Source organism: Theropithecus gelada, chromosome 17, assembly GCF_003255815.1.
Source record: "Theropithecus gelada isolate Dixy chromosome 17, Tgel_1.0, whole genome shotgun sequence".
NCBI classification, from domain to species: Eukaryota; Metazoa; Chordata; class Mammalia; order Primates; family Cercopithecidae; genus Theropithecus; species Theropithecus gelada.
In genome coordinates, this window is record NC_037685.1 from 54,440,528 (window position 1) to 54,512,616 (window position 72,089).

The 72,089-nt window shown below is 43.6% G+C and overlaps 1 protein-coding gene across 1 annotated transcript; it reads left to right on the forward strand.

Annotated features, from left to right (window-relative positions):
- Window positions 1-7,272: 7,272 nt before the first annotated feature.
- Window positions 7,273-40,491, forward strand: FGF9 (fibroblast growth factor 9). Its single transcript, XM_025363931.1, has 3 exons — window positions 7,273-8,385; window positions 17,272-17,375; window positions 37,179-40,491. Exons 1-3 carry the CDS (start codon window positions 8,109-8,111, stop codon window positions 37,422-37,424), a joined length of 627 nt encoding a protein of 208 aa, XP_025219716.1. The 5' UTR covers window positions 7,273-8,108; the 3' UTR covers window positions 37,425-40,491.
- Window positions 40,492-72,089: the final 31,598 nt, after the last annotated feature.

Consider the following 72,089-nt stretch of genomic DNA (forward strand, 5'->3'; position numbering starts at 1 on the left):
AAGCTAGACATAATATATTGAATAAAAGTGACTGAGGTAGACAGGCCTTTAGTGTGAGGTTTTATATTTACCAGGCTAGGGGTTAGGCTGTGTTGACTCTTTGCTGTAGCTGTAGGTGTCAGAGGCTAATATGTCCTCTGATGTCCTTGTTTCAGTCTGCCCTGTTGTCTTTGGGATTCCCTAGAGATTCCTGGTGTCTGAGTCTTGCAGTTCTTTTAGTTCTAGTGTAGTGCAGTTTAGTTGTAGTGATGTAGTGATAAGGTTTAGAGGAGATGTGTTCTAGATTACTATGATTAGTCTGTTAGTGAGCCTGGGCTGGGTATTTCTCTATCTCCACGTTTAAGGCTAGAAGGGGCTGGAGTTGTGTATTTCCCCTTCCCCAGGTTGGTTAGGCTCTGCTCAAATAGTTTTCCTTGAGGGCAGGCCTTGCTAAGAAGAGAGAACCCTGGGCATATTTCGAAATAGTCACTTTTCCCCTCTTCTTGAGGGAAATAGAAGAGGATTTTTCTCAGATCTTCACAGGGAGAACCTGGTAGGGTTCCTGAAGGTAAAACTCAGGAAAGTGTGGGGACTCCTGTAAGAAAATTCATAGGAGAGTTTTTCGATGAATTCTTAACTTTCAAGCTTGTGGCAATCAGCCTCCAGCAATTACAGTTTGAAGTGTTCCTACTGATACCAGCTCCAGCTTTGGGCTCCTCCTCTTCTGTTTCTACTCTGGTAAGCTGTGATTCTCTGTATCTGCCTGTCTGCCTTTCCAGTTTTCAGGGCAGCAGTTTTCCTATGACCTTAATTCTTGACGGATCTAAGAAGCGTTCTGATTTTCAGTTTATTCAGCTTCTTCCTTGTATGCATGGGAATGATGACTTCCAAGCACTTAACATGTTGGATCAGACACCAACTTTTCTTACTGATTTGTAGGAGCTTTATATAAAGAGGGTCAGATGAGTGCACATATAAAAATATATATGCACTCACACACGCACAGACACAGATACATACACACATATATATTTGAGATACGGTCTCCTTCTATCACTCAAACTGGAGTGCAGTGGTATGATCACAGCTCATTGCAGCCTTGACCTCCTGGGCTCAAGAAATCCTCCCACCTCAGCCTCTCAAGTGGCTGGGACTACAGGCGTGTGCCACCACATCCAGCTAATTTTTTTTTAAAATTTATTATTATTATACTTTAAGTTGTAGGGTACATGTGCATAATGTGCAGGTTTGTTACATATGTATACTTGTGCCATGTTGGTGTGCTGCACCCATCAACTCATCAGCACCCATCAACTCGTCATTTACATCAGGTATAACTCCCAATGCAATCCCTCCCCTCTCCCCCCTCCCCATGATAGGCCCCGGTGTGTGATGTTCCCCTTCCCGAGTCCAAGTGATCTCATTGTTCAGTTCCCACCTATGAGTGAGAACATGCGGTGTTTGGTTTTCTGTTCTTGTGATAGTTTGCTGAGAATGATGGTTTCCAGCTGCATCCATGTCCCTACAAAGGACACAAACTCATCCTTTTTTATGGCTGCATAGTATTCCATGGTGTATATGTGCCACATTTTCTTAATCCAATCTGTCACTGATGGACATTTGGGTTGATTCCAAGTCTTTGCTATTGTGAATAGTGCCGCAATAAACATATGTGTGCATGTGTCTTTATAGCAGCATGATTTATAATCCTTTGGGTATATACCCAGTAATGGGATGGCTGGGTCATATGGTACATCTAGTTCTAGATCCTTGAGGAATCGCCATACTGTCTTCCACAATGGTTGAACTAGTTTACAATCCCACCAACAGTGTAAAAGTGTTCCTATTTCTCCACATCCTCTCCAGCACCTGTTGTTTCCTGACTTTTTAATGATTACCATTCTAACTGCACACCCAGCTAATTCTTTAAGTTTTTGTAGAGACAGGGTCTTGGTATGTTGCCCAGGCTGGCCTCAAACTCCTGGCCTCAAGTGATCCTCATGCCTCTGCCTCCTAAAGTGTTGGGATTACAGCTATGAGCCATCATGCCAGCTAGCTTTTTATATATTAGAAAAATGAGTCCTTTATATGAGATGCATTTTTCCATTTCATCATTTATCTTTTGAATTCATGTTTTTCTCCCATGCAGTTAAAAAATGTTTTGTGTGTGGTTGCATTTATCAATATTCTTTTAGGCACTTGAATTCTATGATACATTTAAAAAGGCCTTCACAATTCAGATCAGATCAAAAGGAAATTCTTTCATTGCTTCCTTTAGGACTTGTTATAGTTTTATTTTTTACATTTAAAATATTTGCATTTGAGTTTTATCCTCATGTAAAGTATGAAGAATAAATACTACTTGTGTTATTTGTTTATTCTGTTGTTTCAAAACCATTTACTCATAGTTCATTTTTTTCCCCATTAGTTGATGATCATATATAAAATTCTAATATGTATTTGGATCTATCTTTATAATTTCTACTCTGTTCTTGCTTTATCTGTTTATTCATAGGCTAATATAAATAATTCATATGATACTCTGTTCTAATTATTATAGCTTTAAAAAATATTTTAAAATATTGTATGACTAGTTACCCCTTAATTTTTCTTGTTAAAAAAATTTCTTGTGAATTTTATTTTTCCATATCACCTGTGGCATCAGTGTATCTAATTTAAACAATATGACATTTTTATTGTTATTGTTTTTAGATTAGGAAGGATTATATATTTATGAAATACAATTTTTCTATCTAAGAATATGATATGCCTTTCAATTTGTTCAGGACATCTTTTGTACAGGTGCGGTGGCTCACGCCTGTAATCCCAGAACTTTAGGAGGCCCAGGCTGGCGGATCACCTGAGGTTAGGAGTTCAAGACCAGCCTGGCCAACACAGCAAAACCCCATCTCTACTAAAAATACAAAAATTAGCCAGGTGTGGTGGCACATGCCTGTAATCCTAGCTACTTGGGAGGTTGAGACAGGAGAATCACTTGAACCCAGGAGGTTCAAGGTTGCAGTGAACCGAGATCGGGCCACTGCACTTCAGCCTGGGTGACAAAGTGAGACTGTGTCTCCAAACAAACAAACAAAAACAAAAAAACATACATATGTATTTCTTGGTCGGGAGCAGTGACTCATGCCTGTAATCCCAGCACTTTGGGAGGCCAAGTTGGGAGGATCTCTTGAGCCCAGGAATTAGAGACCAGCCTGAGCAACATAGTGATACCTCATCTCAAAAATAAATTTTTTTTTCTTCATATAGATCTTCATATAGATAGGAAGTGACACTTCCTACCCAGCTGCTGCTGCTTGTTAATTCTATCCCTAGTGATCTTATCTCTCCTTTCCTTCCTTCCTTCCTTCCTTCACTTTCCTTTCCTTTTTAAAAAACATATTGTAACTGGGGTCTTTTCCTTCCTTCATTTTGTCTTCTAACTAGTTGTTGTTTATATACACTCAGTGTAACTGGTTGTTGATATATACAAGTATATATTACTATCATTTGTTTCTGTGTATTTTGAGAAGACATGCTATTAAAAAATTTAAAAGTATATGCCTGTTATAATTGAGGGCAGTGTTACATAATGAAGGTCTGACGTCTATGAACTTGACTCCACCATTTATTAGCACCGAGGCAATAGGCATGCTACTTAATTTCTATAAGCCACAGTTTCCTCATCTATAATATGGGATAAAATAATACCTCATAGGACAGTTTTCAATATTAAGAAGATAAAACACAAAAGCACTTAGCAGTGTGTTGGAAACACAGTCAGCAGTCAATAAGTGGTGGCTGCAAGGGGTCTATCCTCTTACCATGAAACTCAAACCTAGTTCCTGGGGTCACACTGGGAAGAGACTTCAGCCTTCCCAAACCACTCTCCTCCATCCCATGCTCCTTACAGCTCCTAAACAAAAGCCTGTAAATAGAGTGAAGGGTTGTGGGGTGGGGAGGAGGAGAAGGAAGGATACAGATGGAAGGGCAGAGGCCCAGTGACACCTTTATTGTAGAGAAGGAATGAAATGACCCTGTACTGATTTGTATCTGGGGTCCAGGGAAACTGAAGGAAGACAAACTAATGAACAAAGCGGGGAAGGTGGACCTTTTCCAAAGGGCCACTTCCAATTTGCATAGGACTTTATAGCTGACAGGCCACTTTAACCTACATGAACCAGTCTTCCTAGCAGAGCTGGGACCCGTGAGGAGAGGGCCCGTAGCCACGCAGGGAGTAGGCAGAGGGTCAGACGATGTGTTTCAGATTTGCGGGCTCCCATTCCAGTGCTCATTCCTGTTCACAGCCCTCTTTACTTCTCTTGTCCTTTATTCCCATTTGCGCTTAAGTACTAAATTGACAACAGAAAAGACAGATGACAAACATGATAGAAAACACAGGGAAGGGGAAGAAGGAAAGTAAGAGGAGTTAAAACGTTTTGAGAAGAGAGAGCCTCAGGGAGCTTTGGGATTAAAATAAATAACAGTGTTTGCTGAATACCCCCATGGGGGTAATCCATGGGGGGGACTATATAAGGAATAGTGTAATGATAGCGACTATGTCTTGAGGGTCTATTATGTGCTGCTTGTTTCGTGTGCATTTTTTTTTCCTTTTACTCCTAACAACAGTCTTTCCAGGCAGGAGTTATTAACCCAATTAAACCACGTGTCTCTAGAAGGCAAGGCCTCCGTCTTCTTTGAATACTAACATCTATATACTCACTGAAGAAGACTTGTAAAACATACTCATAGTCCTGGACATGAGAGCTCATGGTTTTGCCAGAGCTGTGAAGGAACCTTGAGGATGTCAGCCCTAGCGAGAGGGGTGAGTACAGGAAAAATGTGATGTGGCCAGTGCAAGGAAGCACATTGTTTCTCTTACTATAATAAGAAAAACAACCAGACCAAACCAACCAGCAAAACCAAGCAAGAGAAATCTGATGGGGAAGGCAAAGGGGCGAGGAAGCAGCAAAAGCTTCTTGCAGCTGGAGTTAGGGATGCGGATGAAATGTGGATCAAGCCAACTGCAGTGGGGGAGGCTGCTCAACCTGGGAAAGTGCTCCATCAGCTACTTCGCCCTCTCTCCCGCTGCTGCAACGCTTTTTAAAGCGACAGTCACACGCTGCAGGATTCGGAAGCGGAAATGGTCTTTGCTCATTGGATGACAATCTAAATTCAGACCGAAAGAATGTGGTTGGAGACAGCTGGTGGAAATGGTCCCAGTCTTGTCTTCACTGGAAATGTCCAATGTCCACGTGCTGCTCGTTTCTCTTCTTATGAAGCATCTCCCTGTCTCTCTCTGGGCCTGTCTCTGTTTCTTCCATCGTTTTTTTCCCCCACTAAGTAACCATCCCGGCGCATTGTACCCAACCGGTCGAGGAACGCCCCTGCTGTACCCATCGCTGCTGGCTGCCTGGGAGATTAGTGCGAGCGACTCGGGTGGTTTATGAGAAGTGACACTTCCTACCCAGCTTCTTGTATCTGCCGCCGAGCAGTTAACGTTAAAGCCCGCTCTGTACCACCGCGGATGTGACTGCTGTAAATACCACGGGGCAGGGCTCTCATGCTTCAGAAACACGTAAGCAAGACGCACCGAGTCAGCCCCGGACACCCAATGACCCTGGACTGCGGCAAAGGGGGGTGGGAAAGGAAGAGGGGAGGACCACCTCGCTCTTCTCTCCTTCCTCCTCGCCGGGGCCGGAGCACGCCTTCCTCCCCGGAGGGCAGGGGAAGGTCGCTCCAGGTCGCTGGCACCTCCAGCGCCCCCGAAATCTGCAAATTCATCGCTCCGTTTCGTCTTCAGGCGAAGCCCTCCCGTCCGGAGTAGGGCCAACCGCAGTTCTGCATCTCCAGCCTTTAGCTGACTACTAAGGCGGATCCGACTTCTCCCCCATAAAGAGGTTTTGATTCGCTTCCCCACCGCAGGGGTTCAGTCTCTGCTTTCGACTTTGCTTCTCAGTTGCACGCCCCGCAGTCTGGAGCTGCGCTCAAGTCTCGGCAACTTTCACCATCTTGACCCGAGAGTCGGGCCGTTTCTAAGACAATGTGAACAAAGAGGAGCAGGGGGAGGGAAGGGGGGCCCCGCGGGAAGGCTGTGGGCGAGTGTGTGTGTGTGTATGTATGTGTGTGTTGGGGGGCGCCGCACTCCGCGCCCGCAGCCACTGGAGATCCGGGCGCAGGCAGGCTGTCCGGGTGCAGAGCGCGCCGCCTCCAGTCTCTCGGGCGGGCCCGGCCCGGCAGGGCCCCTGGCGGCCCCCGGAGGCGGGTTTCTTTGTCCCTGACTCCTGCTGGGCGCGAAGGCCTCCGGCGGCTAGCAGAAACCCAAGCCTGCGCAACGGAGCTCAGGCTTCCACGTGCGGCCCCGCGGGGCAGAGCAAGAAGGAGCGGCTGCGGCCCCCGGGCGCCCAGCAAGCATCCAGTGCCCGGCCCTCCCAGCTCCGCGGGGGGCTTCGGACGGTGGAGTGAGACGCTCGCCTTTCGCTTCCCCGAGCCGATGCAGGGCTTGGGCTGGCGCGGCTCGTCCTAAGCAGCGTGGTTTGGGGCGAGAGGAAGCCCACTGGAGCGCTCCCCTCCACCCAGACTCCCGAAGACGCGCGCCCGAGTCGAAGTCGGGGACAGAGAAGGTTCTCTGGCGCCCCCCTGCCGACTGCTTTGCGGCCGTCGGGACCGGAGCAGCGGGGCGGGACCTAAACATAGCCCCAACCCAAAGATGCCCAGCAGAACGCTCCAAACAAAACCGAAACGGTGGCCGCATCTGCGTGTGTGTGTGTGTGTGTGTGTGTGTGTGTGTGTGTGACTGGGAAGAGGGGTTGGTCTTACTTGCAACATAGTTTGCGCTTCTGCGTGTGTGGCCAAAGAATGGAAGAGAAACTGCCATGGCCATGCAAGCCCATTAAATCAGCTCCCCTTCCCTCCGACTCTCTCAACTCAGGCATATTCTATAATACAACGCAAGGTTACAGAGCCCACGTGAAAACTAGTTTCCCAGTTTCACTCTGACCCTCCATCAATGTAGCCAGCTAGATTTTAGGTTACCGGCTTCTGTTCTGCAGGAGAACTTTTGAGTCTCGGGAGACTCAGTGTTTCTTCCTCCCGCCTCTCGCAGTGCATCTTTCATTTGCTTTTCTTTGTAAAGCCAGGGCTCCTCGACTGCCTCCCGAGGAAGTCCTGCGCTCTGGCGCGCCGCACCTCGCCTGCCGCAGAGCGGCGCGGGCAGCAGGCCGGGCGCTAGGACCGCGGGGAGCCCGGGCGGCCGCGGCGCTACCTTAAACCCAGCCCAATGCCGCTGCCTGCGCCACTCTGCGCGCCGGCGGGGGCTGCGCAGGAGGAGCGCTCCGCCCGGCTACAACGCTCCGCGAGCCGGCGCGGCAACACCTGTTCGCGGCAGCCTGGGCGGCACGCGAGCTCCCGGACGCGGCTCTCCTCGCTCGCCGCTCGCCACCCGTTCTAAGCCAATGGACATCTGCCGAGCCTCTGGAGAATCCTGGATACTAGCTTTGGACGCCTAAAGTTTCTTCTTCTTTTTGTTTTATTATTATTATCATTTTTTGGAGGGGGGACCGGGAGGGGAGATTTGTCGCCGCCACCAACGTGAGATTTTTTTTTTCCCCTTGAAGGATTCATGCTGATGTCTGCAGAGTCGGTTAGAGAGTAAAAACAGCGCATGCCTTCCTGGAGTCAGGATCCGTAAATTCTGACGTAGCCCGTGCATCTTAAAAATCCCTATAATAACGCCTAGGCATTTAAGTTGCTATGGTCATTCTGATCTCAAACCAAATGGAGAAACTACGGATTTTTTTTCCTTATTACGGTCGGATGGGATGAAGACCTTCCTGCCTCCTAAGAGCTGGGGATCTGTCTATAGAGATACATAGATACGTTTATCAGTATGTCAGTGTGTGAGTATAAAGTGGTGGTTTCTTAGACTATCAGTGGTTTGACCTTGAACCTGTGCCAGTGAAACAGCAGATTACTTTTATTTATGCATTTAATGGATTGAAGAAAAGAACCTTTTTTTTTTCTCTCTCTGCAACTGCAGTAAGGGAGGGGAGTTGGATATACCTCGCCTAATATCTCCTTGGTTGACACCATCATTATTGTTTATTCTTGTGCTCCAAAAGCCGAGTCCTCCGATGGCTCCCTTAGGTGAAGTTGGGAACTATTTCGGTGTGCAGGATGCGGTTCCGTTTGGGAATGTGCCCGTGTTGCCGGTGGACAGCCCGGTTTTGTTAAGTGACCACCTGGGTCAGTCCGAAGCAGGGGGGCTCCCCAGGGGACCCGCAGTCACGGACTTGGATCATTTAAAGGGGATTCTCAGGCGGAGGCAGCTATACTGCAGGACTGGATTTCACTTAGAAATCTTCCCCAATGGTACTATCCAGGGAACCAGGAAAGACCACAGCCGATTTGGTAGGTATACCATTAACCCTTTAGTGTCCATGAGATGACATGTTGAAATTATAACTACCAAGAAGGTGGTGGCCGGGTGGGGGACGTGGGAAGGGTTCTCCCCTCCTCCCCTCTTTCTCTGTATCTCTCTCTCTGTCTTGCCAGCTCAGAAAAAAAAAAAATGCCTCCGGAATTGCAGATCTGCCGCTGGCACTGATGCAAGTATACCCTGAAAGGCCCCCTACTTTTAATTTAAAGGGGGGCATAATTTATGAATATAATACAAGTTTCCAGTTCTTTTGCATCAGATACACGGGTTTAGGAAGTTTCTTTTGAATGGACTGATTGCACGAGTTTAAAGCTGTAATCATTAACTCCTAAGAACTTAATGCAGTTTCTTGAAGGCAGTGGGTATCTTGTACCCAAATTAAGGTTTTTTTTTTTTTTCCTTTCCCGCTTTCCTCTAATAAGTATACTGCTTGAATTGTATATTAAGCGCATTGTTTATTCCCCCCTGTGAGGGTCTGAAAGCCCCATAGGCGAAGGTTGCTGACGGATTGTCCTGTTGAGAGGACTAAAGTCATATTTTAGGCTCCGTGAAAAGCTGGGGCAGAGGCGTGGGGAAAATGACTTGGGAAGAGGCAGGACGCTCGGGGGTTTTTGTCCTTCCAGCTATCGAGTGACAACCTCTGCTTTTAAATTTCCATAGTGTGCAGCCCTGTGTGTCTCCTGCGTGGCTCTCTGGTGTGAGTGTGTGCGCGCGTGCAAACGCTGCGAGCTAATTTTAAAGGGCATTCCGAGGATTTCATTTTTCAGCGGAGGGTATTTGTGACTCAGCACTGAGGGCTGCAGACTCGAGGGCTGGTGGCTCTGCCCACTTTATGCCTGCACACACGTGCTTGCCTGGGCACCCTGAGCCCAACAGCACGAAGTCAACTAACAGTCATAATTGGGTGTACTCTTGAGTTTTTTCCTTACTTTAAAAAAAAAAAAAAAAATTAAGCGCCAGTTTGGGCAACTAGACTGTTAGAAGGAGTTAACTTCTGAGTGAACCCACCTGACAACACTTAAACTAGGTCGTAAAAAATAAAGTCCTGTGGTGATTTTTCTTCCTCATGCTTTAGTGCCAGATGTTGAACACAATCTAAACTGTATGTTTAGCTTCGTGCGGCTGCGGATGATGCCAGAAGGTGAGGAGGATTCAGGCCTGGGCTGGGTATGGTCCCAGATCCACGAGGCCCAGGATTTGCTCCTCGTGCTCACCCCTGAGCCTAAGCCCACAGCTGAGCCTAGTAGTGTGAAATTGCTCTGGCTGTCTCCTCTCGCTGCTTAAAAAAAAAAGTTATAGCTTTTCGCTTTGCAATTATTCAGTTGAAATATAACTATCCCCTCCCCACCCCAGACGTAAAGGTAGATTCTGGTTGTTGCAAAGAGAAGACTAAACTTTACTAAGTAAAGTGCTGTTTCCATCTGGCCTCTTTAAGGGCTGCCACCCTGCCTAGCGTTCGATACCAGAACAACAGGCAGTGGGCGGCCCTGGGTGGGCGAGCGAGTGTGTCCGGGGCTGCGGCGGCCACCCGCAGGGTGTCGGGGCCGCGCAGGCCGAGGCGAGCGGCGTGGGCGGCCGACCTAGGTGTGCCAGGCTGCCGGAGCTCCAGCCCTCCCGCGCTCGCGGCCGGCAGGTGCCCGCTCGGCCGCCCGGGCCCCGCGGCGCACTTAGCGGCTGCCTGGCCGGCTCCGCGCGGTCCTAAACGCGCTCGCGTTCTGGCTCCCTTTCCGCCCGGCTCGGGTGCACCCTTCAGTGCTGCGGGGACCACGGGGGCCGGGGGGCGGCAGGCAGGGGCTGAAACACTTCTGGCCGCGTTTAGGGAAACCGCGTTTAGGCCGGTTTTTCATTTTGGCCCAAGTTGAGCCCCTTCGCTTTCTCTTTGTGTGTGAGAGTGGGTCTGGCGGGGCTGACAGCCGCCGCCCCAGGCAGCGCGGTGGTTTGCGGTGTGGGAACGGCTGGAGGCGCGCGCAGCGGCAGGAGAGTTGGTGGCGGGGACAGAGGACAGGCTGGAGGTCGGACCCCTGAGCTCCCCTGTCACATTCCGTGTCCCTCCCCTTCTTCTGAAGCACGCAGCCGGGTTGTGGAGACTTGAAGGGCTCCGTGGTGCCCGGGAGGTGGGTCGGGGGCCCCTGGCCGGAGCCGCAGGGGAAGGAGTGGGGGTGGGGGGACAAAGGGCCGCGGAGGCGGGCGGAGGGGGCGGCGTGCTATTGTTAACCGCTTTCCGAGAGCAGAGCTCGCGAGCTCGCCGATCGCGATCTGGCTTTCCCGCGCCCCCGCCTCGGCTCCGGCTTCACAGCCGGGGGAGCCCGGGGTGCGCGCGGGAGCGCGGCGGGGGCGCGGCGGGGGCGCACGGCTGCAGGGGCGCCGCGGCAGGCCCGAGCCGGTTTTATTGTGTGGATCAGCCGAGCTTGTCTTTGAGAGACCCTGTTGGAACTCCGGTGCAGCACGACTGGGCCCTGGTGTGCAGAGATTATGGGATGTTCCAGTTGGGGCTCCTCCACGCACCCCTTCCCTCCATGAGCATTTTTTTTTTTTTTTTGATGCAGTCACCTTTAGAATAGGACGTTTGCCACACGCAATCGAGTCATTAGAAACCCCGTAACTCTGCCACTGGGGAAAGCGCGGATGCAAGGGCGGGGGTCACGGGGGAGGGCAGGAGAGGCGCGTTCTAGGGTGAACGACGAGGACCGCGGCGGGCTACAGTGGCTCGATAGAAACCGTCAAACAAAAAGCTAGACCCCTCACCCCTAGAGGTCGGAGAAAGGTGTTGCCAAGGAAGTGGCATCTCCACTCCTTAGGCACTCTCGGCACTGTGTTGGTGGGGTGGATGTAGAGGCTGGGGGTAGGGGAGAGGGGGTAGTGTTGGATGAGAGGGGAGCGGAAGCCCCGGCCCAGAGCTGGGGACTGGGGGCGCCGAGCCGCGAGCTAGCCCGTCGGCCTGGCGTCGGCCGAGGGGGAAGGGCGCCCTGGCGCTCCGCTGTGCCACTCACCCTGGCTGGGATGGAGTTGAGTGGGTGGCTGTGCGCAGTGGGGGTGGGGAAGCAGGGTGAGGCAGGAGGGTTATTTAAGTCTTTCATCCGGTTGCAGTGAGAAGCAGGCCCCCGGGGGGACAGCAATGCCGCGGTCTCCCGCTGCTGCCGCTGCGGCAGGTCCCAATATTAGCAACCTCCGCAGAGCGGTGGTGCGTGTGCCGGGAGCCTCCTACCCTCGCCTTCCCAGCCCCGCCCGGAACGAGGCCGCGGCGGCGCTAGGACCCCGTGGCGCGCGCGGGGAAGGCGGAGGGAGGGCACGGGCGCCGGGAGGGGGCGAGGGGGCTGCAGCGCCCAGGCTCTGGCACACCTGGCGCTCCCGCGCGCCGCCGCGGCCTCACCTTCGGCCCTCCTCCTCCTCTGGCAGCAGCCTCCCCTCCGCAGCCCAGCTCCCCTCTGGGGACTTCGTCCTCACACTCAGTTTCTCTAGAAAAGAGTAACTGTAGGTGGGGGGCGGGGTGGGTTTACACCTTGATTAAAATAGAAGGTGCATTTTCTACCTGAAATGAAACAGCAGAAGGAAACCTGCTGGAAAAAGGATTTTTGCCGCCCCCATGCAGCCGCAGGTGACTGCAGCCGCTGGCAAGCTTGGCAGTGACACAGCAGCGGCAGTGCAGAGGACTTGGGGGTGGGGGAGTCTTACTGTTCCAGCAGGAGCTGCGGAGGTGACAACTTAGGTGGGACCTTGAAGGAGCCCTTTGTGGGTTCCCGCCCCCCCCCCGGGGTTGGTGGTGTGGAGATAAGATTGAACAAGGAGAAAAGGAACTCGCAATTGTATCTCTGTGCAGTAGGCTGGGGAAGCGAGATGTCTTGTTTCATCTGTATATCTATATACCTATATGCATATATAGCTCCCTTTTAATTTTAAAGCACTCCAGCCTTGCTAGATGGGCAAAAAAGTGAGCAGAAAATCATTTGGGGAAAAAGTCATGTAAAATAATAAAAACATGAACGCTGGGCCTGATGTGCTATTTAGCTTGCTTGGGAAGCCTGAGTGTGTTCCCTTTTTGGCGGGGGTTAGGTAGCTCTGAAAGGCCGGTCTTCAGGATCTCAGATGAGCCCCCAAACTGGGGCTTCTATTCAAAGGGGGGTCAGGTGAAAGTTTTACTAGAGGGAAGAAATATAGTATATGATAGTATGATTGTTTTTTTTTTAACGGGTGTTTCAAACTTATTTCCTGGGTTTTGAACTTTAATTTTGTTCTATGTATCTGACTCTTCAATGTCTCAGGAAAACACTGGATGTTTAAGGAGATGGTTTTAGGATTGCTTCAGGTTCTGGAAAAATTGGTGGAGTTATAACTCCCATTCGGTTAGTCATTTCCTATGTAAACTCTGAGATGTGCTCAAGTTGCTACAGATCCGAATTTACCCCGGTGCAGGATCTGAGATGGTTGATCTGGCAGCCCTGGTTTGAGCTTCTCTGGGTGAGCAGGAAGCTCTGCAGGGAAGAGGCTTAATCATGAATGTTCTGCAGCCTCATGCCCTGCCCCTCTCCACAGTCTGCATATACTTGCGTGGCCTGAAGAGTGCACTTCTGTAATGCGTCGGGAGCTCTTAGGTCAGAGGACCATGTCATGAGGGCCAGAGTGGAGCAGCTCTGACTGCCTTGCTCTCCCACTGCTGGCCTCGCGTGGCCTTGGAGGTGAGGCCCAGCACAGATGGGCTGTAGGGGGCGGTGCCAGCTTTTGATAATGGTCCACGAGAACAGAACTGGGGCAGCCCATCAGCTCTGGGGATAGTCACTAACAGTGAGTCTGGAGCAACGGGCAAGGTCTGGTGTGGTGATTTTCCTGAAATAGTCCAGGCATTGACCTGGTCTCTCATGGACCATGGATGATCTCACACCTCATCAAATCCAGTGGGGTCCCAATGAGCTTGTCCTCATTTGGAACTGCTGACTGCTGTGGAAGACAATAAAGAAATGACAGTAGTCACCAACCCTGTGCTTCCCATGTCACCCTATCACTACCCATTATTGTGGGCCTTCTGAGCTAAGGATGTCAAGGCTGTGTCTGCCCAAAATGAGGGACAGGCTGCCATGGTACACGTGTGTGCCATAGTTCTAATTTTAGGCACAATCTCATCATTCCCTCCCTCCCTCCCTCCTCCCCTCTTCCTTCCTTCTTTTCTTTGCTCATTCCTTCTTTCCCTTTCTCTCTCCTTGATCATTAAACATTCAGACGTCTCTGCACAGACTTCTGGCTATTACGGATCCAGCCCCCCTGTGCTGCCCAGTCATGTGAGCAGATAACATGTGGAGCAGGTTGTACTCGGGGAGTGTAGTTGGAAGCACTTGCCTGGCACCAGCTCCACCCCAGAGAGAGGTGAATGGACCTGGCTGAGTTTATAGAATTTATTGTGAACAAGAGGGTAACAGGAATGATGAGGTTTCTGGTCTGGTTGGGCTAGGATCCTGTTGCGAGGTTGCCAGATCTTCCTGACCTTACAACAGTGGAATTCTTTGCGTGGGGGAGAATGAATATGACCCCTACGTTCAGGTAGTCTACTTGTCCTTGCATCACTGAGGTGACCACATAAAAAGCTGAGCTATTCTTTTGAGGTCTCTATTTTTAAGAAACTGCAGAGAAATGGGTGGTGGTTTGAGGTGATGAAATCTTTTCCACCAGGGGTCACTAGGTAGTTCCTTCTCACTTGGATAGCTTTTTGGAGACTTATCTCAGGTATTTATTTTCTTGGGAAGCTTCTGACTTGCCTTCAGAAACCCAGATGAGCTGCCCGTCTTTGGACTGCCCATACCCTGAACAGTTCCCTCTCACTGCGTTCGCCACACTCTTGTTATATTTATCTGTTTACGTGTCCTTCTTCCCAACAGATGGTGAGCAAAAATTTGAGAGTAATAGGACCCAGGCTATATCTGGTTCATCTTTATATACTCAATAAATGGCATGGTGCTTGGCTTATCATAATCCCTCAATAATAGCTTCTTGAATGAAAAAATGAACGAATATGAATTACAGCTGTCTTGTCAATGCCAGAAAAAGAAACTAGATAGATATCTTAATATCTTCATTTCCAAATTATACGATAATACTTTCAGAACTCAACTATATGAAAATGATACAGAAATCACAGAAACATTAAAAAAGGTAAAACCAAATGTAAGATGTGCATAATAGTTAAGGAAATAGGTTTTGGAGTCCAATTGCTTGGGGGCTAATTATTAACCTCCTTAAACCTCAATTTCCCCATTTGTACCCTGGGGATTAGAATATTGTAATGCCTAGAGTTGTTCTGAGGATTAAATGAGAGAAGGCCTCTCATTCGGCATAGACTAAATGCTCGAGAATTTTCGCTATTACAGTTATCACTGCTGCTGTTGTTACTTTTTTTTCTTGATGTTCTGCAGACCAGCCAGTGAAATGGTTTTGTGAAATCATACACCTTATTCTTTGTTGGACCTGATGGGCAACATTGGCTAATACTCATTATTAGTTCTCAGCTACTCCATGTGTGGAGAAAACAAAGACCATCACATGCCCCCTTAGAAGCTGCAAATATCTTTTAGTTTTATGATTAAACCTTTCCTTATTGATCTGGTAAATGAAATCGTTCAGACCTCAAAAGGGACCAGACGTTTCTGCGTTTCATCTTACGATGAAAATTGGACATTAACTCCTTACACTAATTTCAGGATATGTATGACCCACATTTTGGTGTGCTTTCAGGTAACTAAGAAGATATTCACATACCTGTGACTGCTAATAGTAATAAAATGCCACAATTTTAATTATTTTTGACTCAGAAGAATTAGAAGTAGTAAAATGAAATAAAATGTATCAAAAAGGGAGCGATTCATGAGAAATGAATCTCATGGAAATACTGCTTTATTTATATTCCCATTTGCTTTGTGAGTAGGGAAGGCTAGTAATAAACTGGCTTCTTTTGGATGTATCTTCCGTCAGAGTCATAGATTATCAGATTCAAAACACGATTTGTAATTTCACTTTATTTTTTTATATACCATTTAACATCCTATTAAAATAATTAAATTTGAATCTTCAGATATTCTGTAAACTGTAAGCACAAGATAAATTTGTTACATTTTGTCCTTAAAAAAGAATTAGGAATACCCCTTTAGAAGAAATAGCTCTTCTTTTTACTTCACCTTGGAATAGTTTCCTCTTGAGTTAATCCTTTATTAGATTTATGCTGTTCATGTCTTCTTTTGATTGCAGCACCAGTGTATTTTGAGAGAGTTGCAAAATTAATTGTTGAAAATTCATGTAAGTGCTTTTTTATTAGTCACATGAGACTGACTATAGCACATTGTTACCGTAAGTTTTTTTCTGAACTCTTAAATGTAAGTAAAATTTTTAATATTTGAAAGTATTTTTAAAATAACTCAGTATTTGATATGCATTAATGTAAGGTCTACATAAAATGTAGCACTTTAGTTTACAATAAAAAGGAAAAAATCGCTGAGTACAAATAATATTAGCAGTGTCTGGCTGGGCGTGGTGGCTCATGCCTGTAATCCCAGCACTTTGGGAGGCAGAGGCGGGTGGATCACGAGGTCAGGAGATCAAGACCATCCTGGCTAACACGGTGAAACCCCATCTCTACTGAAAAATACACACACAAAAAAGAAAAAGCTGGGCGTGGTGGCTGTCGCCTGTACTCCCAGCTACTCGGGAAGCTGAGGCAGGAGAATGGCGTGAACCCTGGAGGTGGAGCTTGCAGTGAGCCGAGATTGTGCCACTGCACTCCAGCCTGGGCGACAGAGCGAGACTCCATCTCAAAAAAAAAAAAAAATAGCAGTGTCCTAAATATACTGTGGGCTAATCATCTTATAACCACAATATAGTTAGAGAAATTGAAGCTGCTGTTGTGTGGCCATAAAATTCTGGATTTATGCCCAGCTTAGGTGTTATTCTTAGTGAGGTAAGCAAGGGGAAAGAAGGAAGTAAAAGAAGATCATTGTGTTGATTTGATTTTGGGATACAGCATTCCATGCCTACTTTAAATCAAGAGCAGTATTATCTCTTCAGAATATTATTATTTTAATTGCTTAACTATCTATTCGAGGTTTAGATAAGCATAGCAGAAACCAATACTTTGTTTAAGCAAAAATATTTGGGATGTATGTGGGCATTTTTAGTTTTCTAGATAGAGTTAAAAAAAAGCTACACAATACAGAGCTGGATAATTTTCTGTATAAACCAGTCAAAGCTTTAGTTAGCACCTCATTCTCCTTGAGAGACAGACCATTCTCTAAACAGAATACTTTCTTTTTTTTTGCTACTTAAACAGGTATTTATTTCTCCCAGTTCTAAAGGCTGGGAAGTCCAAGAGCAAGATACTCACACACAGATACTTAACTTCATGTTTATAAAGTGGAAGTAGATTGTCTTTTTTAAAAAAAGTATTCTGTTTAGCGAATGGTCTTACGTCTCTCAAAATAAGAGAATCACAGATACTTAACTTCATGTTTACAAAGTGGATGTAGATTGTCTTTCTCTTAAATTCTACTCTTTTAAGTTAATTAGATTATGTACACACTGGTTTTTCTGTCCTATTACTTCTTGGCATATCTATGTAGATACTAGCTTTTTAATTTTTAAAATGTTTTGTTTATTGCATAAGTCATGTTGGTAAGTATTTTTGTATCATTATAAGATAGAATTTAGTTGGAAATCAATTCTTTTACACAGTGATTTTAAAAGAGAAGACACTTCTTTAACTAGCATGGGGTTGTCCAAGTGGGGAGGTGGGCTCAGTGTCCTCTCCAAAACCCCAGGGATGCTGGGACTCTAAGGACATGCTCTGTGCTCTGACCTGTCCTCTGTCTTCTACCCTTTGTTTACAGGCATTCTGGAATTTATCAGTATAGCGGTGGGCCTGGTCAGCATTCGAGGCGTGGACAGTGGACTCTACCTCGGGATGAATGAGAAGGGGGAGTTGTATGGATCAGTAAGTACTGGAGGGACTTCATCCAGCTTTATGCTCCATGTTTGATTTGAACAGCTGTCTTTTCTCTGGATTAAAAAGGGCCAGAAATGAAACTGAGTCTGTTTGGAAGGCAAGTGTAAGTTTTTACTTTTCGAGGAAAGCCATTTTATTTTTATTAATAGATAAACAGCTCTGCATCTTCACTAGACCAAAGTTGCTAAGAAAATGCTTTATTTATATGCCAAACCGTCTTAATTATCAAGTAAATAAAAAAATTTACAAGTGTGAAAAATCCCATCTCCTTGTATTGAATGAGAGTTATTTTTGAAATGAATTGAAATGATCTCCTCCTCAGCTTTGCCAGGCATTGTAATTAAAACTAGAAATAGACCATGCAGTGAATCTAAACTCTCTCTGAGCTACATCCAAGATTTTCATTGTGCAGAGAAGAAGGGAGATGGAAATTATTGTCAGATATTTTTTGTATATGAATAGGAATATTACAATATTGTAATTATTTGCAAATGTTATGAATTTCTTTTTTTCCCCACTCCCCATCCCCACTGGGTTGTAAGGTCCTCAGGGGAGACAGTGAAGAAGTATTTATTGTGCCCTGCCAGGTGCCAGGCATGCACTGTTCTAGGTGCTGAGGTGTGAATGAGACAAAGTCTGCTCTTCCACTCTGTGGGGGGGACTAACTTTCCATCATGGTATCGCTTTACTCCTGTTAAGGCAGTACCTAAAACACGGTGCATGGTACGTAGCAGGGACTTAATACATTTTGCTTAATATGAAAGTATGAAGAATATATACTAACTTGTATTCAACGTTCAAACTTGTAATGAAATTAATCTTTAGTGTTTCTCTCTTTTTCTCTTTTCTTTTCTTTCTTTCCTTCCTTCTTTTCCTTTTCTTTTCCTTTTTCTTTTCCTTTTCCTTTTCCTTTCCTTTTGTTCTGAGATAGGGTATCGCTGTTGCCCAGGCTGGAGTGCAGTGTTGTAATCATTGCTCACTGCAGCCTGGAACTCCTGGGCTCAGAAGCTCCTCCTGCCTCAGCCTCCTGTGTAGCTGGGACTGTGGGTGTGTATCACCACATGTGGTTAACGAAAATTTTTTTCTTTTGTAGAGACAAGGTCATGCTATGTTGCTCAGGCTGGTCTTGAACTCCTGGCCTCAAGTGATCCTCTTGCTCTGGTCTCCCAAAGTAATTTATTATTGCAATTACTGGTGGTCACATGAGAATTTAATCCATATTTTCTGAAATATGAGAACTTTAGTTTATAAAAAGTTGAAAATGAACAGAAGCTTAGAATGAGAAAAGTTTTGGAGTTCTCAATACACAGAAATGAAGGGCAAAAATGTTTCTAGATATAATTTTCTACCATTAGGCTTGTAAAAAATACGTATATATAGATACACACATACATATATATAAAATGCTAAAATGTATTTGTAAGTGTAGGGTTGGCTTTAGCTTTTTAAACACAGTGGATGATTTAGGCAAAATTATGAACTCCCTACACAACTTTTGTGAATACCTTTACGTGTGAAGAAAGATAAGATACAAGATAAAGGAAACTTTTACATTAACAAAATAGAAAATGATGTTCCTTTTTGTAACACCTTTAGTTTTTTTTTTTTGGTTTTTTTTTTTTTTTCACTTTTAGGTGTGTAATGTGGGTTTGAGTGGGTCACAGTTGAACTCAATAAAATGCTTTTTTTGTGTGTGTAAAAGAGAAGTTCTGACTTTTGGTGTGTAGACGGAACTTTATCGCAGTGGCCTCCAAACTTCTTTGATCACGTATCCCCACCAAAAAAGATTTTTTTGAATATGCATCTCAACATATGCATTTCAAATAAATATACTTAGAGTATGCATCTCAAATATGAAATTATTTTAAAATTGTATATATCAAAGTATAGTTTATATATGTTATTTTATAAGCGATAACAGCAAAGAAAACAATTTTAAAGAATAGAATGAATGAGGAAACCTATATAGGGGCCTTGCTATTTGTTCCCTGCTCCAAGGATCACCTTGCACACCCCTCTGAATTCTTCCCAGTTGAGAGCTGACCAGTCTTTCAGATGAAATCACCAGCATGATTCAGACTCCTGTGGTTTATTGGTTGACAAGGAAAGCATGTCTAATTTTGTGTTCAGCAAAGCTGCTGGTAGGATTGTTGCCCGGGCTGAGTCTCATCTCTCCTTCTGGATGATTTAAATGGTTTCTTACTCATGCCTTCCTGCCTGGCACACCCCAGTTCCTAGCACAGTGCCTGGGGCAGCGTGAAAGGGACACTGAGTGTAGACCCACGGAGTGCCGGTGACAATACTGCGGGAAGCGGCAGCCAGGTGGACAGCTGGAGAGCACCATCTTTCCCCTTTTCTGGGAAGCCCAGCTGTCTTCTTAGGTTTTCTGTGACTCCTGGCTGCCTCACCTTGGGCTTTTTGAGCACACACACAGTGCGTGGGCAGAAGTAGACTTGTCACCAGTACCATACAGCCGCACAGCTTGCCGGCAGTCCAGTCATGGAGTCCCAGCCAGGCAAAGGGCAATGAAAGAAAGGGTAAAACGACTCTTCTTCCGTGTGTGCGTGAGAAGCGCACACCTTCTCACGTGAAGAGTGCCCGGGCCTGGAAACTGCTCCGAGGAAAGGTGGCTGCGAGAGACACTTTCCCGTATTATGCTTTCCTTGCGGAAACATCTTTGGCTGCTTTGCTGCATCCCTAGTCTTGTGTCTCCGTTCTCCACACTGATGCCAGAAGTACCTTCAAAACCTAGACAGGAGTGTCAGTTGTGCACAGAGATCCCTTCAAATACTTGCTTTTGAAGGATAGTGCCCACATTCTTTAATGTGGCATCCAGTGCTTAGGATGAACCGCTGCTTGGATCTGCTTTGCCGGGGGCACCCCGTGTGCCTCTTTCCCTGTGCAACTGGAGTCTGTCTGTTTGCTGTTTTCCAAACACATCATGCAGTCTGATTTGTATTTGTGGTCCAGTGAATTTCTCTCTCAGATGAAAGCTCTTGCCTTCTCCACCTGAAGCAGCAGACTCTATTTAAGATTCAATGGAAATATTACTTCTTCTGCAAAACCTTCATTACACCCCCAATTCTAATCCTATTTATTCTAGTTAGCATTTCTTGTGTTTTCCTTTGGGCCCCTAGGAGTGCTTTGTTCCCATTATTACATAAGTCACAGTACAGTTTACAGTGTGGTCAATTGTGTTCCTCTATTCCCTAATGTATCTAAAGGCCATGGACCACATTCTTTTTTTTTTTTTTTTTTTTTTTAAGGTTTCCTAACACACAGCAATGGCTCTTGTACATAGTAGGTGCTCGATGAACGCTCATTGGCTTGAACTGAATTAAAAATTATGATTATTTCTGTCCCTCATTGGGTGCACTGATGTGGCCTCGCAGTATCTCCCTTGTATAGTTACTGTGTATTTAGGTCTCCAGTTGAAGGAGGAATCACCCTCTTCCATTTCTATGCGTAATTGGCCTGTGTCTGCCTGTGTTGTCTCTGGTGTGTGTGGCCCGAGGGGGATGAGGCTGAGGCTGGAGGAAAGGTAGTGTCAGGAGCGTGGTTAACTCTCCTGTATCTGCTACGAAGTAGGCACCATGCCCTCTTTCTCCTCTTCAGTAAGATGAAGAGCTCGAGTTAGACATCTGGACTGTCTCTTCCCAGTCTGGACGGATCCCAAGAATTCTGTAGTTTGAATATCTCAGGCTTCTTTCTCAGGTCTTCTCTGTCTGACCCGTGATGTTCTCTGTGCACACAAAGTGTTTGTGCAGTGAGACCTTTTTGCCTCTTTTGTAGGCAGCTGGGAGGGAGGCTTCTGGGCGGGAGGTTATTTCCCTTTGGTCTGTTCCTCCTGCAGGTGAGGGGGAGGGCGAGAGTGAAAGTCTTGTTCCTCAGGGGCTGGAATCTCATATTTCCCATTGGGTTTGCGGTTATCCTGTCTCGTGCGGCAGTGAGAATGAGGAGTGACTAAAATATCTCATTTTCATTGTGATGAGATTGAGAGAAGGAAAGAAACAAGCAATGGTTGTGTTACTAAATACACTAACATTTGGAGCCTCCAGGAATCTATCTCTGTGAAGTTGCATGAAGCTCAGTAAACTAAATTGGAGATTTTCTTTTTTTTTTCTAAACAGTTAGAAACTGATCTCATTATGAAAGAAGGTAAATAGGAGATTTGGAGAAATCACTTTATAAAGTAAATGTGTAAATGTGAAATTCATTTAAAGTCTACTTTCCTATTTAGGGATTCATTTTCTCTTTTCGTCTATGTAGTTTTTGTTTGCTTGTTTTTTGTCTCCAGGTTTACCTTGAGAGTCGATCTAAGAGGTCAAAGGTAAATGGGTTAATACTTCGTCAGAAAAATATACAGGAATCTGATATCCTATTAGAATGTGGAAACAAGAAAAACTATATTGCTAATGGGTATACTGATTTGATTAGAAGGAGAACATGAATAATTTTAACTTGGGGATGGTGTTTGATTATTATATGCATGTGTAATTTGTCCGTGTATCCATTCATGTATTTGTTTGTTTATTTCACATTTATAGCTATGATTCCTCCAGCACTATGATGAGTGCAAAACAATGAAACAGGTAGCTATACTTGTAAATAATTCAGGGCAGTGCGACATCTGCCATAGTAGAGGAATGGACAGATGTTTTGGCATCCCAGAGGAGTGTTTAAATAACTGCTTGGGGAGGTTGAGTGGTAGCATTTAAAATGGGTCTTGAGGAATAAATAGGAGCCTCAGAAAAGGAAGGGCAGGCAAGTTAGGTCACATGACCCTTCAAATGTGACAATTAAAATATGCTGCCAGGTTGAAATTTCGAGAGGATATTAGATTACACACACAACACACTTGGCCAGGGGATTAGAGTATTCATTGACATTGGTCACTTTTGTTCTTATCAAAAAGATCAGAGGCGTGGTTCTGATAGTGACTTTTAGAGTTTTAATCTAAACTGTTTGAGTATTATAAAAATACTTTTAAAAAGTTTTTTTTTATTTTATGAGATGGAGTCTCACTCTCGCCCAGGTTGGAGTGTAGTGGCATGATCTCAGCTCACTGCATCTCTGCCTCCTGGGTGCAAGGGGTCCTCCTGCCTCAGCCTCCTGAGTAGCTGGAATTACAGTGTGCAGCACCACCGCGCCTGGCTAATTTTTGTATTTTTAGTAGAGGCGGGGTTTCACCATGTTGACCAGGCTGATCTTGAACCCCTGACATCAAGTGATCTGCCTGCCTCACCCTTCCAAAGTGTTGGGATTACAGGCATGAACCACCGTGCCCAGCTTTCAAGATGCTTTAAAACATCAAGAATAATTGACCATAATAAATGCCTCCTTAAAAAATAATGCCATGAAAAAATTAATCTCCTTCAAGAAGCTTGCATTTAACAAAAGGAATTGACCTTTTCATTAAAGAAGATAGCTGGCACAGGTACTGGCATTGCAAGGATGTTGGAACATACGGCATGGAGTCTGTAAAAGTGACACTGGAGGATGGCGCAGAGATGGGGGAGGTGCCAACATTTCTGGTTTGTATCCCTTTGTAGCACTTACATTATTTTGCCCAGAATTGTAATTCCTGCTGGCCTCTTTGTTAGATGAAGGTTTTTGGAGTCAGAGTCTTTGGCTTTGTAATTTTTCTATTTCTTGAAGGCCAGGCAGGGCAATTTATGTGCAGTTGGCACATGGTAAATGTTTGTTGACCCAGTTATTCACTCCGTCATGAATGCGCACATGCGGTGTCTACTGTACATGAGCATGAAATAGTGATAGCACTGATACAGGGTTATGAACTTGTAGAGCCCAGGTGTTTCCATAGGAATTAGTCAGCTACCGAAACTGAAAATGAGAGAGGTTAAGTGACTTGCTCAAAGGCCCAAAACTTGTAGATGCAGAGTGAGGACCAGCCTCAGACTGACTGCCTCAGACCAGTGCTTTGCAGCCATTCCTAGCCTCATCCTGACAGGTGCTTCTTAAAGCAGGTGTTCACTAGTGGGTTTGGTTATGTTTCCAAGGACACAACAGGGCCTTGGTTTATATGGCTCCGTGTAATCAGTAACCAAGGTGTGATGGGTTTCAACTCTGTTTCCAAAGCACAGAAGGTTTCTTTTAGTGAATACCTCATTTGGGGCAGTTTTTTCCGCTGGGCAGACATATATGAGTCAAAGAAGTTTCTTGCTTGGTGTTCCATATTGTGGGGTAGGTGGGAGGAACCCTGTAGGTCCCTCTGTCCCAGAATTGAGGGACGTATCCACCTCTTTAAAAGGAGACAATGAAGTATATCTCATATCCTTATAATCCTATGTTGACTTAGATTATTTTTGTCATGTTATTTGAATATGTGCACACATGAAACTAGATAACTAGATGGGAATTCCTTATGCCTCTTTGAAAACTGTAATTCAAAACATTTATATGCCAAAATTCAAGTTGAATGGCAAGATCAGTAAAATGCACGCTGACACAGTGGATTTCACATGGAGGAAGATGCTCCGTGACTGAGACAAAGATGCTGCCTCACTGTAAATCCAGCCTTGGCGCTTGGTGCAGCTTCCTGTGAACTCAGGGCACCTGTCTGCAGAGCACCTCAGGATGACTTGTTCCCCTGCCCCACTTCTTCCTATGTGAGTTCCCGGGACAACAAATGATCTCATGTGATCTTCACGTGTCTCAGACACACCACCAATGTACTCAGTGTGCCTTTTCTTTTTCCTATTGGTCCCGATGGTGAAAGTATTGTAGCACTGTGTACCACTGGCAGTAATTTTAAACCCCAGTCCGTTCTTGGGGGGCAGTTATGTAGTTGTGGGATGGCCATCGGTGGGCTCCTGGATACCCTTAAAACAATTCTAGTACTTTTTCATTGACATGGAAAGGCAACGTGAAAACATTCTTGGAGAGAACTTGTGGCCCCGCAGATTACGCCCTTTGCCTTCTAGGTATCTGCGGTGCCAGTGTTGAAGAACACTGCATAGGCATGAAGCTCTGGGCAGGGTCAGAGTTGGGGACGGAGGCCAACCCGTGCAATTCGTCGGAGACCTCCTCGTCTCCGTCACGTGCTCTGCAGGAGCAATTTGGAGCCACTTTTGAACAAGGAGAATAACTTTATGTGTTCGTGGAACGGGGTACCACACCACATGGCAAGGACCACTCAGCTTCTGATTTGTCACTGTAGTGGTTCAGTTCCGATTGCTTTGATGGGAGACGTTCAGACACGTCCTGTACAAAGAATGCAGTTCACATAAAGGAGATGAATAGGTTCATTTCCTTAGTCACCTACCTGATAACAGGCATGCTCTGGAGTTGGGTGGTTTTCAGCAGATATTTTGAGTAATTGAGCATTGCCTTATGCTGTGTTTCATATGTGCATGACCAATTTTCAAAGAATTGAATAATAATTCTTAGATGATACGGAGGGCAGCTTCTGCTGTGTGACTGAGTCCGTGTATCGTCCTGGTTTTAGAGATGAGGAGGTGAGATTTTAGTGGCTTAATGACTTGTTGAAGGTCACATAGATGATGACAAGTCAGGATTTGAATGTAGGTAAATTAGTAAATCTTGTCTGATATGTTAAGAGTGGCCATGCATTTTTGTGAATAAAAATATATTTACTAGAATTAATCACATGAATATTTTTAACTGGAATTAACTGTATAGTGGAGCAGGGTTTTAACATTTCTTACACAGATGTGATTTTGGAGGAATTTTTTTTTTTTTTCCAGTAGCCTGGTTTTAACTTAGTGGTTCATTTGTTTCCTTAGCATCTATATTGCTGGCCATTAGTTAGTGGACAATCATCTTTTAAAATCATGTATCTGTTTGATTTTAGTTATGGTGTTGAGCATGGTAGCTCCATTTACGAATTGTCTAAGGCATACTGAAGACATCCCGAGCTAGTATAGAACACAGGTCTGGAGATTTTCCGGGTTTGGGGAAGGGTTGTTTTCAATTCTTAGTTGCCCAGCAGAGGCATTTCCTGTCTGGGATGGGAATTTGGAGGAACGTTGCTGTGGGTCCTCAGGAACATGCTCGGGAATCCCAGAGCAGAGTTTTCCTGATGACCAGGTGCAGCTTTCGTACATGAGCCCAATGCCCCTCTTTCCCACCCTGGGTTTTACTCTCTTCCCTGCTTCACACTGCTGCGTTTTCTGAAGTCCCTCTGCCTCTGTCCCTGCCAGAGAAGCCGATAGCCTGAGAGTAGTTTTGGGAAGCCCTGAGTCAGACGCCTATTAAAGCTGCCCCGTTTGGTAAAGCAGAGCTCTGTGAAGGCAGGGACTTGGTGACTGTGGTTCCCGTGGTCCTGCCAGTAGTTAAAATCGAGTCTTGCATGCACTTGGCACCTAATGAATATTGCATAAATGAATGTATTATCAGTGGGATCCCAAATCACCTTTTTAAATTTTTTTTCCCTACAAAAAATGGACTAGGCAGACCCTAGTTGATAAAATACTTGATTCGTGAATAGGTATTTGAGAGCTGGAGGAGTTGACATGTAGACCTGTGGTTCCTGATTTTGAGTATAAGGTTCCTTTTTTGATAAAAAGTATTAGGGAGCCCCACATGCTAGTAACTGCACTTCTAAGTGTCTTATGATTGAAAGGATGTATTATGACGGCAACTCCTCTGAATTCATGAACACTTTCAAATGAATTCCTCACTGAGCAGTCTGTGTGAGGGTCTTCCGTGTCTGTGGCTTGCTGACGGTGCTGACTCCTGCTTCCCCTCATCCTGAGCCTTGAGGCACACTGGAGAAGTCTGATCAGGTTGTAAGTTAGGGTCTGCAAGGATAACCGGGTGACAGTAGCTTCAGGGACAGCAGAGGCACAAGCTCAGTGTCTCCAAGGTCTTCTTGCTTCTTCCCCCTCCTGGCCTCCTAAATCCTGGCACTCCTTCCTCTCGCCTCTCCCACATCACTGCTGTTTTCAGAATAGGTTGTTCATCGCATGGAACCCTGGAGAACCCCTCAACCAGAGCCTCAGTGTCATGGACAGTTCCTGAATTGAAGAGCTTCCTGCTTCTCTCCAGGGCAGCGCAGTCTCCCTGTGTTCCCTGAGTTAATGCTGTTGCACAGCCTGATGCAGAATAGGGCTCAAATTGGAAGCGCACTCTAATCAGTCACTCATTCGCACGCTCGCTCACACACGCACTCCTCCATGCACACGTACATGCCTACATGCTCATGTGCACATTCACTCTTCTGTTCACACACATACTCCCATGCTTACTCACTCACGTGCTCACACTCACACATTCTTCTTTTCACAGTTCACTCACACACTGACTTGCTCACTCTTCCATTCACAGGCATACGTGCTTACACATTCACACACTCACTTGCTCACACCCACTCACACACTAGCATTCACCTACAACACACACACCCTCATACTCATGCACTACCTCACGACCCCTTCTTTCTTGTTCTTTCCCAAAATGAACAAGTCTTATTGATGACCTGCTAATAATGCATGCTGAGTGCTTTGGTAGGTGCTGGAAATACGTTGATCCTCATTGCTCACAGATTCTGGTTTTTTGAATTTGCCTACTTAGTAAAACTTGCTTGTAACCCCCAAATCAATATTTGTCTGACTTTCATGGTTATTTATGGACATGGGCAGAAAATGTGAGTAGCGTCCATGCACACGCTCCCAGCTGAGGTTGAAGAAGACACTGTTCTCCTTGTCTCAGCTCTGCTGGAAGCAAAGGGTCCTTTTCGGGATCTGTTTAGTGCCATGTGTCACGTTTTGTGCCTTTTATTGGTGATTTTGCTGTAGAAAACATTCTTAGTGTGGTGCTGAAGTGCGGTTGAGTGTTGCTAAGTGCAAGAAGGCTGTGATGCGGCTTAAGGAGCAAATACGTGTGTTAGAGAAGCCATTCGTTGTGAGTTTGATGTTAATTAATCAGCAACAGATATTAAATGAGGTATCGTTCAACAGAAACACACATAAAACAAGGTTATGTATCTGTTGGCTGACAAAAATGTTATGACCAGAGGCTCACGGGAACCCAACTTTGTATTTCCCCCAGGAGCAATGGTTCAGTATTGTAGGGGAGTTTATAGAACTTAACTACCTCAAGTAAAGAGAATCAGCTGTACCTACAAATGCAAATGTACTTCCTCGTGTGGGTGATCTTAGAACTTATTCAGGAAGAACTTGCCACTTCGTTGAGGGAGTCAGACATGTAAACCAAGAATTATAATTTGGTGTGATGAATGTTATAATAGAATTATAAACAAAAGGGGCTTGGAGAGCTTGCAGGAGGGAGCTTAATTCTAGGAGTAGGAGAGAATGTCAGGATTATTCACAGAGGAGATGGAGACAAACAGGCAGGTGTTCTCAGTAGAGAAAGCTTTTCAGCCAAGAAGGCACCTTTGCTACAGGGTTTAGAAATGTGGAGGCTTCTGGATGTCCCGGATTCTGTGGTCTTTCCTCTGTCCCTGCCTCATCTGTCTCATCTTGTCTCTCTTCTGTTTATCCTAGTTGCTACCAGAGGCATCTTTGCTGTCATTTAGAGAGTCCTCCCCTGTCAGCATCAACAGCCCTCTGGGGCTGTTGTCCAGCGTCCTGGCCCGAGAGATGCCCTCCATCCTTACAAAGCGGAGTGGGAACCACTGCCCTGGGCCATCTTTGGCTGCGGCCTGGTCGCCTCACCCCTTCTGAATCCCCCTCACCATGGACTGACTTGAACTTGCACAGAAACATCATTTGTCAGCCTGCTGGCCTGGTGTGCCTCAGTGGCACTGTGACAATCGGCCAAGAAAAATGTCCGCATCCCTGATACCCCCATTGCAGAGGGCTTCCCCCGAGGACTAAAAGGTTATGGTGCTAAGTGTGAGAGCCACGCTCAGAGCTGTCTTTCTTCATGCTGTCTGTAAATGGTTACAATCCTGACACTGGCTGATTCCCTTTGCATCTTTTTTTTGCTTGGTAATTCTTCATTGCAATCTCTGTTGAAGTTTGCTGCTTCTACGTAATGAGGTGCCCCAAGCTCAATGCAGTATTCTAAGAACAGACTTGCCAGGGTCATACCAAAGACATCCCTGTCCCCATGGTAGGTAGCGTGATTGTTTTGCTGTAGCCCCGAATTATTTTTGCCTGTTGAGCTGCCATGTTGCGTTGTGTGTTCGCACATAATCAGCTGTCCGCTCTCAGCTTTAGGTTCTCCTGCTCTCTTCCTTTCTTTCTCCCTCCCCACTTTGCTTCCTCCCTTCCTGTTTCCCCCTTCTTTCATTTTCCACGTGAATTTCTGTGTTGCAGATACTTTTCTTCTGGTTGTGTTGACTTGGCTTGTATTCTTTTTCCTTTTTTCTCTGTGTCTTTCAAGCTGATTTTCATTCTGCGGTGTTGTGATGGGAGACTCTAGTGTATACTTGCATGCTGACCAGTTGCAACTTGGAGATGAAGCATGGTTAGTGGAAACGCAGGCCCCGGAATCGCCACTTTGTCGCTCACTGACCCTGTAGCCGTGGGCAATCTTCTCACTGTTTCTGAGCTGAGGCTGTAGAACGAGCTAATGATAGACACTTCATAGCTGGGCTGTGAGGATTAGAGAAGATGACACCTACAAAGTGGCCCACGTAGTGCTTGGCTTTTGTGTCTGCTCAGCATAGGCTCGTGCTCCCAAGCGTGTGGTGGTGGCGGAAATGCTGTACTCAGGCGAGAGACACACTGACACTGTTTCTTGCGAGTTTGAATTCTGAAATTAAGACCCATGACACGGCCTCCGAAGATAAATGAAAAATTTCCTTCAGATCAAAACATGACATTCCTCAAATTATATGTTAAAATGTCCACAATAAAGCCTTATTTACCAAGATTAATTTTACATACTTTATTCTCATATGCTGCTCATGATTATTTTATCTGCTCAATTAAAGAGATTTATGAGGGGTTTGTTTACTTTGTGATTATACTTATTATTTTTTAAATGGTGAACTCACAGGCTGCCATAGCACCCAAAATGCTGTCATCAAAGACGGTCTCTTAGGGTTAAGGCACAATTTTTAAAATGGTGCATGTCAGCATATTCATTTGGTGTCTTGGAGGAATGGAATGACCAGATGGTCCGGTCACCTTATCCTTGAGAGAATTAGACATAGCCTACCGCAGTGTTGAGGAGGGGAAGGGCCATTTCTATTGATCTATCAAAAGGTGGAGTCAGCATAAGGATTGATTTCCGGAGAAATCAGGGCTGACGTGAGTATACTGGGGGCTAGGAGTTGGGGCCCAAGGAGTGGGGAGGGTGCCAGGGACGGCGTCATCTCCCTTGCATTCTTGCTTAGGACTTCTCTGTGGGTATCAGGTGGACATGGTGGTGCTGAGGGGACATGGGCATCCGCTGTGGGTGTCTGAGAAATTCAAGAGCCACATAGAAATATATAGTGTCCAGGGATCCCTGGCATCATTGATCTTCAGGGTGCGTCTTCTCTGCCTGATGCTCATGTCCAGCTGCTCCCCCAGATTTGAGTGTCCTATGACGTTGCTAACTTTTTGTTTTCTTACGGGATTTGGCTTTTTTTCCCAGTAGGTTCTCTTTGGGCAGTTCATGGTGTAGGGTTTATTGGTCAAGCAGACAGTTCATGAATGAGCCCTGTCTGTTGAGGCCAACGTTGGGAAGAGGATGTGGCAGGCCCCACAGTGCAAGGAAGTAGCGATGCCTTGGAGGACTGTATCCTCCCAGTGGTCTCCCAGGGAAGAGAAGGAGAGCCCCTCGGGCCAAAGTGGCTGTCTTCTTCCCTGTCCTTTCCTCCTTGAAACAGCGATCTCATTCTTTGCCGGCTTCTGGAAGCATGAACTCAGTCTGTGCTTTCCATCCTCTGCCCCCTCCCTGCTGCAGTGGGCAGTGATGCAGCCCATTTCTTTCGCTTTCTTTCCCTGTTTTCCAACTGCACCGGACTCTCTTTTTTCATTTCCTGTTCAATACGTCCTTCCAGAGTTACTGTGGATAACTTCGCTTTCCACATTTTGATGTTTCCAAGACTGAATCACTAGAATCTTAGACGTACAGGGACCTTAGACATCGTAGTCCAATTTCTTCATTTTCACAGAGGAGAAAATGGAGCCCCGGGAATGTGAATCAGCTCACCCACAGTCACCGGATTGGGTGTCTGTGTCGCTGGAAGGTCAGCGTGCCTCTGCTAGGGACACTCTGTGCGTCTTTTAGGTTTTCAAAATCTGTCTTTGAGCTTATGCTGTCGTTGTATTTGTTAATCTTTCATTTTCTGTCATTTTATTTCTGCAGATCATGTGCTGAATTTAGTCTGCTTTCTCTATCGTAGAAAGTCTGGTACATTAAAAAAAATTCTGCCTCCTCCAGTATCTCCCATGATTATCATGGGAACAAAGTAGGTGCAGTGAATTGTCTTTGTAGAATGTCTTTCTTGAATCCTTATTTCCGTAATTTTACCTCTCAGCCTTTTAGCTTTCCATTTCTCCTCCGTTGTCTGCCAGTCTGGTCCTTCAAGGGCATTCAACTCTCAGCTTTTACTGAGTAATATTTAATTTGAAGTGTTTTCAGCTTTTGTGTGTCTTCGATGTGCATTTTAAGTGATCATTGAATTATATTACTACTCTTACCAGATACTAGTCTATAGGGGAAAAATGTTACACGTGATTTTTTTTTTTTCAACTTGGTGTTGTAAGGTGTTAAATGTGATGAATTTTTCCTGTAGGTTTGTTTATGGAATGATTAAATGTACATTGGCTAAACATTAACACAAGCAAAAATGCTTCTCAAAGTAAATATTACACTTTGAAAATTTGAATTCTGTTATTCCCTGAACAAGACTTTCTTTCCTCTGTGGGAATACCCCTCTGAACATGTGTTAAAAGTTTATGAGCTAATATGATTTGCTAAACAAACATTCATTTTTATAGGCAGCTTCCAAGGAAGGCCTCTCAGTCGTCTAGTTTGTTCTGTGGTATATTTGGCAGGTTCTGTCCTTGGCAGCAGACTAGGTACCACATGGTTGGTGAGCATGCAGCACTGAAGATGTGTGTGTGCACGTGTGCGTGTGTGTGTGTGTGTTTGTGTGTATGTGACTAGATTCAGCCTGGGACCCCTATCATTGAGTTCCCAAATACTGATGTAAGCAGCTTCTGGGAAAGGGTCTTTTCTGTTTTCCTTTTGTATTTTAGGTGGAGGAGGAGGGGAGAGAATTTAGGAATTCTTAGTTTCCTATATACTTTGATGAGACAAAATGCAAAATGGCCTGCCGACTTGATTCATTTTGTGTATGTGGACCAGACACAACTGATTCAATTGTTCCCACAATTCTGGTGGCAATTTTGATGGCCAGGAATGTGGATATAAAAGCAGGCCCATCTGGAATACTGGGGAATTTAGAGGTTTTGGAAAACTGGCTTAAGGTGAGCCATATTGGGTTGGGTCTGGGTCGGAGCTTCTCATGAAATAAATAGTGTCCTCTTGCTTGGTGTCTCTGTGTTTGTTGCTTTCTGTCTAGTTGGGGCTTCTCCCATGAGAGAAGAGTGAAGAGACCTGGCTGCTTCTCAATGGTCCTTTAGTCATTATATTTAATCACCCTGATCCTTGCAACAACTCCCCTTAAGGCTTTACTGCTAGATTATTAACGAGGAAGAGTACATCTGTACGAATAATTGTGGTTAAGGAAGGTTTAAAATATCCTGACTGTAATGAACAGTAGATATGAGAATGAATGATTACATTGAAGTCATTAACTTATGAAATGTTTGGGACCTCTGCAGTGAAGTCAGTGTCTGTACCGTTACTGATCCTAAGTTGACGTGTTGTAGTAGTTTACAGCATAGCAGCAAGTAGTCTAAGCAGCCCGTTGAGTAGAATAAATGCAACCATGTGGACAAAACGACACCATAGGTTTATTACTATGGAAATTATGTTTTAAAATAACAGCATGGCATAAGTCTATACGTTTTCAATCACTCTTACTAAGTCTTGACTTTTGAACCAACTCTGGCTTCATGTTTTAAGTGGGCATAGATACGAATTGAGCATCATGTTGCCCATGTGGATTACACATTTGCAAATTGTCTCATATTTTTAAATAGTGTCTGTATAAGTTTATGTCTTATAACATTCCTAAGCATTCTCTGGGCTGTACTATAATTTTCACATTATTATCTCATACTTTGGTTTTAATAGGATTGGTAAAAGTTTTGAAGTTTTAATTTCAGTTTTTCCCACCGCTTGGAATTTGATGATATAAAATGAAAAGAGGTTTCCATAGTTGCTAACATTCACCAGATTTTGTTCCAAAGCATGGACTTTCGTAGACTTTTGAATTAAATCCACATTCTCCACCCAAGCCTAGTGATATAATCCAACAGTTCAAAGATAGGTATGCCATAAACAGCTATAGTTAAATAATCTAAAAAAAAATTAAAACATGGAAATACAATAAAACAAGAATTGATCACTTTATAGTGGAATACTCTATAAACTGTCTGCATTAGAAACATGTGGTGAGTTTTAAAACATCTGAGTTCTATAATTCTAGAGTGTATAGTTTATTTGAAGGCAGACACGCCCTCCCCCACCCCTTCCCTTCATCCGCACATCTATATAAGAATACAGGTTAATATTTTTTGCTATCCACATTTGCATTCATTTACTTATTTTTTATTTAGAAAAATGATTGTGGAGTATAAATACATAACATAAATATTTTCACCTCAACTAAATATTGTATCACTAAGTACTGAAGTATGATCGTAAAGAGATTATTTCTGTAGATCTTGCTACTCATTCTAAAACAAAAATCACACATTGGCCTAATCCCCAATAAAAGGAAGAAATTATTTAAAAGCATATGTATGATTTAGATGAGTAACACAGTCTTTATAACTTTTCATGGTAATTTTAATTTTTAAGGGATCTAAGCTGATCTGTGTGGCATAATTGGTGTAATTGCAGGAACTTAAATGTACCAGTGGTTTTGCAATGTCATGTTTGCACAATCTCATTTAACTTGTTGACCGAAGTTGTATAACCCTCGTGTGTATGAGACAATTGGAATTGGACTCAGCCATCACAAAAAATGCTGGCTGTAGATTATACTGTTTTTCTTTTGTTTGATTTTTAGAGACAGGTTCTCTCTGTTGCCCAGGCTATAGTGCAGTGTCACAATCACAGTTCACTGCAGCCTTATCTCAAGTGACCCTCCTGCCTCAGCCTCCTGCGTAGCTTGGACTACAGGTGTGCACCACCATGCCCAGCTAATTTTTTGTTTTGTAGAGATAGGGACTCACTGTGTTTCCCAGGCTGGTTTGAACCCCTGGCCTCAAGTGATATTTCTGCCTGGGCCTTCCAAAGTGCTGGGGTTACAGGCATGAGCTGCTGTGTCTGGCCAATTATACTGTTTTAAATTGAATAATTCGCTTTATTTTCTAAGTTACGTGTGTGTGTGTGAACGATGCTCTAATAGCCTGCTAGGAAAATAGGGCAGTGTTAACTGGCAGTGAAAAGGTCAGTTCAATTTCTTAGCATATTTACTTTTTTAAAAGGGGGGTTTCCATATTCTTTAAAAAAGTAATAAAATGAGAATCTTTTCTTAAGCACTGAAAACAATTTCATGTTTCATTCTTAGATAGTGATACCTCCACCACTGTGGAATTTTGTTCATGATTGCTATTCTCTTGCCCTCTCCACTTATTCCTCCTGCAGATAAATAGAATTACTCAAAAATTACATTTGGAAATAGAGAGACACATAGGACTCTTTTTACTCTGCTTAGTGAAAAGTGAAAAGTGGAAGGGCCTGGTCCCAAGAGTGTGGTGGCTGTGCTAGGTAGGGCTCCTGGAAACTTCTTGGTCTGGTGGCTTCATTACATAATAACAAGATCCTGTGGCACAGACCAGGTGCAAATTGCTTCACATCTGGGCCTTGCTGTCCCATGTATTTAACTGGAAAAGTTGCATTTGCTGTTTTCTAAGGTTTATTCAGGTTCTAAGATGTTGAGATGTTATTGTGATATTAACAACACTGTTGTTGCCCGGGAGCTTCCTCGGTGTTCAGCACTGCTCTCTGGTGGGATCTCTGTCACAGCTCTGCCTCAAGACACTTATTACTACCCTGTTTTAAAGGTGAGGTTACTGAGACTTGGAGAGGTGAGAGAACCAGTTGTAAAGCCCTGCAGCTAGTGACGGTGAAGCTGGGATAGGAGCAGGCTTCTCACTCCAAAGTCAGGCTTTCCTGTCACATAAACTCATTATCTTCTGCTGGGATTTTTGTGTGTCTGTTTCTGATCCAAGAAAAACCATTGTGCTGTGGGTATGAGATGTATGCAGAGGAAGTACATGCTGGCACCTCACTCATGGCTCAGAAAGGAGGAGGAAGTGTTCTACATTTAAAATAAAGTTCAATTTCATAGTATTTGTAGGTGATGTGATTTCCTGCTGCAAAAAAGAAAGGTTACTTTGAATTCCTTTTTCTTGTCCCTTGTAGAACTAAAGGCTCATCCAATCCCGTCTTTTGGTCTATTTTATTAATGATAAAATAAAGGCACATATTTGTTTAGAAATTTCACTTAATTACAGCAAACCGAAACCAGCTATTTTTAGCCAGGAATGATCTTGCCTGTGAGGAGACTATCATGCAAATGGAAGTAAGGACTAAAATAGCCATTAATGTCTTTAACACACTTAAACTTTTATCAGTTTCGATAGAGACGAGAGGGAAGTCACATTCAGCCCCATCTCCCCAGCGTAGGAGGAGGATGAATTTCCCCAGAAGAGCACCCCTCTAGGCCGTGTGCAGAGGAGGGTGCAGGAGTGCCTCTCTCCCGTGCACCCCTCCTGTGGGGTGGAGCTGCTTCTCCCGGCCACCCTCAGATGAGAGTAGTCCAGTTTGGGGTGGGGTTTGGTTTCTACGATTGATTCTGTCCCTGTGAACCCAGCACCAGAGGTCCAAAGTTTTCCCATCCTTTTTGTCCTTGCCTGATGCATTGTTTTTCCTTTCTGGTTCCCCCCATTTCAGCTCACTTAGCACAGCTTGACCAGTGAGATAGTATTTTGCTGAAAAAACCTACTCAGTGCTTCCAGACACGTAGAAGAGCACCTATCAGGAAGTGCCAGCTCTCACAACTTCTTGAGTGTGGTTTAAGCCTTTGGATTAGAGAAGAGACCTAGAAAAGGTGGCCTCACGATGGGCTATTGATTGGTTTTGTCAAATTCTCTTCCTTTGTCCTCTCCTTTGCTCTCCTGACTTACTCTGCAAGGAGCTGGGAATGACGCATTCTACCCAACTGATACCTGTGAATTCATTGTATTCAACTGTGTCCTTAACTACATACATGGAAAGAGAACATCTGTATTTTGGTGATGTACAAAGTTTACTGTCTGTCCCGTGGGTCTGCATGACAGAAACGAATGCCCTTATCTGTATTTGCTTATTTGTTTTCTTATTTATATAAGGCGCCAGGTAGGTAAGAGAAAAGAAACTATTTCTAACAAGTTATTTTCATGTTTACTGTTTTAAACACTAAAGAGACTGATTTTAAAAGTTTCAGTTGAACAGTGAGAAGAGCGAAAAGGCCAGTAAGTCCAGTCACCCTTATTTCTCTAGGGGTCAGCTTCGATGCACATGTTTTTGCCTGGGGCGTGTTCACGGCTTTGGGATGTGGGGTGTGTGTGTGTGTGTGTGTGTGAGTGTGTTATTTTTGTTGTTACTGCCCATGAGTCTTGCAACCCCAGGAGCCCTCGGTTGTGGGGTTCAACTGGACCCCAGCTTTCATAACGCTCAAGAAGAGAAGGTGCCGTCCATCTGGGGAGACGCAGAACCTTTCTGATCTGGATCAGTGTACGTTTCTTCTTGGTATCTGTGAACCTGAGAATGTAGCTTTTTTAGTTAGGGGTCTCTTCTTCTATCTAAATTCAAGGGAAAGGAAGGCCAGGATATTTGCTTTTACTTTGGGTTCAGGAAAACTCACTCAGTCATGATAGAGGCATTATGTTTTAAAATGTAGACTGAGAATTAGGATTCTGCATTAGAATTCTCCCAGGGGCCTGTTACCAATGCATATTTTGAGAATTGCTGAATCAGAGTTTTAAAGGTTTGGGGCTCAGAAATCTGCATCTTGAAAAGGCATCTCAGGTGATTCTGCTGCACACTGAATGAAGTTTAAAAACCACTCAGAGAGAGTAGTAAGTAAATGCTGCTGCTAAAAAGGGCAGAAAATATCTGACCTCACTGGTCATGTTGCTAATGTTCATCTCTGCAGCAGGTACTTTATAAAATATATACTGGTGTTAAAGCCGTTATCTGAGCCTTGCCACGGGCATAGGCTCTCCCTCTCAGTGTGGTCACCACATAGCTGCTCTAGGAAAAATGGGAACAACGTATCACATTAGGTGTTCCTTGCATTTGACTCATTCAAATGATTGTATATGCAACAGTTTAACTAGAAAATGTTTAGACTCTTGCGCTTTAGTCATTATGAGTTAGAGATTAGAATGTAGTTAAATTTGTAGGGTTAGGCAGTTTTTGCAAAATGCATTAAAATGGGTAAAATGGGCTAAAACATCAGTATTTTCTCATGGGGGTTATATTGTGTAGCAATGGAATGTTACTTTTAATATAGAATGTAGCTAATTTTGCAACATTTATCTTTTTAAAAAAAATTTAATTTTAATTTTTAGTTCTGGGGTACATGTGCAGGATGTGCAGGTTTGTTAATAGGTAAACGTGTGCCAAGGGGGTTTGCTGCCCCTGTCAATCCATCACCTAGGTATTAAGCCCAGCGTGCATTAGCTATTTTTCCTGACGTTCTCCCTCTTTTTCTTTTTACAGGAAAAACTAACCCAAGAGTGTGTATTCAGAGAACAGTTCGAAGAAAACTGGTACAATACGTACTCATCAAACCTATATAAGCACGTGGACACTGGAAGGCGATACTATGTTGCATTAAATAAAGATGGGACTCCAAGAGAAGGGACTAGGACTAAACGGCACCAGAAATTCACACATTTTTTACCTAGACCAGTGGACCCGGACAAAGTACCTGAACTGTATAAGGATATTCTAAGCCAAAGTTGACAAAGACATTTTCTTCACTTGAGCCCTTAAAAAAGTAACCACTATAAAGGTTTCACGCGGTGGGTTCTTATTGATTAGCTGTGCCATCACATCACTCCACTGTTGCCAAACTTTGTCGCATGCATAATGTATGATGGAGGCTTGGATGGGAACATGCTGATTTTGTTCTGCACTTAAAGGCTCCTCCTCCTGGAGGGCTGCCTAGGGCCACTTGCTTGATTTATCATGGGAGAAGAGGAGAGAGAGAGAGACTGAGTGCTAGGAGTGTGTGTGTGTGTGTGTGTGTGTGTGTGTAGCGGGAGATGCGGGCGGAGCGAGAGCGAAAGGACTGCGGCCTGATGCATGCTGGAAATAGACACGCTTTTACATTTCTGATCAGTTGTACTTCATCCTGTATCAGCACAGCTGCCATACTCCGACTCATCAGGATTCTGGCTGGTGGCCTGCGCGAGGGTGCGGTCTTACTTAGAAGACTTTCAGTTAATTCTCACTGGTATCATCCCAGTGAACTTAAAGCAAAGACCTCTTAGTTAAAAAAAAAAAGAAAAAAAAAAAAAAAAGAAAAGAAAAAGAAAAAAAAAGTTAAATTTATTTATAGAAATTCCAAAGGCAACATTTTATTTATTTTATATATTTATTTATTATATAGAGTTTATTTTTAATGAAACATGTACAGGCCAGATAGGCATTTTGGAAGCTTTAGGCTCTGTAAGCATTAAATGGCAAAGTCTGCTATGAACCTGTGGTAAATTCATGCAAGTAGATATAATGGTGCATGGATATGAGAAACTCTGATGACCCTAATGTACTAAAGGCGACAATCTCTTTTGTGCCCGTATTATTGTAAACTTATGCACATCGCTCATGACACTGAGTATTCACTCTTCAGACTGCTTGTTTCATAGCTTATCCCAGAGGATTAAAGATAAACTGGGTCTCAAACTTCGATTCTGTGTCTGCAATATTTCCTCTCTCATAAGTGACTCCACTGTTGTAGCTTCATGGTTGGAAAATATGAGGGTTGGTATATGTCTTATTTGTTCAAATCTATCGCAGAATATACCAAAGCTAAATAATAACTATGCTTTTATTTTAGCCGATCTCCAGAATGACAGTATTAACATCAAACATTGTATTGATTTAGAATTCTCAAAAAAGGAAAAGAAGTATGTAGCACAGACTATTTTTTTTAAGACGTAAGAATCAGATTAACGGGATCATACTTATAAACATGTTTTGGTTCCCTTGGCTATCAAATATGAAACTATGGAAGGATCATAGGGGTCATTGTAACATCTTTTAGAGAAAATGGCTTTCAGTGTGAACTGTCCTAATTACGTGGTAATAGCACCCTTAGTAAAACTTGCAAAATGAAACTAATAAATCGTTATCAATAATGACAATGAGGGGGAAAGTATTACACTTGTTGACTGTGTTTTGTTTTTTAAAATGGTCTCCACAAGCGCTCAATTTTTTTAGCGGGGGTGTTACTATATAGAATATCTTTTACAAGGCTTTTATAACATTTTATGCTGAAAAGCATAAGAATACGTATTTCTTTAGTAGCAATAATTTTGGAACTTGCCCTTGGGCAAGCGAGACTATTTCTTACTATATACTAAGGAGAAAAGAGCCAAATTCTTAAAGCAATATTTAAGAAAAAAGGAATTTATAACAAATTCTCATCTACATATGATACTTTCTAGCCAGGTGTGTTGAGAAGTGGAAAGTGACAGTTTAAACATGTGTTGGGATTTATGGAACTAATTTTAAAATTTACTATTCAAACTTTGTTTTTTTCTGATGCACATTCTCTATGAAAAATAAAAGTGTGTCACTGGTGAGTGACAGTTGTTATGAGCTAGAAGCGCATGACTTACTGTTGTGACGATGTCTTGCCTTTCTGTGGTCCAAGTTGGAGTACATGGCAATGCCCGCCTGCTGATGTGCATTACGGAAAATCTAAGTCTAATATTTGGAATTAAGAGATATTTTAGGGGGAGGGGACAGAAGCAATGTAAAATAGTTGATTTATGATAAAGCTCAGAATGTCCTCTTCATTTATTTTCTTGTTTTTTTTTCCTTTCTAAACAGAAACTGCATTTAATTCCAAAAAGTAGTTATTCTTATTTATTATTTAACCCTTTGCTGCTGCTAAAATGTGCACATATTCAGGCTTTAGTTTTTCCAAAAGGCATTTTTTTTTTTTGGCTGAAAAATATTAAACATTTGACCACAGGGAAGAATCAAGTTTCTAGGATATCATAGGTATACTATGTAGCACTGAAAAAATTGATTTTAGGCGACAGCCAAAAGTAGTCTTAAAAGTAGCATGAGACCTTAGATAATCGACCTAAAAGAAAGAAATTTGTGAAAAAGACTAAAATCTTCATGCATTCCTAGAAAATGCTACTTTAATGTCTACTTTTGGAGTTAATTTTGTTTTGGTACTTTTTTTTTTTTTAAGACAAGCAAAATGTTATATGCTTTTGGCAATTGATACAATAAACTGTAATGGTCTGTAAATAAATAAATATTGACTCATGCGATTTATGTAAATAGTCGAACCGGGAGAGTGGATGGCTCAGGGTTTTGACGTGGGCATTTTCTGTTGGGCGGTAGAGTGAGTCATCCTCAGCTCACGGGTTTGCATCCAGTTCTTGTCTTAAGAGACCCAAAACCCAGTGAATGGCAGCCCTGAGCCACTGTGGAATGGGGGTTCTGGTTTCACAAACAGATGCTTCGATAGCCAAACCACTGTCTTGTTGGTGCCAACACTTGCACCACGGTCAAAGACTTACCGAGCATGGACCGAACAACTTTTCCATCTGTCATGCGAATGTCCCCAAGCAGTGGTGAAGGACATGCCAGGTCCGTGTTGGGGAACCTGCCCTGCCAGGTCCTGTTTTGTAGATACACAAATGGCTTCCTTCTGGTGTTTTTATTCTATCTCATCTCGTTAACACTACAACCTTGTGTTAGTTACTTGATAATCTGTAATTGTATGTAAATACATACAGGATTATGTAATTTGTGTAAATACATAATTACAGAGTTTTGAAAACTGGTATTTTTTACTTGATGTCCATTTTGGAGCTGCTTCAGATTCTGTGCCTGCGTGAGCCAGTGTAATTTAAAAAGCATATTCTCCTTGCTCTTACAGCTGGGCTGTGTGTTGAGGGGTTGAGGGTTATGGGGGATGGAGGGGAAGGAACAAACATATCCAGATGTCTTATCTCTGTAAGTGTTCAATGAAGAAGCAAGTAATGTTCTGGGATGAAGATTTATGAACTTGGAGCAAGCGAAGCTAAGTGTGTGTGCACATTTACGTGGATGGGTGAATGGACAAAGGCATATTGTTTGAGGTCAGATTCTGTTTGCTGCCTCACTTGACCTTGAAATGTGCCAAATTTAGACCCACTGTTTGTGGTCACTTGCACGAAAAAGCAATGAAATGGTGGGGGTGGGGGAGTATGCCAGATGAATTAGAAAGAAACATTAGCCACCAAGGCCTTCTCAGATGTACGTGTGTATACATGTGGCCTACATGCTCTATGACACCCACATGTATCCATAGACATTTCACATTTTAAAATTTATGTTTTATTCTTAAAAGTGGAATGGGGAGGAATTATAACAATACATCGTGTTGACTTCTTTAGTACACAGTGCAGAATTCAGGGCTTCAGGTTTGTAGGATGGACCCTGGCCACAGAATGTTTGGTGACAAATGTGTGAATAAATGGCACAAAGTGTGATTTGTGCTTTTTACTTGCCGCATGCTTCTATCGTTTCCCTGAGGTCTTTAGAAAAAATTTTTTGATGTACCCTTCATTAGAGAGGAACATGCAGAAATAAGAAATAGACACTTCTATACTTTTCTTTTGGAAGAAATGGAAAACGAATATTCTTAATGTGTATTCTCCACCAGCTTAGTCACCGGGTTGCTAGACAGACTCTTAGGTCAGTCAGTTATGAGGCCTCTTTGCCGTTTGGGTTAATGGGAAAAGAACATTCTTACTTAAAATTCTCATTATTCTCCAACCATATTCCAGCTTATATATTGGAAAATATTTTAAAAATTTAATTTTAATTAAAAAATTTGTAGGCATAGGCCAGGCGCGGTGGCTCATGCCTGTAATCCCAGCACTTTGGGACGCCAAGGCGGGCGGATCACGAGGTCAGGAGATCGAGACCATACTGGCTAACACGGTGAAACCCCATCTCTACTAAAAATACAAAAAATTAGCTGGGCGTGGTGGTGGCACCTGTTGTCCCAGCTACTTGGGAGGCTGAGGCAGGAGAATGGCATGAACCCGGGAGGCAGAGCTTGCAGTGAGCCAAGATCACACCAGTGCACTCCAGCCTGGGTGACAGAGCGAGACTCCGCCTCAGAAAAAAAAAAGCAAAAAAAAACCTGTGGGCATAACTGGACATCTGAATAGCCTTTGGCAAACTGTGCTCTTGCTATTTTTTTTTTTTTCCTGTCCCTTTCTGAACATCCTTCTAGCTCTGCTGTTTTGGTTGTTATTCCCATTGATATTAGTAGACTTAGGAAAATCTGGAATTAAAAGGAGTTAAAAGAAAAAGTTGTGTATGAGAGCATTCAGAACTGAACGACCGGTGCTGCCCTCGTCACTCTGGGGAAGGGCAAGCATTACCGACAATGTTCAAGGCCCAGCTTGGAGAAACTTATTTTTGGGAACACTCAGCGCAGGCTTCTTCCTTACCATTTTGTGGGATGTTGCAAAACGTTCTCTAAGTTCCTCCTAGCTGTTGCCTCTCGCTCCTAGTGTATACACAGGCACAGGGTTGCAGCCTGGTGAAATTTCTGTTTCTTACCACTTACTAATAAGAGGGCTCTTCCTAGTCTGTGAAGATACTAGAATTACAACTCCTGTTCAGAGCGCAGCACTACCCCAGGTGTCCCCTTGCTCTGTGGTTGACCACACTCATCCTCCCTCTTTCCTGCCTGCTTATTTCTCTTCTCAGTCCCTTCCCTCCTTCCTTAATTTCATTATGTGGAGCTGGAATTAGGATGAAGAAGACAGACTTGTCACTGGTGGCACACACACACAGTTTAGACAAATAGACATCATGGTGCATTGTGATGAATACCGGGATAAGGAAGGTAGTGGGGGCTGTGGAAAGTAAGTTGCATGCAATCCGGACTTATGAGGGTCCAGGGATGTGATGTTTACGGTGAAATGCAAAGAACGAGAAGGGCAATGGAAAAGAGAGCTATAGATTCTCTGGCATTCTATGTGTGTCCAGAAAGTGCTGTGTCCCTGGTGAATTTGGGCTCATTCTATCTTTGGTGTTTCCCAGATAACCATGGCTGAGCCTGAAGTAAAAGTGACGTTAAAAACCTGAGGTAAAAAGTGCTGGCCGATGGGCCAGCTTTGGACTTGCAGGGCTTCCTAAGCCTTGTGTGGGGTTGTTGGCTCATGGAGACAATCAGAACACAGTCATTGCGTCAGATCAGCTCTGTTGCCTTGGGCTCACCTGTGGCCTCCTTCAGAATGCTCTTGTGTTGTTCTTGGTTTTTTTCCAGAGAAAGGTTATCCTACTCATTTTTGTTTTAATTTAATTTAATTTTTTGAGGCAGGGTCTCACTCTGTTGCCCAGGCTGGAGTGCAGTGGCACGATCTCTACTCACTGCAGTTTCCATCTCCCAGGCTCAAGCGATTCTCCCACCTCAGCATCCTGAGTAGCTGGGATTACAGGCACGCGCCACCACACTTGGCTAATTTTTTGTGTTTTTAGTAGAGATGGGGTTTCACCGTGTTGGCCAGGCTGGTCTCAAACTCCTCGGCTCAAGCGATCTAGCTGCCTCAGCCTCCCAAAGTGCTGGGATCACAAACATGTGCCACGGTGCCCCGCCATGTTTTTATTAACGTTACTTATTTTAATTATCTCTCTCACATTTACCTCATGTCACAGGCAAAATCTGCAGTATAAAAATCATTAAAATATAGGAAAATAAGAGAGGCAAAAATATCATCTTTAAAATATCCGGTTCATTCTTTCAGTAAATGTGTATTGAGTAACTGCTATATGATATGAAACAGGGCTGGGGATATCGTAGTACAAAATAAGAACATTCTGATCTTGTTATGTAAATACCGTGCTGGATTCTATGTCACTGAATCTGTAGACACGTGGTACCTGCTCAAGAAACTGTGGGACTGGGATGCCCACGTCCAGAGGAAATGAGGACGCCTCGGCAATTTTTCATGAACTTTGCTCTTCTTCAACTATGTATTTAATATACCTTAATGTGTAAGAACTCAGTTTGAAGCAGCCCTATTCAAGTTCTATTGGTTTAAGTAGGATGGCATTGAAAGATGTCCTCAAATTTGATGATACAGATTGTTTCAGTAAATGAGCGACTGCTTGGCAAAAAAATGAGTTTCTTTTGAAATAAACAGAATGTAGGCCAGTCTGTTCTCTGACCTCCCCTTCTTGGGAAAATTCAAGGGGAAAGGCAATGGAATTCCAAGTTTTTCAGTTGTAGATTTGCGCTTTTAAGGGTATGAGAGCTCAGTGAAGATGTCACCTAGTGGGGTTAAAGGACTGATGGAGCTTGGAAAATGCCTCCTCTCCTCCCATTGAACTCATCTCATTGAAATATCAATGGCCATCTAATATATAGTCATAGGTTTAATGCCAGAGAGATGAAATTGTACATCTTGGTTAGAGAGATGAAACCTTTCATTTTGCTCATCTTCATCGAATGACAAATCTGTAATTAATCTGTCTCTGGATTCCTTGTGGCTTACTTTGATTTCCTTTCCTAGTTGTGAGGGTGCCATGGATTCCTACTCTCTTGGGTCTCCCTCTCCCTATCCCATGTTTAAAGAGTAGACATGTTTAGGTTCATATTACAGAATAAGTAGAACTGACAGAGCGTGATGGATGGTCTTTAGAATTGTCTCAGAAGTGTCTTACGATCTTAAATTTGGCTTAGGAAATAATAGTGAATTGAATCAGAGCAGTATTTAAAGCAGGGCATCTTGGCAAGCAAAGAAACTCTCCATTCTTCAGGAGATACTTCATGACTGACACTGGTGGAGTAAAGCCTAAATATTTCCACGATGCTGCCATTCACCTAGCATCTGAAGTGCCATCTGGAGATAGATGAGGGTTATGAATGACTCTTGGTAAGTGGGCACAAAATTAGAAATCAGGCCATTTCTTCTGATTATTTGCTTCAAAGAAGCAACTTAAAATTTTGTAGTGACTCTAATGTGCCTAATGTATGTTTCCTCTTTCTTCCTCTTGGCATATTTCCTATGCAAACAGGCTGAATTCTACTATTTTCATCTCAGAGCATTCATTTTCTTCCAGATGCAAAATGCTTATTTCTTTTAAAATATAGATGTTGGGTGAAAGAGTTGTATTAACAATGCTTTTTGTTGAAGTGGATAAATTCACTTGCCTGAAAATATGGTCCAGTCACCTCTAGTCCCTATCCATCAGCCCAAAAGCAGATTTCTGTGTTTTGGCCCCATTCTGTATTCCATGTGGTCCTAAATGTCTTTCAAAAGTATCAGTACCTTGAAATGGCCAAATTGCATCTCAAACGAGTTATGTCCTAATGAACTGATTTTAATAGAAACTTGGGTTGTATATATTTTTTCAAATATCAAAAGGTCAGCTTATAGGAGAATTAAAATACAAATAGCAAATATTGTAGTATGAATAATAAAGGTTATTTTTGTAGTCATGAATCCTATTTGGTGCCTTTTTAAACAACAACAGCAACAACAAACCTTTAAAAACTGGCCAACAGTTGAGGTTTAGTTTTAGGTAAACCCACGATTTTTTCAACATGTCTGTAATTCCCATATAGCTTAGAACCTGACCAAAATTCAAGTGAAGGGAACTTGTCATTGAAACTTATTAATATATTTAGCAAGCAATTATTGATAAATACTATGTTCTAAGATTATTAAAGTAAAAACATTAAAATCTGTTTTCATGTACAATATGGATATATATTGATCCATACGGTTTTTGCATGCCTCTTGCAGAAGTGAGGTAAACTAATTTTTATGAGCTTTTTTTTATTGTCTTCCTTATGGAGAATATCTCTTCTTGGTGGGGAAAGGGACTGGGATATGACTTAAAGTAGACACCATCTCTTTAAAGTAAGTACTTTAAATAACAGAGCTAGATCATTTGGAAATATTTTGTTTCTCATTCAACTGGGTGTTTAAAATTTTTCCCCAAATAATTCCTTCTTGGTTTGATTTTGAACAGTGCTTCTGAAAAATAAAACATACATAAAGTCAATATGCGGTAATTTAGCATACCTTTTGGCATGTTTTATAATGATTAGTTCTACATTTTTAGTTCAGAACAGTAGTTAAGATTCAAAATTCCTATGTGACTATGTGACTGTTTTTATCTCAGAAACATGTGACAGCTTGTCATGAGGCTATCTTATTTGGGAACCACACCCAGTGGTTCTGAGCACGCTCAAGGAACTATATTAAGGAGCATGCGGCAAATGTATGAACAATTATAAATATATTTGATTAGCTGCTACTCTCTAGAAAGGGGCCGTGTATTGATTAGTGCATGAGTTTCAGGAAACTACTAAAGGACAGGGAAAGAACCACCCTAAAATATGAGAGGCAACAGTGCTTGGCACTTACAAAGGGCCAGGAATAGTGCTTGTTCCTACAGCCAGATAGAAAACTTCAAGATTCACAGAGTCCTGGGTAGAGTACAGAGAAGAGTTTTGCCTTGGTTATGGAGAACAATTAGTCCTAAACACTTTTCCAGCCCCACCTAACATATTTTAAAAGCAACACCAAAAAGGATAAAACTATATTCCAGAAGCTCATCCCAGAGCAAATCTCAATATGTTTAGAAATAAAAAAATCCAGCACCCAAGAAGATAAATAATGCCTGGCATCCAACCAAAAGCCAACAGACATGCAAAGAGGCAGGAAAACGTAACTCATACTAAGGAGAAAAAGAATCAATCAATTCAACTTGACTGAATAGGCCATTCTTGTATGGCTATAAAGAAATACCTAAGACTGGATAACTTATGAAGACAAGAGGCTTATTTGGCTCACAGTTCTGCAGCCTATACAGGAAGCATGGTGCTGGCCTCTGGCCTCTGGTGAGGCCTCAGGAAGCTGCCAGTCATGGTGGAAGATGAAGGGGGATTGGGTGTCTCACATGGTGAGAGTGGGAGCAAGAGAGAGAAAGTGGGGAGGGGAAGTGCTACACACTTTTAAACAACCAGATCTCATGAGAACTTGCTATCACAAGGCCAGCACCAAGCCATTAGGGATTCACCCCCATAACCCAAACCCCTCCCACCAGGCCTCATCTCCAACTTTGGGGATTACATTTCAACATCAGATTGTGGGGGACAAACCAAACCATATTACCTAGAAATAGAAAGATGTTAGAATAAGTAGAAAAATACATGGAAACAGTTTTTGTAATTGTGTTCTACATTTTCAAAGACAGACATGGAAGATACAAGAACAGATTAAAATTTGACTTCTAGAGATGAAAACTACAATGTGTGAGGTGAAAAATACACTAGAGTGTATTTTAAAAATGGCAATTTAGACAAATTTAGGCAAAAGAAAAGATAAATTCTCTTGCGATTACACCAAAAGAGACTAAAATGAAAAGCAGAGAAAAGATAATTTTAAAATATTGAACCGTGGGACAGCTTCAAGTAGCTCAAAATGTGTGTAATGGGAGTCTCCAAAACAGAGGAAACAGAGAAGAGAAGAAAAACATATTTGGATAAATAATGGTCAGAACATTTCTAAATTTGATAAAAACTGTAGACATACAGATCTGAGATGCCCAATAAACCTCATGTATAAGGAAAATGAAAAACAGAAAACCAACTATACCAACACACATAATAATCAAATTGCTGACCACCGTTGATAAGACAAAATCTGAAAAGCAGCCCTTTAAAAAACACTGCTTACAGAGGAACAAAGTTAAGGATGAGAGATGATTTATTATCAGAGACAATATAAGCAAGAAAACAGAGTAATATCTTTAGTATCTTTATTAAAGGAGTAGTGTCTTAAAAGTACTAAAAGAACAAAGCTGTCAAAATTCTATATAATATAGAATTACATACCTAGCAACAATATATTTCAAAATCAAAGGTGAAAATTTTTTCTGACATACAAAAACTGAAAGAATTCATCAGCTGACCCTGACATACTGTAAGAAATGTTAAAATTGTAAATGTTGGCCGGGCACTGTGGCTCACACCTGTAATCCCAGCACTTTGGGGGGCCGAGGTGGGCGGATCACAAGGTCAGGAGATCGAGACCATCCTGGCTAACACAGTGAAACCCTGTCTCTTCTAAAAATACAAAAAATTAGCCGGGCGTGGTGGCGGCGCCTGCAGTCCCAGCTACTCGGGAGGCTGAGGCAGGAGAATGCTGTGAACTTGGGAGGTGGAGCTTGCAGTGAGCTGAGATCACGCCACTGCACTCCAGCCTGGGTGACAGAGTGAGACTCCGTCTCAAAAAAAAAAAAAAAATTGTTGATGTTAAAAATGTTAAAATGTTAAAATCCTTCAGGAAGAAGGATAAAGATACCACATGAAAATATGGATCTATACAAAGGAATGAAGAACACCAGAAATAACTTCACATGTATTTATGTGAATAAATACATAATATTTTTTCTTTTTATTCAAATCATTTAAAAAGATAATCGACTGTTTAAAAATAACAATGTGATGTGAAATTTATTGCATATGTAAAAGTAAAATAGATGACAGCAATAGTACAAACCTGGGAGGGTGTAAATGAAAACTTATTATTGTAAGGTTCTCATATTACACCTGAGATGGTATATTACAGTAAGTTAAAAGATGTGTGGTATCAATCCTAAATCAATCACTAAAATAATAAAGAGTTATAACAAGATGATATAGTTAAACCTACCCATACTAATAATCACATTAAGTGTAAATAGCCTAAGCACCCAAAGGCAGAGATTGTCAGATTTGAAAAAGCAAGACCCAACTGTATGCTGCCTACAAGACAGACATGTTAAATATAAAGACACAGATAGGAAAAGCAAGACCCAACTGTATGCTGCCTACAAGACAGACATGTTAAATATAAAGACACAGATAGGAAAAGCAAGACCCAACTGTATGCTGCCTACAAGACAGACATGTTAAATATAAAGACACAGATAGGATAAAAGTAAAAGAACGAAAAAATATACACCATGCTAACAATAATTAAAAGAAAGCAGGAGTGGCTATGTTAATACCAGATAAGATTATTTCACAGAAGAGAATATTATCAGGGATAAAGAAGACCATGTCAAAATAATAAAGGTGTCAATTCATCAATAAAACATAAAAATCCAAAATGTTTGTGTACCTAACAAACAGAGCTTTAATGTACATGAAGCAACATGTGATAAAACCTCAAAGAGAAATAGACAAATTCACAATTATAATTTCAGATTTCAATAACCTTCTTCCAATAATTGATAGAACAAGTAACACATTATTAAGAATATAGAATGTTTATACAATACTATCAAACAATATGATCTAATTGATATTTATAGAACACTCCATCCAACAATAGTGTATTACATAGTCTTTTCAAGCACACAAGGAACATTTACCAAGGTATTCTGAGCCATAAAACATATCTCTTGTAAATTTCTTTAAGTTCTTTGTAGATTCTGGATATTAGCCCTTTGTCAGATAGGTAGATTGTAACAGTTTTCTCCCATTGTGTAGGTTGCCTGTTCACTCTGATGGTAGTTTCTTTTGCTGTGCAGAAGCTCTTTAGTTTAATTAGATCCCATTTGTCAATTTTGGCTTTTGTTGCCATTGCTTTTGGTGTTTTAGTCATGAAGTCCTTGCCCATGCCTATGTCCTGAATGGATGAGTTCATGTCGTTTGTAGGGACATGGATGAAGCTGGAAACCACCATTCTGATCAAACTATCGCAAGGACAAAAACCAAACACCGCATGTTCTCACTCATAGGCGGGAATTGAACAACAAGAACACTTGGACACAGGAAGGGGAACATCACACACCTGGGCCTGTCGTGGGGTGGGAGAAGGGGGGAGGGATAGCATTCGGAGATATACCTAATGTAAATGATGAGTTAATGGGTGCAGCACACCAACATGGCACATATATACATATGTAACAAACCTGCATGTTGTGCACACGTACCCTAGAACTTAAAGTATAATTAAAACAAAACAAAACAAAAACAAAAAACAAAAACACATATCTCAATACATTTAAAAGAATTCACAGCAGTATGTTCTCTGGCAATGGAATTCAGTTACTGGACAGATCTGTGGGTAATCCCCAAATACTGGAAACTAAATGGTATCCTTTTACCCAAGGTTCAAAGAAGAAATCAACAGTGAAATTATAATTTGAATTGAATAAAAATTAAACTACAATATATCAAAAATTCTAGACCACTGCTAAAGTAAAGACCAACATCCCTCATGAATATGGATCCAGACTTTCCAGTAAAAGAAAGTTTCTTTTACTAATTACTAATTTATTACAGACACGGTGGCTCACTCCTGTCATCCCAGCACTTTGGGAGACCAAGGCGAGAGGATCACTTGAGGTCAGGAGATTGAGATCAGCCTGGCCAATATAGTGAAACCCCGTCTCTACTAAAAATACAAAAATTAGCCAGGTGTGGTGGCGGGCGCCTGTAATCCCAGCTACTTGGGAGGCTGAAGCAGAGAATCATTTGAACCCAGGAAGTGGAGGTAACTGTGAGCTGAGATCACACCACTGTGCTCCAGTCTGGGTGACAGAGAGAGACCCTGTCTCAAAAAAAAAAAAAAGAAAGAAACTTTCTCAACCTGATAAAAGGTGTCTATGAGAAACCTACAGTGAACATCATACTTATGAAAGAATGAGTGCTTTACTGCAAAACTCAGGGAGATGACAGACATGTGTACTTTTATCACTCTTACCAGCATTTGTACTGGAGATCTAGACGTGTGATAAGGCAAGATAAAGAAATAAAGGACATCCAGATGATAAACTAAGAAGAAAAACTGTCTTGTTTTTTTGCAGATGGCATGATCATGTATGTAGAAAATTTGATAGAATCTACAGAGTTGCTACTGGAATCAAAAAGTGAGTTTAGCAAGGCTTCTGGAGCAAGAACAATCAATTGTACAAAAAACAACTGCATTTCTACATACTATCAATAAACAATTGGATATTGAAATAAAAGTACCATTTAATAGGATAAGAATGAAATAGAGATGAGAAATGACAAGAGATGTTCAAGGCCAATTATACTGCAAACTACAAAACATGGCTGAGATAAATTGAAGAAGGTCTAATAAGTGGAGAGATATATCATGTTTATATGTTGTTGTCATGTCAATTTCCTTAAAATAGGTCTATATCTCTAAGGTAATTCCAGTCAAAATCTCACAGGCATTTTTTTTTTTTTTTAGTTTAAGAAATTAACAAGCTGCTTCTAAAATTCATATAGAAGTGTGGAGGATCTAGAATAGATGAAACAGCTCTGAAAAGGAACAAAGTTGGAGGATTGACACTACGTAAATTCAACATTGTATATAAAGCTGCAGTAATTAAGACAGTGTGATGTTTGTAAATTATGTATCTGATAAGAACTTATATCCAGAATGTAGAAAGAACTCTCAAAACTCAAAAAAATAAACAACTCAGGTGAAAAGAAATGGCCAAATATTTGAACAGACAGTTCAGCAAAGAATATATGAATGGCAAGCAAGCAGATGGAAAGATGCTCAACATCATTGCTCATTAGGGAAATGCAAAATAAAACCACAGTCATACAACACACATATTAAAAGGCCTAAAATTTTAAAAAATGGACTTTACTATGTGTCAGTGAGGATTTGGAGGAACTGGAACTGTCATACACATCTGGCAGGAATGTAAAATTGTATAATCTTTTTGGAAAACATTTTGCCAGTTTCTTAAAAAGTTAAACATATGCCTACCGCACGATCCAGTCATTCAACTCCTTGTTTGTACCCAATAGAACTAAAAGCATATGTTCGTACAAAAACATGCAGCTTTATTTGTAATAGCCAAAAACTGGACAAAACACTACAGGTGAATGAATAAATAAACTACACTATATCTATACTGTGAAATACTGCTCAGCAGTAATACAGAATTAATTTCTGCATCACACCACAGCACTGATATATCTCAAAATAGTTGTGCTGGAGGAGAGATGCTAGAGAAAAAACAGTACACATTGTACATTTCTATGCACATATAATTCTAGAAAATTAAAGCTAATATAGAGTTCTAGAAAGATCATTGGTTACCTGGAGATGACTGGGACAGGCAGGGGTGGGAGAAGGGATCACCAACAGACATGGGAAAACTTTTGGGGGTGATGGATATGTTAACAATCTTGATTTACCAGGTGTATGAACACGTCAACCTTGTCAAAGTATATACTTGTGTGTGGACTATTGTATGCCAATTGTACCATGACAACACATTTTAAACATATGATATGAAATGATCACAAACCATAATGACCTTCCAGAGCTGTCATGCAGTTTAAATGAGATAAGGGATGCTGGTGTGATCCTGGCATGTCAGGGAGTCCAAATATAAGTCAGCCCCCTTTCCTCACAACTATAGACTGATGTTTTCACATCAAGGATGTGCTCCTCAAGTTGCTAAATAGCAGAGATAGAAAAAATTCGGAGGAAAGGAGACAATATCAGGATATTTGCTCTTGACTGCCACTTTCTAAAATTCACCTCTAAGGAGTGGAGTGATCTGCCAGAGACAGGTGGATGAATCTGGGGGAAAGGGAGAGCATTACAGAGGGTGAAGGTTCAAATAGACCTCCACCTGGATTCTACCGAACCTGCATACCGGAAACTCTAGCCTTCTGATACAAAGAGACTTGACTTACAATATACAGTAAAGGAGATGTAGACGCAAATTAAAAAAGGAGAACATCATGTCATGTATGTAATGTCATATAGAATATCTTTTTGACATGCCTTGGAATGATTAGCTCTATATTTTTAGTTCAGAACAGCAGTTAAGTTGCAAAATTCCTGTTTAGCTGTTTTTATTACAGAAACACGTGACTGTCAGGAGGCTAAATTAGGAACCACACCCAGTGGTTCTGAGCACACTCAAGAAACTATATTAAGGGCCACATGACAAATGTATGAACACATTACAAATCCGCTTGATCAGTTACTGCTCTCTATTAGAGGATGAGCATTTGAAACAAACGCCAGAGTTCAGCTGTGAAGTTCATGAGAGATGAGGGAAAAATTAATACGATGATGACTGAATTACCCATCCTTAGGGCTATAGGACTTTATATTCAAAATATGACACAAAGAAAGGTCAAGACTGTAGGATGATGGATGAATGGTCTGAAAACAAGTTATGTGTAAGAGAGGAGATCCAATCAAAGCCTTATTTTTGCTTTCTATAACTGGACATGAAACCTTTTTGTTAGGAGGGCAGTAAATAAATCAGCTGTGGTTTGTCTTAATGGAAATTGGGCCTTTTTTAATTTTAATTTTAATTTTTTGCTTTTCATTATGTAGCATTGTGCCCAACACTAACGGGGAATCTTCTGGACTTAAAAATTACACATTCTGACTGTGATGCTTAACTATTAATAGTTATAAAGGAGAATCGAGCCCTTTAAAATATTGATCATTTGTGTTGGTACAAATTCAGACTTGGGTAATAATAGTTTATAAATAATATTTATTTGAATTTTCATGGGATGCTGACTGATGAAGATCAGTGAGACACCAATATTTTAAGGATAGTGGAGGTAACATTATAGTGTCATTCTTCAACATCTGTTAAACACCATTCTCCACCAGGTGGTTGAGCAGTGTTTAAAAGCATGGACACTGTAATCAGGTCACTTAGATTTGAATCTCATCTTCACCATTTCTTCTAACTTTGTGACCTCGGACAAAATTACTTACCTCTTTGTGCCTTAGTTTAGTCCTCTATCCCTGCCTCTGTAGGGACTGTCAGGATTAAATGAAAGTCTGTGAAGCATTTTGAATAGTGTCTGGAACGTAGTAAGCACTTCTCAGATATTGGTTGTCCTTATATACCTCACACTGGAATCTTTAAAGTAACATAAGAAGGAGCTGTGATTATCCCTGTTTTATGGGTAACAACCTAGGTGGTTCATATTATATCTGTGCTTGGACCTACGCTTTCTGACTTGGTCTTAGCTTTCTTCTCTATACTATGTTATAGCACCTGAGGCATGCTGCCCACTAAGACTTCTACTTCCAAAAAGTCCCACCTAGCATTTTTCTTGCATTGTAACGGCCTTCGGGGTGCCCCTCCTGCCTCTGCTCTGGCAATTCAAATGTGGAGTCCATGATGTTCTTTGCAAGCCGTGGTGCCTCTTGGAATGCAAAGCCGTGGGCAGGCACGATCTCACTTACCTTCACCACATTCCAGAGAGGTGATGCAGTGGCCCTGTGCAAGCCTCCTTTATTTCCAAATTGAAAACAAATGGAAGTTTGAGAAATGATGTGACTTGATTTGGTTTGGTTGCCACTGGGAGCGAGATACAGTCCACCTTGGAAGCCCGATTGTCCGGTTCTCGCATATGTCTCCCAGAAACATGCCATCTCCCTTCTGTTGTGTCTTCTAAATCCCTCTATTCCCTCCTCCATGCTGAGGAGATTGGGCCACAGAGGTAGTCAGGGGATCCAGAGGCAGCACTGGCTTGGGCCAAACTTGTCATTGAGCATGAGGGCAGAAGACCTCAGACTGTACAATAAGGTGGGGTCTTTTTTTCCCAACTGGTGGGTAGCCAGGCCCATGAAACACATCTGACCTTGAGACTTAGCTTTGACCTTGCAGCCTAGTGGCTGGTGGCATGATGGAGGTACAAGAGAGAAAAGACCTTAGTTCCCTGAACGTCCTCATGGAAAAGAGAAATTCATAAGGACATATTTGAAAACATGGAAGCAGAGTAGAAAAGGGCTGGGGTGGGAGGATTGGGAAGATATCGATTAAAGGACACAACAGTTTGGGTTGATAGGAGAAATAAGTTCAAGACATCTATTGTACATCATGATGACCATAGTTAAAAATAATGTATTATACAGTTATATATTGCTATGAGAGTAGAGAGTAAGTGTTCTCACCACGAAATAAATGTGAGGTAATACCTATGTTCACTAGCTTGATTTAGTCATTTGCAGTATTAGTATACACATTTGTAATATACACATTTTTCTTCTTTTTTTGAGACAGAGTCTCACTTTGTCACCCAGGCTGGAGTGCAGTGGCACAATCTCGGCTCACCGCTACCTCTGCCTCCCGAGTTCAAGTGATTCTCCTGCCTCAGCCTCACAAGTAGCTGGGATTACAGCACGTGCCACTGCACCCGGCTAATTTTTGTATTTTTAGTAGAGATGGGGTTTTACCATGTTGGCCAGGATGGTCTTGAACTCCTGACCTCAAGTGATCCACCTGCGTCGGTCTCCCAAAGTGCCAGGATTACAGGCGTGAGCCACTGCGCTCAACCTATATATACATTTTTCAAAACATCATGTTTTACAACATACATACAATTTTATTCATCAATTAAAAAGTAAATAAAGGAAAAAACCCACAAGGACATATTATTTGAGACTATAATATTGGTTCTCTTTGTTTTACCTTAGCCTTAACCTTGGCTTTATGCTGGGTCTTTCACAATGAAGTTTTGTCCACTTTAAGTGAGTAACAAACCCCAAAGACAAAAAAAAAAAAAATAGCTCATAAACGGTGCTGCTCATCTACATTCACTGAGTGAGAATAATTTGTCTCATAGAAAATGACTTTGCGGCCTTGGGTAAATCGTTGTTTGTTTTTCTCTCTAGAACTGCACATTTGAATAAAACCACCTTGTCAGTGACCCTTTGCTGGGTATACTGTTACGTGTTGCCTCCTGTTTGGAATTTGGGTGTTTGTTCTAAGGATCATGCCTGCATTTTATAAATGACTTTTAAAAACACTTCAGAGATATCTAGAGAAGAGTACACAAATCTGTATACACGGAACTGAGCACTAGGAGAAGTGCAGGTGGGAGGAGACAGGAATGTTGAGTCATTCACTCTACCTACACTTAATAAAAACCCAGCACAGAAGGTCGCGTAACTCCTTATTCCACCAATTTTAAAACATACCCAAACCCACATTCTTCCAACTCTACAACTCAAAACAAATAAATGAAACTAAAATAACAAATCCCAACAATGTGTTTTTATGTAGTTATATAATGGAGCTTGAATTGGTACCCTGTTGCTCACCTGATAACTTGTCTCTGGAATTAATGGAAGAGGTCCTTCGGGGTGACAATCCTTGGGAGGCAGTGGAGGTTGTCTAGTCCAGGAAGAGGTGTTTGGGTGCCGACCTGGGCTGACGGGAGTCAGCAGCTTTGTATGCGACCAAGTCAGCACAGGGCAGGCAGGAGGAACAGAAAGTTGGGGCAATTCAAGAGCTGCTTCTCTGTCTTCCAGCGCCTGCCTCAGCATAGATGACTGATCATCTTCAGGGAGTTTCTGGAGAGGCTGGCTGGAGTTTCTCTGCCTTCTCTTCTTGGTAGGTGGAAAATAATTCTCTGAATTGCCTCTTTTCTCCTCCCTCTTTTCTTGCTCAGGAACAATTTATGAAATTTTAATTTACCAGCATGCGTTGCCAGACATCTCCCCTGAGCTAGCTTATGACTTGTCTGTCCACCTCCTCGTTGGATGTCTGTCCAACTCTATCCGGATGTCTCCTTGGTGCCTCCAACTCAGTGTATTCCAAACTGAACATATGATGTTACTCCCTGAACCTACTCCTGGGAGAAGCATCTCAACAATGTACCACCATCTTCCCTGGGAGTCAGGGAGAAACTTGAGAGTCCTTATCCCCAACCCCTCAAACTTGCATGTCACAATCATCACATCCTGTAGATGTATCTCCAAATTATTTTTCAAAATCATTTCCTTTCCTCTACCTCTCTTGTCATGTCACAGTTAGGCTCCCCAAAGTCATCTGAACTGGACTCCCCGCCTAGGCTCATGGCCCCCATCCATCCTTCACAGAGATGCCAGGACGGTACAGAACTGCGACTTCATACTAAGGGGCCTGCTGGTTTTGGAATGGTCCAGATTTCAGAAAGGTGATGTAGTATACACACCATATATTATGTAACACCCAGCAGGGTCTGAGGTAGCACCTTATGTTCCAACACGTTCATATTTCTGCATGGAAACATTGACCACATTAAGTGGGTAAAATAAAGTCTCTACATAGCTTCAGACCAGGGCATGTCAGGTTTTGCCTATGTCCTACGCTTACATTGGGTCTGATTTTTTCATCCAATGTGTTAGGAATCGATTCTTCATGTTCTGAACTTTTCGGATTCCAAGTTGTCTACCCTCAGTTAAATTTCACTGCGCCTGTGCCACCCCATCTGTGTTAGGAACTTCCCCTTAGCCTGCAGGACAAATTCTAATAGAACATCCCATCTGCCATCACCTGGGCTCCCTGGACTCCTTCAGGGTCAACATTTGCTCCTCTTTCTCTCTGCCCTGGCGTCCCAGAAATGCTTGCATCTCCCTGCACACCCCAGCGATTCTTGACTTTATGTTTTGCTCACCTTTGCTCATGCAGCCGCTTTCCTTAGGACCTCCCCTGCTCCCTTGCTGGGCTCCCACAAGATCACACCTTTCCCCTCACTAGCCTGGCAGCACAGTGGTACAGCGCGGTTTGTTTTTGTCCCCAGGTTGGTGGAGGGAAGGGCTCAGTCTCCTTTACCTTTGTCTTCCCAGTGCCTTCAAAGGGCTGAGGGCTGGAGGGGTGCTAGGCAGGGGTACTAAGCAAACTGAAGAAAGGGCTCTCTCTCCTAGCTTTCTCCCTGGGATGTATTTGCCATTTTCTTGTGGGTGTTAATGGAGGAGCTGGAGTTCCATAGACGGACTTTAAAGTTAACTTTTGCAGAAACAAATGTTTGCATCAAGGGCTGCCTGGGCTTTGCCTCCGAATTTCATAACTACAAGCCCTAAGCATTGGATAGGCTGACAAAGAAAATTGTTCACCAGGAATCTCAATGAGCCTGCGCTCAGTAGCTTTGTTTGATGACCTGGTGCAGAGGGATCCGGGGAGTGGGTGAGGCTCTGTGAGGAAGCAGGGCAGGTGGGCTCCGCAGGTGCTCAAGCCAGCCTTCACCACTCACTCTAGGCAGCTCTTTAACTTGTTAAACTTCAGTCTCCTCATTTGTAAATAACAACAGCATACTAAGAACAGTGCCTGGTAAACTCAATCTAAGGGATCACTATGGTTTTGGATGTGCTGTGAACTGGGTTGTCTGGGGCGCCACGTCAGCTAATCTGAAAAGGAAGATGTTGAGCTAGAATGGTGGTCTCCAGCCCTCTATTTACCCCCAAACACAAGTCACTGTCACATGACTAATGAAACAAATACTGTTGTTATTCAAAACGCAAAACAAAACACAACAACACAATATTCTCAGGCACCTGGGAATGTGCTGGACCCTGCTTCAGGGCTGAGGACATGCAGAGAACCAGGTAGGCCTTGTCTGCAGGGAAGGTAGCGCCCAGGAGGGGACACAGGTTGTAAGTAAGCAATGCTCAGGGGCAGTCAGGGAGGACTAATACTAACAGCCCATGAATTATTCACGTATTTGTTTTTAACAGATAAGAGTGCCTTCAAGGTGTTTCATGTAATAATGCCGCTCTCATTTGACTGTGTTCTGATAAGTGGTTTTTTTATTTTGTTTTTCATTTTCCTTTTATTTCACACTGTAGAAAAATTGTTTTAACAACTTTTTGGGCTATCATTGACACATAAAAATTGTATATATTTGAGGCTTACAACTTGCTGTTTTGATATATGAAACCATGTGGAATGATCCCCACAATCAAGGTAATTAACATATCCATCACCTCACATAGTTACCATTTTCTTGTTCTTTTTTGTGGTGAGAACACTTAAGATTTACCCTCTCCGCAAATTTCAAGCAAACAATCCAATGTTGTTAGCTATAGGCACCGTACAATGGCAGAGCTGCAGAACTAAGGCATCTCACAAACTCAGGCTTTGCACCCTTTGACCAACATCTCCTCATTTTCCTCTCCCCACAACCTCTGGCAACCACAGATTATCTACTCTCTGCTTCTGTGAGTTTGACTATTTTAGATTCCACACATGAGTGAGAGCATGGGGCGTTGGTCTTTCTGTGTCTGGCTTATTTCACTTAGCATCTTGTCGTCTGGCTTCATCCAGGTTGTCACAAAGGACAGGATTCCCTTCTTTTTAAAGGCTGAATAGTACTCCATTGCGTGTATATACCACATTTTCTTTATCCGTTCATCCATTGACTGATACACATTTCCAGAGGCGGAAAGAAACAGAAACGTATTAATGTCCTGAAAACTGTGCATTAATATAGGTATGTACATGTAATGGTTTGGGAAAAAAAGTTGGGAATCATTGAAATATGACTTTTAACGGTCCATCTCACTCCAAAATTTTATATCTTACAATCCATAGCAACGATCCTGCGAGATCTTTGGTGCTTTAAAATGACCAATACTACGTATCATTTTTGGCAATCAATTATTTCATTCTATTTCTTTGAAAACTGTTCATTCATTCAGTTTTTCTTTCAGCCAATATTTATGGAATCATGGCTATGAGCCAAGTACTGCATTAGGGGCTATGGAGTCAACAGTGAGCAAAACGGACGCATTTCCTCTGTTGCCGGGTTTACAATCTAGTGGGAAGGAATGGCAATAGTGTTGTATAAGTTGGGGTAGTAGACGTGCAGAGACCGGAAGCCAGTATGATTTAGAAAAATAGGATTTTCGGCCGGGCATGGTGGCTGACGCCTGTAATCCCAGCACTTTGGGAGGCTGAGGCAGGAAGGTCACCTGAGGCAGGAGTTTGAGACCAGCCTGGCCAACATGGTGAAATCCCCTCTCTACTAAAAATACAAAAAAAATTATCCATGTGTGGTGGCGGGCGCCTGTAATCCCAGCTACTCGGGAAGCTGAGGCAGGAGAATCGCTTGAACCCTGGAGGCGGAGGTTGCAGTGAGCTGAGATCGCATCATTGTACTCCAGCCTGGGCGACAAGAGTGAAACTCCATCTCAAAAAAAAGAAAAAAAGAAAAAAAAAAGCATTTTTTTTTTCCTTCTGCTGAATTGGAATATTACTCCTTGGTGTCTTTACTTTCTCTGCCTTTCTCGCTGTCTTAAAACAAAACAAAACAAAGCAAAACATCAAAACTCCAAACCCAGCGACACAACTTTCCCAGCATTCTTCATACATTGTCCTTTCCCAGCGTCTCCTCCTCCCCGGGGGCTGTGCCTCCTTGCACCGTGCAGATAGTTCTGTCCCGGTGTTTACATGGCCCCATTATTTATAGGCTGCGAGCTTTCCCCCCGCTGTTCCCAAGCATCACCACCCAGACGTGCTGTACATAGTTAGTTATTTTAATCTTTCCTAGTAAATCAAGTCTCCCAACCTCCCCATCATTTTTATTACTCTTCTCTGAACTCCCTTCAGCTCTCCTACATCTTTATGGTATTGAAGTGCCCGGAATTTAATGTAATTTTCCAGGTGGGGTTGGAGAAAGGCTATTAGAAAGGCCTCTCACCTCTGTTCTCCGCTGATGAAACCGCTGGGAACGAAGCCCACAACTGCATTAGCCCTTCTGCTGCTGTATCGGCTCGACGAACTCATATCTCATTTGCTTTTCTCCATCACCCTGGCAGCTCTTCCACACAGCCAGAGCGGCTGCTTGAGGCCTAGTGCTGGCTTTGGAGCTTCTACAGTGGTTTTGCTTTTAGCTGTTAGGGATCAGCAGCGAGAATCTGAGGAGGGAAAAGTCGAGAGCAGAGACCCAGGGAGCAGGTCTAGCTGTGTAATTAATTACGGTGATAGTCGCCGCTTGTGTCCAGTGCTGACTACTTGCCAGGCTACGTGCTGAGGCTTATTTATGGATTCTCCTATTTCAGACTCCTAAGAATCCTATCTGGCCGACTGAGGAAACTGAGGCTCAGAGACATTTAGGTCAGTGTCCAGATGTCACTCAGCTGAAGGTGGCTCCGCTGGGTTGCAACCGAAGCCAGCTTGACTCCAAATCCTCTGCTCTTCACCAAAGGGGACGTGAGGGGCAGGAGGCCGTGACAGACGCGGCAGTGAGGTTCAGCTTCAGTGTTTGCTCACCGAGGAACCCCAGCAAGCACTGTCTGGGCCTCATTCCTTCATCCTGAGAAAATGTACATCCTCAGAGAACCACTGAGCTCCTTCAATAAGCGAGTGGAGGTTCAATTTTTCCCAGAGGCTCAGTAAATGTTGGCCCTCTCCTGCCTCCCTCAACGCCAATTGTCCAGAAAGTAGCTTCAAGAGTCCCCCAGATTCTTAGTATTGTAAAATTGGGCAAGTCATTACGTTTATTTTATTCTAATTTCTCTCACTTGCTCAGTAAGACAGACCCTGACAGGGCAGCTCTTTCCGTCATTTGAATTCTGAGGAACAGAATTGGCTGATGATACATCTGAGGTTTCTCAGTGGAGCTTCTCTCCACGTGCGTCCTGACGGCGGCTTCCCAGCTCGCAGCCTCAGCGCAGCTTCTTGACACCTCACTGTCGTGTTTCCTCTTCTTTGTACATCAAAGTTGAAACTGAGTATTCAATTTTATTACCACTAACACTTACATAAACCTTGATCAGTTGTCGATGGAAAATGAAGTTTGATGGGGAGATTAGGATACAAATGATATAGTTAGTATGCATAAAGATGGCCCTTTCAGAGAAAAACTATGAAGTTTATGCTTTGAAACCATTATGGTCTTGAAAAAACACTGCTGGGCTTCTCTTCTCTCGGGCCATTAATTACCCAGAGGCTTATTTGTGCAATAGCATGGGGCAGTGGGAAGGGCGCTGTTACCAGAGTCATCGGATCTCAAACACAGCCATTGTTATTTCTTAGTATTGTAAAATTAGGCCCGTTATTACATTTATTGTATTCTAACTTCGCTCATCTTTAAATTTGAATTTCTGCCAATCAGTTTTTGTGAGGTATAGATGAGATAATATATCCTGCACAGAGCTTGATATTCAAGCAGTTGGTTCACAACTTTGGTTTTCATTTCTTGTTATTTCTACCTCTTATCTCCTTTATAACTCATGTAGTGTATAGTTTGCCAGACAACCCACATATCAAGAAATATTCCCAAATCATCTACTATATATTCAGAAGTATATGATGCATATACTAAAAACATCACCACCACCACCATCACCACCACTACCACCACCACCACAATCACTACCATCACTACCATCACCATCACCACCCCACCACCATCACATCACTACCATCACCACCACCACCATCATCACCATCACCACCACCATCACCATCACCACCATCACAACCATCACCACCATCACCACCACCACCGTCACCATCACACCACCACCACCACCATCGCCACCATCACATCACCACCACCAACACCACCAACATCACCACCACCATCACATCACCACCATCACACCACCACCACCACCACCACCATGACCATGACCATCACCATCACCACCACCATCACCACCATCACCATCACCACCAGCACCAGCACCAGCATCAGCACCATCACTACCACCACCATCACTACTACCACCACCACCACCATCACCACCATCACCATTACCACTATCACCAACATCACCATCACCACCACCAGCACCAGCACCAACGCCAGCATCAGCACCATCACCACCACCACCACCATCACTAGCACCATCACTACCACCACCACCACCATCACAACCACTACCACTATCAGTACTACCACCACCATCAGTATCATCACCAGCAGCACTTATTGAGCACCTATTGTATGCCATGCAGTAAGTCAATTGCTTTATAGACGTGTTCTCATTTATTCTTCATGATTAACCTGTTAAGTAGTAGGTACTATTGTTATTCCGATTTTGAAAATGAGAAAACTGATGCTTGGAGAGGTTAAATACCTTATTTAAGGTCATTATGTGATAAGAAATAGATAAGAAACACGAACTGTGAACCCTGCCCTAAGGAAGCATATAATCTGTTGGGAAGCAAAATTAAAGCATATGCAAGGTCAGAGACTTTTAGAAGATGTTACAAACAAGTGCCAGATTGCATGGGCTCAGGCTGGAAATGCTGTAGACATTCAGAGAACAGGGAACAGTGAAGGTCAATGTGTGCATCAGGTTTGTTTATTTTATGGAATTAATACTTATTCAGTTTCCCTTAGATATTGTATGGATATGCATGGGAAACAGGAACCTCAGTCATCAGGCTTCACAAGATCCCAGAAAATGTCCTTCAGACAGGGTTCCTAGGGAAAATGAAAACAGTGTTATACATGGCCCCATGGAAACTAGAATTGGGAGGCCGTCCCAGATGCAAAAGCATTCTAGTTATAAGGCAGTCTTGTGGCCTGGGGCAGCAGGGTCCGGACTCCCCTCTCAGGCTCTGCTGTGAGTGTTGACTGCTCGCTGATGTTTCCACTCCTGCTCCTGGAAAGACTCCTGCTGTCTGTGTCTTCTGCAGAGGTTTCCAAGCGAGGGGATCCCATCAGTCTGGGTATACTTCATCGTCCTTTTTTAAGCAGAACTTTCACATCTGGCAAACTCATGGGACCCTGGCCAGCCTGTTGACTGTCGGCCTAGGTTAGGAGCCTACCCTTATCCAATCGGCTCTGGCCAAAGGATCTCGGTCATATGGAGCATGGTCACCGTGCAGAAGGAGCCCCTTGGGACTGCTGTGGCCCCAGGGCTGGTTTCATAAAAGTGTGTGTCACCGGGAGCTCTGAGTACCGCGACCATCCTGACTGACCTGTTGACTGCATTGGGGGAAGATCCTAAAGAGTGGACCTTGATGGGCAGGAGTTTTAAAGGGGGTATATCAGTTTAGGGGAAAAATATCTTAGAAAAGGTACAGATGGTAGACTGAGATTAACTGTTGGTGGTAGTGGAGGCCACAAGGAAAGAAAGAGTGGGAATTTGGGTCAGCTACATAGACCAGATCAGGGGTCTTACAAGTCACGCAGAAATGTTTAGACAGTAGTATCTGAGTTTGCAGGATCTTGAATGCCAGGTTGAGAAGGATCTACACTAAACTTCATGCTGATGGGTTGATAGGAAGCTGTGAAGCTCCTGAGCAGAGGAGTTACATGAAAGGGAGTATTTTAGGAAGGTGGTCAGTAATATGTAGATGGATTAAGAAGGGGAAAAAGAGAAAATGGGGAGACCAGGAAGCCCTACNTATATATATATATATATTTTGAGGCAGAGTCTTGCTCTGTCACCCAGGCTGGAGTGCAGTGGCGCGATCTCAGCTCACTGCAAGCTCCGCCTCCCAGGTTCACACCATGAGAGAATGTATATTAAAGAACAACTGGTAGTATCTGAGTTTGCAGGATCTTGAATGCCAGGTTGAGAAGGATCTACACTAAACTTCATGCTGATGGGTTGATAGGAAGCTGTGAAACTCCTGAGCAGAGGAGTTACATGAAAGGGAGTATTTTAGGAAGGTGGTCAGTAGTATGTAGATGGATTAAGAAGGGGAAAAAGAGAAAATGGGGAGACCAGGAAGCCCTACTGTAACATTGCAGTGGAGAATTAATGGTGTCGGTGAGCATATAATGGAGCTTTTAGACTCAAGACGCATTGCAAAGTTGATGAAGCAGAACTGGTCAGTGGAGAGTAGAAGAGAATAAGTCAAAGATGATGCGGAAGTTTCAAACCTGTATACTTGTGGGAATGGGTTTGGCAATATCTGAATTATAGGCGTGAGTAAGAAGAGCTGGCTTAGGGAAGATTATGGTGGGTTTGAATATGTGAAATTTGAAGTTCCAGCAAGACTTTGCCATAAGGCATAAAATGGGCAGTTAAACTTGTGAGACTAGAAAGATAAGGTAAATTAGTTGCTCATGAGCCACATTTGGCTTTTAGGTGCAATTTGCCCTGCATGAGGTTGATCTGCACATCTAAAAGTTGAATTTGTTGAAGGTTAATTGCTTATTATAGCTGCATTTATGATTTCTCTTGAAAAATATCAAGCTTTGGAATTACTGGGCCCTCATTCCTACAAAACTACAAAGGTGGAATTGTGAGTGAACTACATGCTCTCCACTTGGCTGCAGTCCCCACTGCTCCCTATAATCCTCTCTGGTCCAGGCTGTTCTTGTTATTTATATTACTGTATTACCTGCCTGGCCTCTATAGGCATTTGAGTGCTCAACCACCTGTTGTAGGATTAGGAAAAGATGTCAGGACCACAGATAAAGATTTGGTCTTAGAAAGAGAGATGTGAAGAGAGAGTTGAAGCCATGGAAATGAATAAAATTGATGAAAGGAAAGAACCCAGAGGAGAAGAAGAGGTCTAGAAATGCTGGGGTGGTGCATATTTGTGAATCAGAGCGACAAGTGGAGCCTATAATGAGGACTTAGAGGGAAAGTGTTGGAGAGGTAGGAGGAAACTTCGAGCAGTGTCATATCATAGAAACCAAAAGAGAAAAGGATTTCAAGATGGAAATCAGCCAGTGTCAAACGCTGCAAAAAGAGGGAGGAAAATGAATCCTGGCCAAAGGTCATTAGCTTCAGAGATTAGAAGGTCTTGCCGAGTTTCAGTAGAGGGGTGAGGGCAGAAGTAAAATTCAAACCCTGCTTTAATGTTCCTAGCAATCTGAGTCCGTCTATGTAGAGACAATGGGGTACACAGAGGGGTAGGGGCCACCCGTGACTGGCCTTGCCTGAAACTTCTCACTCTCCTGTTGAGAGACGCAGGTAGAGACTGGATGGGGGAGGGGTATTCCCCAGGGATAGGAGGGTCTGTCCTTCCTGTGTCCCACATCGCTAAGCCCCAGGTTCCTTCAGTGAAGTTTCACAAAACCCTTGGAGTTAGGTGTCATTATGTGCATTTTCACAGACGAAGAAATGAAAGCCTGCAGAGGTGAAGTGATTTGTTCGGAGTGACTCACGCCCTGAGGAAGCTGAAGAGTTGGGAGCCAGTTCCATTGTCTTCGGGGAGTGTGGAGGCACCCCTTTGTTCTCTATTATTTAGATCTTAGCACATTAGGTTACAGTAATACTTACATCTGCAAAAGACCCTTTCTCACCACTTTTTAGCACTGTTCCATTCAATAGTGACATCTTGCTCCAAGTGGTTAAAAGACACTGGAGTTTTAAGGGAAAAATAGCTTATTTCCAGTCTGTCCGTATTACTTAGTATATGAAAGGTTTTTGCTTTGTCCAATTACGTTAATGTTTCTCAGGCTCAGTTTATTTCTGAAAATTGTGTGCCGTGAATGATATTCACATTATCACCATGAAAAAGGAAAATGATCTGTGTGAATGTAATCAGCCAATTAGTGGATTGGATTTATGTAATTATAATCTTTGAACATAGTCAGAGACCTAATTCTACTTCGTACAAGGGAAGGCAAAGGCACAGACACGATGCCCACTCATAGAATACTTACTGCACAGTAGGGACTCAATTCACATTTGAATGAACGAATGGTACTCCCTCCCAATGGCAAACTGGCAGGATCGCCCTGATCTCACCTGTCTACCCTGCATCCTCTCTGCCTTGGGAGAGTTTGAGGAATCCTCAACGTCTGTCAAAATAATGGCTAATATTCCCTGAGCACTCACTATGTGCCAGGAACTGCAATAAGTGCTTTCAACTTGCATTTTCTCATTTATTTTTGCAGTAGCTCCTCCTGGTGGGGTCTCTTCTTATGCCTATTTTGCAGATGAGGAAGCAGAGGCTGGGTGAACTGGAGGATTTTGCCCAGGATCATGGAGTTAGTAAGTGATGGAGCTGATATTAGATTTATTCTTAGCCATGACACCATGTGCCCCCCATGGGATCAGCTGTCCCACCAGGAGCCAGAATCAAGGAGGTAATGATCCGGTTTCCTGTCCAGGCAGCAGGCTGCCCTTGGTGCCATCTCTTGATGCAAGACCCAACACTGCCTCTCATGTGGCCCAGCTTGCTCTTCTGTCGGGGAGGTGGCCTTTCACTTACATTTTCAAAATGGGGAGTTCAAAGCATGCAAGGGCTCCTCATCTTTGACCCCGGAACCAGGGAACACAGTCCAACAAAAGATTACTCCCTGACAATTCTTTTTTTTTTTTTTTTTTTGAGATGGAGTCTCGTTCTGTTGCCCAGACTGGATTCCAGTGGCACGATCTCAGCCCACTGCAACCTCCACCTCCTGGGTTCAAGCCATTCTCCTGTCTCAGCTTCCCCAGTAGCTGGGACTACAGGCGCACACCACCACACCCAGCTAATTTTTCTATTTTAGTACAGACGGGGTTTCGCCATGTTGGTCAGGCTGGTCTTGAACTCCTGACCTCAGGTGATCCACTCGCCTCGGCCTCCCAAAGTGCTGGGATTGTAGGCGTGAGCCACCACACCCGGCCAGGATTGCTCCCTGATTTTTTTTTTTTTTTTTTTTTAAATGAATCTTGCTCTGTGGCCCAGGCTGGAGTGCAGTGGCACAGTCTGGGCTCACTGCAAGCTCCGCCTCCTGGGTTCACGCCATTCTCCTGCCTCAGCCTCCCGAGTAGCTGAGACTACAGGTGCCGCCACCACGCCTGGCTAATTTTTTGTGTTTTTAGTAGAGATGGAATTTCACCGTGTTCACCAGGATGGTCTTGATCTCTTGACCTCGCGATCCACCTGCCTGGGCTTCCCAAAGTGCTGGGATTACAGGCTTGAGCCACCGCGCCCGGCCGCTCCCTGACAATTCTTTACATAAAAAATTGTGTCAAGAAGCAAACATGGAAACCTCTTTGCTTCTGTATTTAATGATTTTGCGATTGCAAAGAACAAAAAGACCTCCCCCGCGCAAAAAAAAAAAAAAAAAAAAAAAAAAGATTTTGCGATTGGAAAGAACAAAATGATCGCCCTCAAAAATCCAGGGAGGGACTGTGCTTGTGTAGCGGCTCTTCCATCTCTTTAATTCTAAGAACGGCTTTGCCAGGTTGGATTGGGCCCAGATTGCCGCACAGCTCCTCAATGCAGATGGCTTCTCCTTTGGGAAGTAGCGGCGCTCAGTCATGGACCCCTCTTGTTAACAGGAAGCATAAGGTGGGGATGGGCAGGGGGCTTAACAAGGTATTTATCACAGTGATTGTACCCAGGGGTTTCTCGCCGTGATTGCTTCATAAATTTGAGTAATCTTTCCTCCTCTGATTTATGTGGCTCTTCGAGAGGGCACTGTTCGGCAGGCAGTACATTAATGTGGATGCTAAATATAGCTGGAAAGAGCCCAGTCCCGGAGGCTCCAGTGCCCACTGGCAGGCAGGCTTCTGCCAGTCAATAACCTACTTTTGTTCCAGTCTTTCTTGCTAGAATATATCATGCCATAGCGGCTATTTATATCTGGAAACCATTCTGAAAGTTGTTAGAAATCCTTCCTGCGGCAGCCTGCTGCCTCCCAGGAGCTGCTGAAGTGTAAATACGCAGCGAGGCATTCTTCCCAGCAGCGCCTGGCTGCACCGAGTGACCTTGATGGGCTCCATCCTTCCTTTGAAAACAAAAACACCAACTTGGAATTTTAATTAAAAGGCAGGCAGTGGGCTCTCGAGCTCGGTGCGTTGGCTGAACTGCTGTCCATTGCAATGTGGATTTGAGGTCACCATTGTGAAGCCTGTAACACGAACTTATCGGGAAAAACACATCAGCTGAACCTATCTCCACGTTTGCCAGGAGCCAGAGGCTCAGATGAAGAACTTTTTTTTTTTTCTTTTGGTGCATGAAACAGGCACAGTCAAGAACGTTGGGAATTCTATTAGGGCAGTGCCCGCCACTGAGGGAGTGAAGGGGGCGACGCAAATAATACTCTTTCTGGCCTGCACCATGTGGCATCTATTGGTTTAATGTCACAGAGCAAGTGGCCTGTGTGGCGGGGACATGAAATGGCTCCATTTGGTTCAGTGATGATCTCGGAACACGAGTGGTTCAGCTTTAGAACTGGCCATAAAATGAATTAAGTCTGGTTAAGTGGGTTGTTGTGCATTGAAAAAGTTATTTAAAGCCTTTTAAAAATAGCATTATTGGAGCCTGTTATTGGTTTACGTTACTTTGCAAGGAGGCACGCACATTGTTTATTGCAAAGATCTCCTGATTTCAAGATTTTAAAAACCCCCTGTAAATAAAGGGATTACCCCTATCTGAGATCTCCGGACGCCGACCACCTTCAGTGTTCTGGTGACTGGCACCTGGAGCCTGCACGCCGTGGGGCGGGGGTTTCCCCAGTCCGGGTCAGTAGCAATTTCCCCAGGGAGCTTTAAAAATGCACATTCCTGGGCCCCGCCAAGGTATTCTTATCTGGTGAGCCTGAATCTGTGTTCTGAGGAGTTTCCAGAGGTTTCCAATGACTGATCGGGTTTGGGAACTCCTGGCTGAGAGCTTTTGGAAGCCCCATCTAGTCATGGGATAAGAAATGACTGGGATTTTCAGAGAAGAGGAAAAGGAGGAAATGACTCAGGTGAGTCCTTGCTCCTTTCTCCTGCTTCTTTTGTGAGGATGTTGGGAAGGTCAAGTGACAAAATGGATGGGCAGTGACTGCGGCAGGAACCGGCTCTGTCATAATGTTCCTCGCATTACAACCTTAGTCCTGACAATCTGTTAGGATCCTCATTTTACAAATTAGGAGACCTAGGCATGGAGCTATCCCATTCCATGCCCAAGGCGTGTAGCTGTGTGCTGGAAGCCAGTGGACACCCTGGCTCCAGGTACTCCTTCCTGCCTTGCCTCAGTTTCCTCCTGGGCTGTCATGTCCCAGCCATGTCTCTTTTTTTTTTTTTTTTTTTTTTTTGAGATGGAGTTTTGCTTTTGTCACCCAGGCTGGAGTGCAGTGGTGCGATCTTGGCTCACTGCAACCTCTGCCTCCCAGATTCAAGTGATTCTCCTGCCTCGCCCCCTGAGTAGCTGGGATTACAAGTGCCCACAACCGCGCCCAGCTAATTTTTGTATTTTTAGTAGAGACAGGGTTTCGTCATGTTGGCCAGGCTGGTTTCAAACTACTGAGCTCAGGCGATCCACCCGCCTCGGCCTACCAAAATGTTGGGATTACAGGCGTGAGCCACCGTGCCCGGCCCCAGCCATGTCTTATTCACCATCTGTAGCTATAGAGCTGACCTTCCCCCAAACCTATATGGCTGAGAGTAGGCGAGCAGGAAGCTAGGACCCCCATACTCCAATCCCTCTGCTGTTCACAGCATCAAGCTCCAAATGTAACCCAAGATTTAGCACAGCATTTACCCAAGTCCGTGATAATGTGGGCTGGTGTCCTATATTCTCCGCAAGGGGTCCCAGAAATAGGAGGAGAAGGGGTGAGGACTGCTGAGTCTCAACTGCAGCTGTCCAGGAGGTGGAAACGTTGGGATGGGAGAGGCCTGATGGGTAAGATTTGCTCATTTCCATAGTGTAAATGCTGTCATCATGACTGACGTCAGTCTACCCCTGGCTTAACCACGGGCTTCAAAAGTTTCTGAAAATTTGAACCCTGAAAATTGCATGTGAGCCATGAGAAGTGTGCTTCATGTTGTGAGCCAGTATCTATGCCGCACGCTGGTCTTGCATTTCTCCCCTTGTCTAGTCGTTGCCTCTCACCTGCCGTGTTTTGTACACTCGTGCCTCAGTGTGTACTGTATGTATTGTGCCAGTGTGAGGAGTTGTACATGGCAGGCATTCAGCAAATGGTGACCAAAGAACAGAGCCAACCGTCAGGACTCACTCCCACCGCTCTACTGGCTGAGGCTCTGCCCTGCAGCAAGCACAGGGACCCCATGAGCCTGTCTGCACAGGGAATCATCATCTGAAATCCTACGGACTGGGGCACAAGTCCCTCCATGCAGGGCAGGGCTGGGACTGGATGAGGGATGAAAGGCCAGCCAGGGAGAGGACAAGCCCTCAGACCACCTGAAGCCCAGTGGGTGCTGTGGCCGTAGAGAGGCCTGAAGCAAGCAGAGGCGGAGGGTGGCCCTGGGAGCCAGCCTGCAAGAGTGAGTTTGGGGCCGGGTGACAAACAGAGCCAGGTGCTGGAAGGAGCAGCTGCAGCTGCACATCAGAGAGCAATATTTATATGTACACCATGTGGGAAGCGCTGTGAGTCGCACACTCCAATTCTTAAGCCACTTCTCCCTCCCTCTCACACACTATACCCAGGAGCTTCTTAGAACACGCAGTGATGTGGATGCGGTCATCTCTCGCTTACATACCGCCTAGTAATCTTTTAACCAGCGAAACACTCACTCCACATCCAGACTATCCCCAAGAACCCATCTGCGCCTCTCCAAGATTCAGCCCATCTCTCCACCCTTTGCCGCCCCTCAGTCCGGGGCTTTGTGATGTCTCCTTGGGATCAGGCCGACAGCTCACCCTGGGGTCCTTTTACTTCGGTTCTTGCTCTCCTCTGGTTTGCCATTCACCCTCCAGGGAATTTTCTTTAGTGAAAACTTGATTATTTCCTCGAGTAAAATCTCTTCAGTGGATTTGCGCTAACGCAGTATCCACCTACTGCATGTTTGCGTGAATCATGGCAAACTGCTACTCGGTCTCAAGAGCTCTCCTTAGGGACCACTGGATTGAAGCGAGGGTGGGGGGTAGGGGCGTGCACAGGAGCAGCGGGTGTATACACGTGACAATAGTAGAATGAAATGACAAAGAATGCACGTAACATCCATGTCCCCATTTTATCCTTAGGACCACATGCCTGGCAGCTGACTGTGTACGTGAGCATCCACAGCATTCTATTATAAGCCCCTAAAGTGCAGAGGACACACAGACCCCATTTGCTTTGCCTGGTGCCCAGCACAGTGCCATGGACAAGAAGAACTTCACAAACACCCTGACAATTCCAGGGGTTCATGTGTGTGCTGGCTGAGAGCTGAGATCTCTGGTTGTAGAGCATCGGCATCTACAGGCAGCCCTGTTTCCATAAGGGCGCGTTGTTTTGAGCACACATCAACAAGGGAAATAAACATCTGTGGCGTTGTGTAACCCGGCTTTCATCTTGCCCCCAACAGAAAGTGGGTCATTAACATGTGGGTAGAAAACAGAGTAGGTGATTCCTCTGTTTGCAAAAAGATGATTTAGGTCCTCTCATGTTGTTCTGATAGCAGAGGCCACGTTGCTGTGACGTGGATGGCAATGTTAAAAGCACCGAGATGCAGGCCTTCTGGGAGACCTTGGCCCTTTGTCTGACGTGTCAGTTTTGATTTTTATGATTGATGATGCAGCGAGTCAACAGAATAATAACACCCACAGCAGCCCATGTGGAAATGGTGCTGAGGGGCCATTCTGCTTTCATTCTATATAAATTTCACACATGTCTGACCCATGTGATTTTAAACAAGCAAACAAACAAACCCCAAGCCTTTGCAACCTGATGTTTCTGGATAGAACGGCGATTTTCCGTCCAGCTTCTATTTTTTTGACCTGGGAATGTGCTGATTGGATTCTTACAGGTTTGGGGAGAAGAGGGAATTCCCTAGGAGTCATCTCCTTTTTAAAAAGCAACACAGTGATTTTAAAAAT

Excerpts from the sequence above, each read along its gene's own strand:
- FGF9 (XM_025363931.1), top strand. The coding sequence starts at position 8,109 with ATGGCTCCCTTAGGTGAAGTTGGGAACTATTTCGGTGTGCAGGATGCG. Across the intron at positions 8,386-17,271 it reads GAAAGACCACAGCCGATTTG|GCATTCTGGAATTTATCAGT; the intron begins GTAGGTATACCA and ends CTTTGTTTACAG. Across the intron at positions 17,376-37,178 it reads AGGGGGAGTTGTATGGATCA|GAAAAACTAACCCAAGAGTG; the intron begins GTAAGTACTGGA and ends TTCTTTTTACAG.